The sequence below is a fragment of the Hyperolius riggenbachi genome, chromosome 10 (assembly GCF_040937935.1).
Source record: "Hyperolius riggenbachi isolate aHypRig1 chromosome 10, aHypRig1.pri, whole genome shotgun sequence".
NCBI classification, from domain to species: Eukaryota; Metazoa; Chordata; class Amphibia; order Anura; family Hyperoliidae; genus Hyperolius; species Hyperolius riggenbachi.
The window spans coordinates 50165285-50237373 of record NC_090655.1 but is presented as its reverse complement, the minus strand read 5'-3'; the positions used below and the strand labels follow the sequence as shown (position 1 = coordinate 50237373).

The following is a 72089-nucleotide window of genomic DNA, read 5'->3' as shown; positions in this document are numbered from 1 at the left end:
ACCACCCAAGCGCAGTGTTTCCATCTATTCTCTCCTCTAAACACCCACTAATTACCCATCAATCACCCATCAATCACTCCCTATCACCACCTGTCACTGTTACCTATCAGATCAGACCCTAATCTGCCCCTTGCGGGCACCCAATCGCCCGCCTACACGCTCAGATTGCCCTCAGACCCCCCCTTATCAATTCGCCAGTGCAATATTTACATCTGTTCTCCCCTGTAATAACCCACTGATTACCTGTCAATCACCCATCAATCACCCCCTGTCACTGCCACCCATCAATCACCCCCTGTCACTGCCACCCATCAATCAGCCCCTAACCTGCCCCTTGCGGGCAAACTGATCACCCACCCACACCAATAGATCGCCCGCAGATCCGACATCAGATCACCACCCAAGCGCAGTGTTTCCATCTATTCTCTACCCTAAACACCCACTAATTACCCATCAATCACCCCCTGTCACTGCTACCTATCAGATTAGACCCCTATCTGCCCCTAGGGCACTCAATCACCCGCCCACACCCTCAGAATGCCCTCAGACCCCAGCCCTGATCACCTCGCCAGTGCATTGCTTGCATCCATTCCCCCCTCTAATCACACCTTGAGACACCCATCAATCACCTCCTGTCACCCCCTAGCACACCTACCCATCAGATCAGGCCCCAATTTGCCCCGTGTGGGCTCCTGATCACTCGGCCAAACCCTCAGACCCCCTTCCGATCACCTCCCCAGTGCATGGATTGCATCTATTTTCCCCTCTAACCACCCCCTGAGACACCCATCAATCACCTCCTGTCACCCCCCTAGCACTCCTATCCATCAGATCAGGCCCAATACAACCTGTCATCTAAAAGGCCACCCTGCTTATGACCGGTTCCACAAAATTCGCCCCCTCATAGACCACCTGTCATCAAAATTTGCAGATGCTTATACCCCTGAACAGTCATTTTGAGACATTTGGTTTCCAGACTACTCACGGTTTTGGGCCTGTAAAATGCCAGGGCGGTATAGGAACCCCACAAGTGACCCCATTTTAGAAAAAAAAGACACCCCAAGGTATTATGTTAGGTGTATGACGAGTTCATAGAAGATTTAATTTTTTGTCAAAAGTTAGCGGAAATTAATTTTTATTGGTTTTTTTTCACAAAGTGTCATTTTTCACTAACTTGTGACAAAAAATAAAATCTTCTATGAACTCGCCATACACCTAACGGAATACCTTGGGGTGTCTTTTTTCTAAAATGGGGTCACTTGTGGGGTTCCTATACTGCCCTGGCATTTTAGGGGCCCTAAACCGCGAGGAGTAGTCTAGAAAACAAATGCTTCAAAATGACCTGTGAATAGGACGTTGGGCCCCTTAGCGCACCTAGGCTGCAAAAAAGTGTCACACATGTGGTACCGCCGTACTCAGGAAAAGTAGTATAATGTGTTTTGGGGTGTATTTTTACACATACCCATGCTGGGTGGGAGAAATTTCTATGTAAATGGACAATTGTGTGTAAAAAAATCAAACAATTGTCATTTACAGAGATATTTCTCCCACTCAGCATGGGTATGTGTAAAAATACACCCCAAAACGCATTATACTACTTCTCCTGAGTACAGCGGTACCACATGTGTGGCACTTTTTTACACCCTAAGTACGCTAAGGGGCCCAAAGTCCAATGAGTACCTTTAGGATTTCACAGGTCATTTTGCGACATTTGGTTTCAAGACTACTCCTCACGGTTTAGGGCCCCTAAAATGCCAGGGCAGTATAGGAACCCCACAAATGACCCCATTCTAGAAAGAAGACACCCAAAGGTATTCCGTACGGAGTATGGTGAGTTCATAGAAGATTTTATTTTTTGTCACAAGTTAGGGGAAAATGACACTTTGTGAAAAAAAACTATTAAAATCAATTTCCGCTAACTTGTGACAAAAAAATAAAAACTTCTATGAACTCACCATACTCCTAACGGAATACCGTGGGGTGTCTTCTTTCTAAAATGGGGTCATTAGTGGGGTTCCTATACTGCCCTGGCATTTTAGGGGCCCTAAACCGTGAGGAGTAGTCTTGAAACAAAAATGACCTGTGAAATCCTAAAGGTACTCATTGGACTTTGGGCCCCTTAGTGCAGTTAGGGTGCAAAAAAGTGCCACACATGTGGTATCGCCGTACTCGGGAGAAGTAGTACAATGTGTTTTGGGGTGTATTTTTACACATACCCATGCTGGGTGGGAGAAATACCTCTGTAAATGACAATCTTTTGATTTTTTTACACACAATTGTCCATTTACAGAGGTATTTCTCCCACCCAGCATGGGTATGTGTAAAAATACACCCCAAAACACATTTTACTACTTCTCCCGAGTATGGCGATACCACATGTGTGGCACTTTTTTGCACCCTAACTGCGCTAAAGGGCCCAAAGTCCAATGAGTACCTTTAGGATTTCACAGGTCATTTTGAGAAATTTCGTTTCAAGACTACTCCTCACGGTTTAGGGCCCCTAAAATGCCAGGGCAGTATAGGAACCCCACAAATGACCCCATTTTAGAAAGAAGACACCCCAAGGTATTCCGTTAGGAGTATGGTGAGTTCATAGAAGATTTTATTTTTTGTCAAAAGTTAGCGGAAATTGATTTTAATTGTGTTTTTTCACAAAGTGTCATTTTCCGCTAACTTGTGACAAAAAATAAAATCTTCTATGAACTCACCATACTACTAACGGAATACCTTGGGGTGTCTTCTTTCTAAAATGGGGTCATTTGTGGGGTTCCTATACTGCCCTGGCATTTTAGGGGCCCTAAACCGTGAGGAGTAGTCTTGCAACGAAATTTCTCAAAATGACCTGTGAAATCCTAAAGGTACTCATTGGACTTTGGGCCCTTTAGCGCAGTTAGGGTGCAAAAAAGTGCCACACATGTGGTATCGCCGTACTCAGGAGAAGTAGTATAATGTGTTTTGTGGTGTATTTTTACACATACCCATGCTGAGTGGGAGAAATATCTCTGTAAATGGACAATTGTGTGTAAAAAAAATTAACAAATTGTCATTTACAGAGATATTTCTCCCACCCAGCATGGGTATGTGTAAAAATACACCCCAAAACACATTATACTACTTCTCCTGAGTACGGCAATACCACATGTGTGGCACTTTTTTGCAGCCTAACTGCGCTAAGGGGTCCAAAGTCCAATGAGCACCTTTAGGCTTTACAGGGGTGCTTACAATTTAGCACCCCCCAAAATGTCAGGACAGTAAACACACCCCACAAATGATCCCATTTTGGAAAGTAGACCCTTCAAGGTATTCAGAGAGGGGCATGGTGAGTCCGTGGCAGATTTCATTTTTTTTTGTCGCAAGTTAGAAGAAATGGAAACTTTTTTTTTTTTTTCTCACAAAGTGTCATTTTAAGCTTACTTGTGACAAAAAATAATATCTTCTATGAACTCACTATGCCTCTCAGTGAATACTTTGGGATGTCTTCTTTCCAAAATGGGGTCATTTGGGGGATATTTATACTATCCTGGAATTCTAGCCCCTCATGAAACATGACAGGGGGTCAGAAAAGTCAGAGATGCTTGAAAATGGGAAAATTCACTTTTGGCACCATAGTTTGTAAACGCTATAACTTTTACCCAAACCAATAAATATACACTGAATGGGTTTTTTTTTATCAAAAACATGTTTGTCCACATTTTTCGCGCTGCATGTATACAGAAATTTTACTTTATTTGAAAAATGTCAGCACAGAAAGTTAAAAAAATCATTTTTTTGCCAAAATTCATGTCTTTTTTGATGAATATAATAAAAAGTAAAAATCGCAGGAGCAATCAAATAGCATCAAAAGAAAGCTTTATTAGTGACAAGAAAAGGAGCCAAAATTCATTTAGGTGGTAGGTTGTATGAGCGAGCAATAAACCGTGAAAGCTGCAGTGGTCTGAATGGAAAAAAAGTGGCCGGTCCTTAAGGGGTAGAAAGCCCTAGGTCCTCAAGTGGTTAATGACCAGCCGCCGCCGATAGGCGGTGGCTGGTCTTTCCTGTATTTTCATGGAAACGACCGCAGCGGGTCTCCGTGAACAGCCTGCGAGCCTCCGATCGCGGCTCGCAGGCTAAATGTAAACACCCGGGGACGTAATCCGTAAAGGAGATCGGCGATCCCCGGCCTCTGATTGGCCGGGGATTGCCGCCATCTGATAGGCTGAAGCCTATCTGAGGCAGTACAGGACGGATCGCTGTCCTGTACCGCCTATATTGGGAAGGAGAGGGAGGGAAGGAGAGGGAGGGGGGAATAAAGCTGCGGATGGGGACTTTAAAGCGCCCCCCCTCCGCTACACACAAAAAGCCGGCGGCGATCAGACCCCCCCAACAGGACATCCCCCTAGTGGGAAAAAAAGGGGTGAAGTCTGATCGCCCTGCCTGCCTCCTGATCTGTGCTGGGGGCTGAAGAGCCCACGCAGCACAGATCTTCCAAAAATGCTGCGGTCCTTAAAGTGGACCCAAATTAAAAATACAAGATTTCAGAAATAAAATCTATTTTCTGAATTATAATAATTAATAGCAGCCTTTTTTCAGCTGCATGATGACAAATATAAATTTTTTTAACATTTATTGGAGGAACCCCTCCCTTCCTTTCAAATTGCCGGGATTTTTCCGGCAAATCCCGGCAAACTGGTGGAGTAGGTGGTGTCCGGCAATGGAGGAATTGCTAATGGCTGCCCCCAGTATAACCCTAGCTATGAAAAGAGAAGTGTGAAACGCATGCACTGAAATGCTCATAGGCTTGAAGGAGTGTTTATTTATCTTTGTATGTGTCAGAGTGGTGCAACTAAATATTTTTAATTAAAAAAATGTTTGGTATGGGTCCGCTTTAAGTGGTTAAATTCAGTGATCCTGTTTTTATGTTTACTGAGCTGCTGCTATTACTTGCATAGAGTAAATAAAGCTGGAAGATTCAGGTTGCAAAGCAAGAAAAATGTGCATTTTTTAAGTGGATGGTTATTTTCAATATATCTGTATATAGGAAGTTAATTTATTTGCCATATTTGCCCTCCAAGATTGTGGTATGTTCTTTAGCAGATATGTGACATTTGTTATATGACACATGAGGTTTTTTTTAACATTTATACAGATACCTTTTTAACTGCTAGCTGTGCACATGGTTGTATTTATAATTATAAAAAATGAATTATGCATTAAGCCCGCGGTCATTTACACGCAAGTAAGCATATTTTGCTGACAGCATGTATTAATATTTATGTGCATTAATCACTTATATATATGTGTAGGGGTTTGAGATGCTTCATCTATTATTGATGTGCAGTTGTAAGAATATACAGTGTGTCATTTCCTAAGCTATAGTATTGTTTTTAAAGGGGCACGATGGTGAGAAACTGTCAAATGTAAAATATATACGTACATAAACATGTAAGGTTTATCAGTGCGCGATAGATAGCGGGGCCATCCAACCAAAATTTTTTGTTTTGAGAAAAAGTGTTTTGAAAAATATCGTTTTGAAATTCGTTTTGACAATTATAATTTCATAAATTATTATTTTGAAATGTATTATCTTACAAATGTATCCCTTTTTCTATTTACGTTATTTTCAGTTTAGGGTTAGGCATCAGGAAGGTGGGTTTTATTGTTAGGCACCATCAGGGGGTTTAGGGTTAGGCACCACCAGGGGGAGTCTTAGGTTTAGGCACCATCAGGGGGTTTAGGGTTAGGCACCACCAGGGGGAGTCTTAGGTTTAGGCACCATCAGGGGGTTTAGGGTTAGGCACCACCAGGGGGAGTCTTAGGTTTAGGCACCATCAGGGGGTTTAGGGTTAGGCATCAGAAAGGTGGGTTTTATTGTTAGGCACCATCAGGGGGTTTAGGGTTAGGCACCACCAGGGGGGTCTTAGGTTTAGGCACCATCAGGGGGTTTAGGGTTAGGCACCATCGGGGGGGGGGGGTAGGGTTAGGCACCACCAGGGGGAGTCTTAGGTTTAGGCACCATTGGGGGGCTTGGGGTTAGGCTCCATCCGGGGGGGTCTTAGGGTTAGGCACCATCAGGGAGCTTAGGGTTAGGCACAACCAAGGGGCGTCTTAAGGGAATGGCACCACTGGGCAGGGTTCTGTGTGAAAGTAGGATTAGGTTTAGTTGTTGAATAATATCGGTAATATTGACCGTAAATATATTTTAGTTTTCTTTGTTATGGGTGATATTTTTCCCTGTTTAATACCATTATTTTAAAATATTTATTACTTTATTTTAGATAGAGATTAAGAAACGATAAAAAAAAGTTCGGCTATACCCCATGCACCTTTTTTCCTGACGCCCTTATGTGATGTACAGTATGTATTTCAAATACAACCTTAACCTGCAAGCTTTGGTCCATGACACACTGGCTACTGTGCTGTCTTGGATTTATCAATCATTTCTTGCAGTATTTGTTGTTGTGCTATGCTCTGAGCCTGTGGGAACAATCAGCAAGGAACATGTTGCTTGTTATAACTTACCTGTCCAATATGGTCATACAAGACATTACCATTTATTTTGATTTGATACATTTATATACTCTAGAAGATGTTTAGTTCTTGGCTGTACAAGTTCCTTGTGCATTACACCCGGTGGACACAGATCTATCAGATTTTGAATATAACGGCCACTTGGTATTGATTATAGCACTGCATGGCAGGTATCTTTAGGCAACAGATGTTCTTAAAGGACTTAATTGGAATTGTAATATGATTACAAATAAAGAATCATTTTACCTTCTTGTTCCTTCACGCATATATCTACATATTGTACTAATCTAGTTTACATGAAAATGAAAAGAATATGGCACAAAAGGAAAACATGGGTCCTCCAAGTTGCTGGGCCCCAGAGCTTCTGCAATGGCTCTTAACCTCCTTGGCGGTAACCCCGATTCAGGCTCGGGGTAGAAAAAAGAAGCCAGGACCAGGAGTGGTAATCCCAAGCCGGACTCGGTGTAGTTGTTAGGAGGTATATACAGTGCCTGCAGCACAGAAGGCATTTTAACTCCCCGGGATCCAGACGCTGGCAGACATTCTTCTTCCGGTCCTCGGAGGCTCTGTATTCCTAGGAAGAGATTGCCGTTTATCGCCATGACGACAGACAGCAATCCACTATAGGGGTACAGCGCCACCCGGAGGACAAAGGGAGAATTGCATCACTAGATTCCAGGGAAGTGAGTAAGTGCAGGGGCTGCAGCAGATCTCCTAGGCTTTGAAAGCATGTGAAAAAATTGCACCACTTTTAGATCCTAAAAATTCACAAATAATCATACCGCCAGCCAGAGAGGTTAACAGGGACATTAGATAGGAGTGTCACAGCGTCCTGCCAATTCCTAGGAACAGTCCAGGGAAGGAAATGCATCACAGGGCCTCCTGCTCATCATTATGTACATATTGGTCAATAAATGCATTGTTGGCATGCCCTCTGCAACAATTGTGCCGTGCTGAATGGCATCTATTTGCCGTGACGTGATTTCTGCAGGAGATCTAAGAAATTGATAATCTGAACTTCTCTGTACGGAGTCTGCTTTCCTTTATGAAATGTGTTTGTTGCAGGGAAAGGCACACATTAAACTGTATTGATAGTTTCCAAAGCATTCTGCACTCCTGCACCCACCACAAGAAGGGGGAGGGAAGAGGAGGAGCCACTGTTAAGAGCAGGGGTGTAAAATGTAAGGGGCCAAAATCTAATACATGCCGTGGCCCAAATTGTTTATTAAGATTTAAAAATGTAACATTTATTGAACACTGGTGTAACCGTGGGGAGGTGGGGTCAGGGGAATCAGTTGAAAAGGGCTCCTCAGCCATCTGTATTAAAAGGGCTCCTCCATAGTCTTCAATGTTATTTCTTCAAATATAGGATTAGGCATCAAAAGTTGGAGGGGGGGGGCAGGGGGGTTTAGGATTAGGCACCACTGGGGGGGGGGGTTAGGGTAAGGAACCACCAGGGGTGGGTTCTGTGTGAGAGTAGGGAGAAGTTAGGTCAAAGTAATCACCAGGGGGGTCTTAGGGTTAGGCACCACCAGGGGGGTCTTAGAGTTAGGCACCACAAGGCGGGGTCTTAGGTTTAGGCACCACCAAGGTCCACCAAGTGTGGTCTTGGGGTTAGACACCACCGGGTAGGGTTAGGCACCACCAGGGGAGGGTTTTGTCTGAGAGTAGGGAGGAGTTAGGTCATAGTAATCACCAGGGGGGGTCTTAAGGTTAGGCACCACCAGGCGGGGTCTTAGGGTTATGCACCATCGGGGGGGGGGGGGGGGGTTAGGGTTAGGCGAGAGTAGCCAGAAGTCAGGTCATAGTAATCACTTTTCTTGGCTGTATCCAAGCTGTCACAGGAGCCCTAGTGGCTGACCGCAATTGGCCTTCTAGATGGTGCCAGCGCACAGATCGTGCAAACTCTGGTCGCAGTCAATGCGCAGGAACCGTTGAGAATAAGCCGCAGACCAACCAGAAGGGAGCCTGTGAGATACGGGTAATTACAACTCACACACGATTCAGGGTATACTGCCACCACCACGGGTAGGGGCCCGTGGACCCGACTGCCTGACTAATCCTGCGAATAAAACGGTTAAACACACGATATTCTGTCTAGCCAACAACAAACAAACAGTAGCGTATCCTCAGAGACCCGGGATCAGTTCTGTGTGTGCTGATAAGCAGGGTAGCGGACAGTGAATGACTTGGAGAAAGTCGTTTATTCACGCAATATAAATAATTAATATATACAGACAATTATTAAAATCAACAATTATTAAGACAGTAATAGCCAGTATGAAATAAAAAGGGAGAAAATACTTATGGTTTGTGGAAATATGTCCTTTTGTGGAAAATCATCAAGTCCAAGCAAAACGGTTTCAAGTTCTTAAAGTTCTTGGTTTCAATCAAAGTTCAGCAGAATTCTTTGTTCCAGGTTACAGAAGATGGCCAATCAAGATGGCCGCTAGCACATGTGTCCTTTGTTTCAGAGCTTCATTCAAAGTTCAGCAAAATGGCCACCAGCCCTATGTCCTCTGGCTGGCAGCAGGATGTTCTCATATGGATGGAATGGGAGGACTAGATGCCCGCCTGCTAGCCAGGTGCTTTTGATGAAGCTGGTTTGGGGGTGTGGCAATGCCGGCCCCTCTGAGTCACCAACCAATGACAGTTCATTCCCTCTGAGAGATTTTAGGGCTAAACTTATGAAATGCTGTAACTCCTGAACCATACACGTTATATTTAGGGGGGTAACAGCTTCATACTTGTTGGAAAATACAGAATAATATAATATCCGACATGGCTAGTGCAGCAGATCAGGTTCCTGAGAAGATCCATACCTGGGTTGTAGGGGCCCCGGGCCCCTCTCGACTGGTATCAAGAGATCCAGCATGACCCTACGGATCCAATGATACCGCTCTCATAACCACCCTATTTATTGTATTCTGTGAATGGGCAAAAGATTATATAGTACATTCATTTCTTCCTGCTAAGGCTGGAGCCAGGCTGGCTGGAGTCCAGCTGTGTCTAGCTTCCTGGGATCTCCCTCTATGAAAGGCCCTGTTGGCTCCTTTAATTAACATCTGAATGTGAGATCAGCTTAGACAAACTTTGAGCCAGTCTTCCTGCCAGCTGCTAACAGGGGAAAAATAAAACTGCCTATTTAAAAAAACAGGAATGTCAGTCTCTAAATCGCTGGCCTGACTACAATCAAGGGCAATCGGCGCAATAAACCGATTGCGTTCTCGTTTCTCACGGCTGTTCCGTGACACAAGCCCGTTTATAACCCAACGAATTTTGCAGCCGAATTTGGCGTAACCAGGCGCCCTTTGTAGCCAAATTTGCCATATGGGCTACACCAGGCACCCTTAGTAGCTGAATTTGGCATATGGGCTACATCAGGCGCCCTTTGTAGCCGAATTTGGCATATGGACTACACCAAATGCCCTTTGTAGCTTAATTTGGCATAGGGGCTACACCGCGCGCCCTTTGTAGCCGAATATGATATTTTGCTTACACCAGGCACCATTTGTACCTCATTTTGGCATATGGGTTACACCAGGTGCCCTTTGTAGCCGAATTTGGCATATGGGCTACACCAGGTGCCCGTTGTAGCCGAATCTGGCTTTTTTCGTCTATATCAGGAGCCCCTTTTTCCAGGAGCCCTTTTCAAATGTATCTGGGGCCAGGACCCCTGTACCTTCCCATTCTGCAAAGTAGCCCAGTGAAGCAGTTTAATATTTACCTGTTCCAGTGCTGCTTCGGGTCTCCTCTGATCTTTCTGACAGCTAAATGCTCTATGCTGCATACCTCTCGCTCCGAATGCATGTCATGTGACCGGGAGCTGGAGGTGTGGAAGTATAGAGTGTACAGCTGCTGCGAAGAACAGAAGAGACGCAACGCTAAAGCTGATAAATATTACACTGCTCTGCTACTCTACTATGTGGGAAAGGTGTGTGTTTTACCAGCCATACGGGAAAGGGGTTTGGTTCCAAGGAGGGGGCTGCATGCTAATTTGCAGAGGGGTCCCCATGGGTTGTTGCTGCACCCAGACTCAAACTGATAATGTTTCAACCAAAAATGCTGTCATCCTCTGGGTGGGAAGGCAGTGTACTGTCATTCTTTACTGCTTACAATCAGGGCCGGATTTACCATAAGACGCTATAGGCATGTGCCTATAGGCGCCTTAGGGGGGCAAAAGGCGGCACCTAAAAGTCCCCCCAGCATGATCAGAGAGCGAGATGACTAACCTAGCCCGCCCCATACCGCCTGTAGCGCAGCGCCAGGTATCCCGAGCAATTGACAAAATCTCCGGCTGCTATGCCTCACGCAGGACGTCAGGACGCAGATCTTCAGTTGCGTGCAGGCTCTAGTAGTCATCGGGGGGGGGGGGGGGGGGGGGGGCGGGGGCGGCATGCACTGTCCGGGCTTTGTTTATCTTCCTTTTCTGGTTGCTGCCGCCGGGAACTATTAGGGGGAACTACCACCACAAAGTCTGTGGAAGGGGGCGGGGGAGGCAAAGAGCGGAGCTAGGCTGAATAGTAGAAGCTCCGTTTACGCCGTCCTTTTCAAATGGTGCAGGGCTGGAGAGTAAAGTGACAGGCAAGGGGCCGCTTCAGGGAACGCTGTGACAAATGGCCTGAGATCTCAGGAGGATTGCTGCACACAGTGGCGTAGCTAAGGAGCCGTGGGCCCCGATGCAAGTTTTACATGGGGCCCCCTAAGCACTCTATACATAGCAATTGATACGGCACACCAAAACCTGCCAATGGCAACTACAGTGTCAGAGGTACAAGAATGGAATGGGGAACAGTTTGTTAATGATTACCACTATTGAAAGCATCTATAGAAGTGATTATTATGAGCACAGGACCAATATAGAGATAATACTGCAGTTGAAGGAGGGCCCTCCCGGTCGCAACCTCTGCAACCCCTATTGCTACGCCCCTGGCTGCACAGCGTGTGGGCTATAGCTCTGCTCCCCCCTCCTGTGTCTCTTGGTGCAGTCTGTGCCCGGGTCTTTTGAACCAGCATTACAGTGACGTCCAAGTTGTCATTCCTGACCTGCCTGCTCCACTTACATCACAGGACTAAAGGCCCGTACTCACGGGCTGCAAATGTTGCCTGTCGCCAGCACACGTGAGCGTGTGGGCGACAGGCCGGCTAGGTATATATAAAATTGGGTAGATCCTTTTTGTGAAAAGGTGAAGGATCAAAACACAAGTCCTTTAAAGGGCAATCCACCTTGCCCACAGTAACCTAAGTAATTTATAGTAAAGGGCTTTAAGTAAAACACAGAGGTAAAGTGCAGTTTGGCAAAAAACTTTGTAGGAAAAACTTTATTGGTACAAAAATGTCAAAAAGTCAGCAAATGTTTAAAAGCTTTTTCAATTCCACTCATATCATAGGTCTTCATATGGTTAAATCACTGCCATAAGGCACATATATTTGAAGCCAATAGATGAGTATTGTATTCTGGCTTGATTAAATTTTGGAGAAGATTTTTTGTATCTTATAGGCAACGACACATGTTCGTTTCGGGCTTCTCATATCATAAGTTTGCCCTTCATCAGGCCGCAATACAAGTTTCTAAAAAATACAAACAATAAAAGATAAATATTAAAAACAAAGCTCAAGAGACAATAAGCTCATAGAGCAATAGGCAAGGAGAAAAAGCTCCACCATTGTGATTTCCGGTGTGCGGGCAACCCGATCCAGAATATGTTCTGGGACCACACACCAGAAACAGAAATGAAATAGACACCAAACCATACAATGATTGCAAGGCTCATATCATAGAGTAGAAAAAGAGAAGACCATAAATATAGGAAGCAAATCTAAGGCAGATCTGCAACAGAGACTAGTAAATATCAGTCAATGCATCACTGCCAATGATTGAAATTGTGCACAACACCAAGATTCCACGAATAGTTAAAAGAAAAAAGACCTGCTGCGAACCTTTTTTCTTTTAACTATTCGTGGAATCTTGGTGTTGTGCACAATTTTAACCTTTTTTCACTAGAATGGTACATTATCTTCAATCATTGGCAGTGATGCATTGACTGATATTTACTAGTCTCTGTTGCAGATCTGCCTTAGATTTGCTTCCTATATTTATGGTCTTCTCTTTTTCTACTCTATATGAGCCTTGCAATCATTGTATGGTTTGGTGTCTTATTTCATTTCTGTTTCTGGTGTGTGGTCCCAGAACATATTCTGGATCGGGTTGCCCGCACACCGGAAATCACAATGGTGGAGCTTTTTCTCCTTGCCTATTGCTCTATGTTTGAGCTTATTGTCTCTTGAGCTTTGTTTTTAATATTTATCTTTTATTGTTTGTATTTTTTAGAAACTTGTATTGCGGCCTGATGAAGGGCAAACTTATGATATGAGAAGCCCGAAACGAACATGTGTCGTTGCCTATAAGATACAAAAAATCTTCTCCAAAATTTAATCAAGCCAGAATACAATACTCATCTATTGGCTTCAAATATATGTGCCTTATGGCAGTGATTTAACCATATGAAGACCTATGATATGAGTGGAATTGAAAAAGCTTTTAAACATTTGCTGACTTTTTGACATTTTTGTACCAATAAAGTTTTTCCTACAAAGTTTTTTGCCAAACTGCACTTTACCTCTGTGTTTTACTTAAAGCCCTTTACTATAAATTACTTAGGCGACAGGCCGGCGACAGCTTCTCGCCAGGTCCCTCCGCGTACACACGCGGAAGAGGGACCAGCGGCGAGGCGGAAGCTGTCGCCGACGTTCCTCCTCCCCCCGCCGGAAGCTCCATTTGATACAATGGAGGTTGCTGTCGCTAGTCCGCGTACTCACGCGGACTAGCGACAGTTGCGGGGGAGGTGCGGCGGCGACTGTCGCCATGCGATTGAAACTTTCAATCGCATGGCGACATGAGCGGCGGGCGACAGTTCGGGGTGCGCGCGTGTGCGACGGCCCATACTCACGGGCGACCTGTCGCCGCAACACGCGCGCGCCGCGTGTTGAGGCGACAAAAGTCCCTCGTGAGTATGGGCCATTAGGACTAGCTAGAGAGTAGTGTGCAGCTACACAGACTACTTGGATTGCAGCCAGTCACCCGTGACAGAGTAAGTGACTAATTCCTCCTAATGCAGAGAGAGGCTTGGGACCTTTGAACCTCGCCCTCCTTTTCCTAGCAGAGACCACAATACTCCCCCTCCCCTCCTTCTGAACGGTGTCCTCTGCCCAGGCAATCCTGTCATGCTGCCCAGTGTTTCCATAGTGTGACAGGCAGCTCTTTCCAGCTGTCACCTGATCTGATCATTGCTGCTTAAGTGCTTAGATCAGGTCAGGTGACAGCTGGTCAGTGCTGAGGTGTCCCTCTATGGAAACACTGCTGGAAGCCAGGTCCTAGGTGTCAAATGGGGAGGGGGACCATTGAAAGAAATCTGAATAGGATTTCCTCAGCAGGGGACACTGATCAGAAGGGGAAGTATTGTAGTCTCTCAGCTAGAGAAATGGGGAGATCAGTGAGGGCTAACTCATACTCAATGCTCGGAGCACCGCTAGCCCGCAATCACGTTCGGATCAAGATTTTAACAAAAAGTCTCACCATTCTTGCGAGCTTTGCACTTGTGATTCCCGTTCAATAAAATGGGAATCACACCACAATCGCCCCCAAAACGCTGCATGCAGCGCGTTTGCGATTAGTCAAAATCGCAACCGCTGCAGTGTGAATGTATCCATAGGGATACATTGTTGCAGCACCTTGCTGATCAGCAAAGCACAGAAGAATCGACCCAGTGTGAACCAGCCCTAAGGGTTAAAACCTTTAACTGTAGTAAAAAAAAGGCTTCTACCAGCCCCCTGCAGCTGCTCTGTACCTGGGTTGTCACGAAGTTTCACTCCAGTTCCCCGCAGTGACCCTCTTGCAGCCGGGCGAATGGCCACTGCGCATCCTGTCGCTGGGAGCGTTCTGTACATGCGCAGTTAAGATTTCTTTTTCGTACTGCGCATGCACACAGCATGTGACAGAGGGTCTCTGGGGGGCAACGGAGGATCGCTTTGTGACAGCGTGGGCACAGGGCGGCTGCAGGGGGCTGGTAGAAGCACTAGGTCAGTTAAAGTCTTTTTTTTTTTTTTTTTATTCACTTACAGTTCACTTTAAAGGGAACCCAAAGCAGAATATTTTAGGACTGGTTTCCATTTGCGAAGTGATGCGAGTGTGGCTAAGCAGCCGTATCTCATCACTTCCGCCGCCGGCCGCATCACTTCCGCATCTCCGATGCGGAAGTGTATTGAGGAGATGGGACACAGCTGCGGGCGGATGCGGCCGTGTGAAAATCTGCAGCATGCTGCAGATTATCTGATCGCACCGCTCCGCACACCATGCACGCAGTGGAAACTGTTCCACTGGCGTGCATGTGTTTCAGCACACCTGCGGTGCGATGTGGCTATGTAGCCGCATCGCACCGCTCATAGTGGAAACGAGCCGTAAATCTTAATCGGACCCAGAGGCATGTCATGTGCAAAATGACATGCCTCTGTGTCCTATGGCCGCTGTGAGTCCGCCCTGGCTCTGCTGTCCCCTCTGAAAATATCGTCAGGCTAGCGACAATCTGCTTGTCGCTAGCCGTTGTGTTTACCTGAGGCTTGTCAATCAGCCTCCACATTGCCGCCTCCATTACAGGCTCACCTTGCTGCTCCCCGCCTCTGCTGGCTTCCGCCAATTGGAAGCCAAGCCGCAACACAGAAAGTACTTCTGATTGGAGGAAGCTAGTACTTCTGATTGGGGGACAGCAAAGCCATGGGGAGACTAGCAGTGGCGATAGAAGGACACAGAGGCATGTCATTGTGCACATGACATGCCTCTGTGTCCTATTAAGATTTCAAAATTGCGCCTCAGGTTCTCTTTAAGGACTGATGAGGTTCCTATTATAATAACTGTCACCTGTACGGATCAAGATCAATCCTTAGCAGAGCCAGGGTAAGTGGCGTGGCTTGTGGGTGTGGCATGTTTTGGTGGGCGGGACTTAGGGCGCCAGAACTTCTGTGCCTATAGGCTCCTAAGCTGTAAATCTGGCCCTGCTTACAATGATGCACATTTGAAGCTCTCGAGGGCCACATAAAATGTCAAGGAAGGACACATTCGGCCCGCAGGTCTTGAGTTTGACACCTTTGGCTTAGAGCAACCAATCTAAATTCTTGTTTCATTTAACAGTATTATCCAGGGGGTGTCCAGGAAGGTGCCTGTCTGCTCAGTGTGTGCAAAAAGCATCACTACCCATACTGCAACATACAGGTGGTTCCGTATTACAGTCCACACACACATATCAACAACACATAACAGCTGCCAGCAATGCTAGCTAATAAGGATCCCCAATGCCCAAAACAATTCTTTCAGTGGGGTGCCTCCAATGGCTCCAAGCCTTGTGACCACATTTCTCACCTTTTTGTGTATACGGACCCCATTTGGCTCAAAACAAGTGACCATTGGGAACTCTGTTAACTTTGCTGTCAGACTTGCCTCTATTGTCGGAGATGAGTAATAAAGTAAATGTTTGAAGTTTTTTTTATTTTTTTTTTAATCCAGAAAATAATATATCACAAATGAAAATGTGATTTTTGTTTAGAGCTCCCCCTGTTGGCGTGACAAGAAATGCTTTGAGTTGCTACAAGTAGTAAAGAGCTCCACAGAGAGTAACAGGGTGTGGTAATTAGTCAGCAGGATTTCTTCTTGGTGTCCTCTTTGTCATATTAGAGATTTCTTTTCGGCAGCAGTAAAGGGACAGTAAAGTATCACTGTCGCAAAACTCTTAACATTTAAACTGTATGTACATGCATACAAATAAGAAGTACATTTCCCCCAGAGTAAAATGCCATATATTACATCTCTCCTATGTTGCTGTCACTTACAGCAGTACAGTAGTAGAAATTTGACTGAAAAGTTTTGGGCTAGTCCATCTCTCCATAGGGGATTCCCAGCATGGCCTTGATTCTGTATAAAGACACTCCATGAAAAAGATTTATACAAAGATTCTGGCCAGCCTCTCGGCTTCCTGCACACTTTTCTTTGGGGGGGGGGGGGGGGGGCAGTTGGACGGAGCAACTGCCATTCACTAAGTGCTTTTGATAATCATGAAATCACTGAGAACCCCCCAAGAGGATATGGGCTAGTCCAAAAACCTGTCAGTTCTGTCAGATTTCTACTACCTACTGTGAGTGACAGCACATAGTGACTGATAAGTACAGCAAGGAAGGCAGAGACAGGCAGTCAGAGGAAGAGAGGCAGGGTTGAGTAAAGCAAGGAAGGCAGAGGCAAGCAGGCAGGCAGAGGAAGACCTGTAAAGTCCAGTAAGGCAAGGAAGGCAGTCAGAGGAAGAGAGGCAGGATCGAGTAAAGCAAGGAAGGAAAAGGCAGGCAGGCAGGCAGAGGAAGACAGGCAAGGTCCAGTAAAGCAAGGAAGTCAGAGGCAGGCATGCAGAGGAAGGAAGGCAGGGTCGAGTAAAGCAAGGAAGGCAGAGATAGGCAGGCAGGCACAGGAAGACCCAGTAGTTTTGGGTCACCCCAAGCTGCTTGGGCTCTTGTTAACAGTGATGGGGGAGAAATATAATCTCTCATGTGACCACAAGAAATAAACCTGTCACTGGGTGGCAGAGGGACAGCTAGTGGCAGTGGTGTTGCTACAGCGCTATGGGCCCCAGGATAAATTTACACTGCCCACCGTAGCACCGTATGTATAATAATTGCATGATAGAGACCATCAGAACCAATTTTCCAAGGTGTAAGCACAGGAAAAGGAATTCATTGATTAATGATTACCACTACTCAAAGCACATGTAGAGGTAATCAGTACCACCACAGCAAGGAAGGCAGAGAAGGCAGTCAGAGGTAGAGAAGGCAGTCAGAGGAAGAGAGGCAGGATCGAGTAAAGCAAGGAAGGCAGAGGTAGGCAGGCTGGCACAAGAAGACAGACAAGGTCCAGTAAAGCAAGGAAGTCAGAAGCAGGTAGGCAGAGGAAGACAGGCGGGGTTGAGTAAAGCAGGGAGGGCAGAGGCAGGCAGGGAGGCAGGCACAGGAAGACAAACACGGTTCAGTAAAGCAAGGAAGGCAGAGGCAGCAGGCCTGTGTAAAATAGGCAGCCAGCAGGAGTCTATCTGATGTCCTATTAATTTGCAGCAGTACATGGAACGTGGATATTGATTCCCTGGAAACATCACATATGTTGCTGAATTTATTGTAACCACAACTGGATTGTGTCACCTCTGCTGATAATGATGACATACACTGAAGAGGGTCCATTTTAAATCATCGTTTATTTATGTACAGGATACAAGAAGGTGAACGTGGATAGGACTTCAGACACAAAATATAATAATGACCCAACATTACACATGGCCCTATGGGCTTAATTCATTAAGCTGCATTGCTGAAGCAGAGCACCTTAATGTGAAGGAGCGGCCACTATGCATGCCTTACATAGCAGCGCTCGCTGCTATATATGGAGTGTGCCTTCCTTAGTAGCGTGCCTTCCCTAGATAGCATGCCTTCCTATACATAGTAACTATGTGTAGGAAGGAATGCTTCTATGTAAGGAAGGCACGCTCCTATGTAAGGAAGGCACACTCCATATATAGCAGCGAGCGCTGCTATGTAAAGCATGCATAGTGGCCGCTCCTTCACATAAGGTGCTTTGCTTTAGCAATACAGCTTAATGAATCAAGCCCTATGTTATTGTGTAGCCTCCTCTATGAGAATGAATGGTGCCGGATCTGGGACCTTTGTCTCGGGCTTATGATGTAGCTTCATCCTCAAAAACTACAACTCCCTGCAACCTTTGCAGACACATGGATTGTGCTATACGCCAGTGCAGTTTGCACAAGAATCTGCTTCCAGTCCAGCGAACATGAAGCTGCCACACGTGTAGCAACAGATCTAAGCTGTGTCAAATTCAGCTGCTGCCTTAGAACACCTAACAAGTGACAAGTGAAGTGCGGTCCGGTGTTAGTCGAGGAGCAGAAATGCAGACATCAAACCAACAAACGTAGATTCCGGTGATACCTTTAAGTACGGTTCTGATCCAGTTCTGTATAATGCCTGAAGAAGAAACTTAACGTTTCGAAAGCTTGCAATAAACCATGTACCAGGTCATTAAAGGTATCACCAGAATCAACGTTTGTTGGTTTGATGTCTGCATTTCTAACAAGTGACATCAACTCCAATAGGTGCAAAGAAGTCTTTTCTTCTGTTTTAAGAAGGCAAACTACACCAAGCATTGCTGTTTAGTAGGAGGGCTTTTCAGTCTCTTGTAGTCCCCGATACTTTCCCAGTAGTTTTGGGTCACCCCGAGCTGCTTGGGCTCTTGTTAACAGTGATGGGAGAGAGTAATAATATCTCGTGTGACCACAAGTAATAAACCTGTCACTGGGTGGCAGAGGGACAGCTAGTAGCAGTGGTGTTGCTACAGCACTATGGGCCCCAGGACAAATTTACACTGCCCACCCTGGCACCGTATGTATAATAATTGCATGATAGAGACCATCAGAACCAGTTTTCCAAGGTGTAAGAACGGGAAAAGGAATTCATTGATTAATGATTACCGCCACTCAAAGCACATGTAGAGGTAATCGTTACCACTACAGCACCAATGAAGAAGTAATAACTGGAGAAGGGCCCAGTGTCGGGCTGGGAGCTGGAAAAGCTGAGGAAATCCACTTGCTGGCCAAGCAGCAGTAATCAGGTGTTGCTGCTCACAGTGAAGACCTGCTGCAGGTTTCTATTAGGAGTGATAACACAGGGTTACTGCTGCTTGGCCAGCAGGTGGATTTCCTCAGTTTTTCACCTCCCAGTCCGACACTGGAAGGGCCCCTCACGTCTAGGGGCCCCAGTGTGATCGCAACCTCTACATCTCTTATTGCCACTCCACTGGCTAGCAGCATCTCAAATCCAGATGGATCTGACCATCCTCATCCTGCGCTTCGATGAGTTTCTCATGGCAAATGATAGAGGATCGAAATGAGGGAAAGTGGGCATGTTTGCTTAGTTGAAATGTTCACTGTGAAAGTTATTCAAAATATGTATTGAATCAAAAGGTCATGAAAAAGTAAATCTTTTGTGAAAAGGCTTATTTTTGCAAAGCAGGGCTTGGGTGCCGAAGCTTGGGGCGTCTGTAGCAGTAATGCTATAGTCAAAGCCCCGCATGCGGGTAATTCAGGGATCAGCTTGCCAGACCCAGATTTACCCTCTCCTCCAAGTTGCGATGATTCAGAAGGGGAAGAATAATAAAACTCATGTGTCACGGACGGTTGCGGGGCCGCAGGCGCGTCCTGTAACCGCCCGTGAAGAAAAAGCGATCGCACTCGATTCCCTGCATCGATTGCGCTTCAGATCGATAGAATCTGGGTTGATTGTGTAGGAGGTCTGCAGTCTTTTCTCAGCAGAGAGAGAGCACCAGCCCAAATGCTGGATGGCTCTTTTGATATGCTAATGAGCCTGAGCCTAATCTGCCCCGGAGAGTCCCTGGCTTCAAGCTGTGCTGATGGCCCATCCATCAGGTATAAGGTGACAAGCACCATGGCAGAAGCAATCTAGTTGGGGGAAAACCAGACCCGCTGGCTCCCTCCCAGCAGAGGAGGTGACACCTAGCTGGCTGCACCAAACTTCAAAGAGCCTTTGCCTGGGAATAACCTGAGTCTCATAGCATATCCATAACTTCCCAGATCTGTCATATTTCTGGGGTTCCTGAGATGGCAGCTTCACCAAACGTGGGGGAAGTGTAGCATGAGCCCCGGTGCTGGTTCTGAGGAAGTTTCAGAACATTCTGAGGTAAGGACTGCCAGTTAGGCAGTTTGAAAGTGCCCTGATGATACCACAGGGGTCCCACCCCTCATGTCTGGTATCAGGGCGCTGGGTAAATCGAGACAGACCTGAAAATGTTAATAAATCTGCCCTGACCTGTACGGTTCTGTGAGATAGAGCCCATATGTGGGTAGATATGATTTCTAGTCCCCAGGACAAGGGGAGGGCTCATCTCATCTTCTAAGGGGGTGTGTGGCTCCCCGCCCTCACTCCCTCCTACTGAATCAGGGGCATAAGAATGGCAGAGGACCCAAACTCAGTGTCCTCCACCCTGAAAACATCTTGAACTCATCGGTGCCAGCTTGAGGATATGCTGGCATCCACCTGGTCTGAACTCTGAACTTTGATTGAAACCCAGAACTCTGTTTTTCCCACAAAAAGGACATCTTTCCAGGAACTAAGTATTTTTCTCCCTTCTTTTATTTTTTATACTGGCTATTACTGTTTTAATAATTGTTGATTTTAATAATTGTCTGTATATATTAATTATTTATATTGTGTGAATAAACGACTTTCTCCAAGTCATTCACTGTCCGCTACCCTGCTTATCAGCACACACAGAACTGATCCCGGGTCTCTGAAGATACGCTACTGTTTGTTTGTTGTTGGCTAGACAGAATACCGTGTGTTTAACCGTTTTATTCGCAGGACTAGTCAGTCAGTTAGTGGGCTCCACGGTCCCATGGTAACCGCGGTGGTGGCAGTTTACTCTGAACCAGTGGGTGAAGTTGTAATTACCCGTGTCTCACAGGCTCCCTTCTGAGTTGTCTGCGGCTAATTCTTAACGGTTCCTGTGCATTGACTGCGACCAGAGTTCGCACGATCTGTGCGCTGGCACCGTTTAGAAGGCTAAGTGCGGTCAGCCACTAGGGCTCCTGTGACATCATTCCTAAAGGAGACCCCATAACTGAACCATTTATGCTGCACGGAAGTGAGCTTCACTTCCGCAGCGGCAGCTGCTAGAGCCGCAGGGACATGCTAGTCACATCCTTGCAGGTTGGGGGGTTTGCAGACGATTGTGCGGGCAAATGCCTGTGATTGCACTGCTGCTGGGAGCAGGGGGGATTGGCTGCAGGGGACAAATCCGGACATGTCCGCCAAGAATAAACACTGTTTTTGTTCAAAAACAGTGTTTATTCTTACATAGAGCCGCCGCATCTCCTGCACTATCTCCCGCCGTGATTTCCGCCAGCTTCCGCCGCCCGATCGTTAAATTTATGAATGGGAAAAATGTTCCCATTCATAATCTTCCCACCGGCACTGTGATCGCAGGTTTCCTGTGTCACTTCCTTAGTTACAATGTGACAACATATTTTTGTATCCTATGTAGCTTAGAAAGTATGCTATTAGGATTTTTGCTCAGCGGGGACATCTTGTGGCCAAATATTAAATTACACCAACTGACTTTAGGGGAAACAAAAAAAATAGTATCTATGACAAGAGGGCATATAATTATTAAATAATGGGCTAAAAATTAGTGATGAATGTAAAACTGAAAAAAATGCACCTTTATTTCCCAATAAAATATTGTCACTATACATCATACTAGGGATATAATTTTAACGTTGCAATAACCAGGACAAATGGCCAAATAAAATGTGTGGATTTTAATTATGGTAGAATTAATTATTTTAAAACTATAATGGCTGAAAATTGAAAAATAATGATTTTTTTCAATGTTTTTCTTATTATGCCCATCATAATGCACTTAGAATAAAATAATTCTTAGCATAATGTACCACCCAAAGAAAGCCTAATTGGTGGCAGAAAAAAAACAATGTATAGATCATTTCGTCGTGATAAGTAGTGATAAAGTTATTGGGGAATAAATGGGAGGAGCGCTGACAGGTGAAAATTCCTCATGTCCATAAGGTGAAAAATTCCTGCGGGCTGAAATGGTTAATGTAACTAAATGGGGGGGGGGGGGTGTTAAGTAGAGAATGTGTGACAACAACTACAACAATAAACAACGTTTGTAAAGCACTTTTATCCTGTAGGACTCAAAGGGCATAAGCATGGCTCAGTAACTGGTTGATTGGTAAATTTTGGCATAGAGGAAGAATTCTACAAGTCCACAAATGCCAGGGTAAACAAGTGGCTTTTCTGTCTGGATTTGAGTAACTCCAGGGAAGGGGCTGTCTTTACTGGGTGTGGTAGGGAATTCCAAAGGGTAGGGGCAACATAACAGGAAGCTCTGGCTCCACAGGTTTTGAGGTGTACTCTGGGAGTGACCAAGTTCATGGATCCTGCTGATCTGAGGTTGTGGGAGGTGTTGTGAAGTTTCAGCAAGTTCTTCATGTATCCAGGACTCAAATTGTGTAGGGATTTGAATGTCAACAGTCCAATTTTGAAGAGTGACGATGGCTGTATCACATCTGGCCATATTTTCCAGGGGGTCACATGACATGACAGGAGGTGGAAGATTATCAAGAGCTCAGGAGCGATTCTTCAGCAAGGGAAAAGTCTATTTTCTTTGAATGTGTAGGCTTTTATGTTTCTGGTACCGTACAGTGATACTTACATACATTTCTGGCCTGGAGCTGCTATTTACAGTATATGCAGCAGGAGAATAACAGAATGATGAATCACATTATTATGCTGATCATCTATTCATACTCCACAGGATTAGCAGATTAATACTGAGCAGTTCTATGGCAACAGGAGATTAACTGAGCGATATTCGGCATGACAGCCTACATAGTAGTAACAGGGGTGGAGGAGGCCATATCCTCCGACCTCGAGGAGAGCTGCACTGCTGGACAGTTGGGTGATCTGCACATACATCATTATTTCTACTTGTGGGACATGAAACATCCTCAGACGGTTTCCTTTAGTCGCATTGGTGAAAACCTGTGAGAGATGGAAACATTGTCACTAATGTATTATAATAATGTAAAGATGACCAGTATATTGCAGGAGTCTAGTTACGGACTATTTACAGGCTACAGCGCTTCCCTGCGCTAGCTCTGCAGTCGGAGGGGGGAGCACGGAGGGCGGCCCGAGGAGAGGAAGGGAGGGAGAGGTCGGGCTGCCCTCCCCGCGGCTGACTCCCCCCTCCATTATGGGGGGGGGGGCACAGCACCTACTTACCTAACCTATACTGGGGAGCAGCTACCTATCTAACCTATACTGGGGGGCAGCTACCTATCTAACCTATACTGGGGGGCAGCTACCTATCTAACCTATACTGGGGAGCAGCTACCTAGCTACCCACTGCTGCTGTATCTAACTCCTGGTTATGCCACAGCCATTCAAGTCATGCTCCCCATGCAGGATGGAGATACCTATCTTCTGGCTCTGCCACAGCAGACTCAGGTCATGCTCTCCCATGCTGGATGGGCATGCCTAATTGCCTATCTCTTGGCTCTGCCACAGCAGGCTCAGGTTATGCTCTCCCATGCTGGATGGACAGACCTATCTCCTGGCTCTGCCACAGCAGGCTCAGGTCATGTTCTCCCATGCTGGATGGATATACCTATCTCCTGGCTCTGCCACAGCAGGTCATGCTCTACCATTCTGGATGGACATACCTATCTCCTGGCTCTGCCACAGCAGGTCATGCTCTACCATGCTGGATGGATATACCTATCTCCTGGCTCTGCCACAGAAGGTCATGCTCTACCATGCTGGATGGACATACCTATCTCCTGGCTCTGCCACAGCAGGTCATGCTCTACCATGCTGCATGGACATACCTATCTCCTAGCTTTGCCACAGCAGGCTCGGGTCATGCACTACCATGCTGGATGGACAGACCTATGTCCTGGCTCTGCCACAGCATGCTCAGGACATGCTCCCCCATGCTCTGTTACCCTAGATGCAAATATGCAGCCCCTTAGAAGATTATTGTATCTGTCTCTTGGCTCTGTCACCGCAAGCAGGGCCGTTTCTTGGGCAGTGCAAGCAGGGCGACCGCCCTGGGCTCAGATCAGCAAGTAGAAGAAGGGGGGCGCAGGCAGAAGGACATAATGTCTAGGGAGATGGTGACACGTGGTGCAGCCAAATGGAAGAAGTCTCCCAGCGCGATCACCTTCCTTGACTCCTCCTAGGCTGCCTGCATCCGACGTCAAGACCACCGCGTGATGACACCTGATGTCCTGTAGCGGTACTGCAGGCTGTCAGTGCGCTGTGCCCATGGAGGAGTCGGGTTTACAGGCTCTCTTCGCCTGTGTGTTTTCCTGGTCCCTGCTTTCTCCTGGATGAGGGCTGGTCACTAGTAAGTAGGCAGATCTGCTTGTGACCTGTGGCTGTGTGACTGTCCCTAAAGAGTATGGGTTTGTGAGTCTACAGGGGTGGGGGGAGCAATTTTTACACCTTGCCCTGGGTGCAATTTAGCCTAGAAACTGCCCTGACCGCAAGCTTACCATCCTATCAGATACACAGGTGAGATGTCTGCATGACAACCCTTTATATCTTTGCACACTTACCCATTACATTTGCACCTCCTCTGCTGGTTAATGTTCTGTAACAACACTGCCCTCTTCTGGGCCCGGCGCTGCAAAGAGAATTGCTACAAATCAGGCGAAGCTGGAAGACTTCAAGTCAACAACATGCAAACGGATACAAAAAGTAGGGATCTTTTGGGCTCAACAAAGCTGAACATATTTTAACATGTGATTGGATCCTACAACTCATTCGAAATATATAAAACAAGCAAGTCTGAAGGGGAAAAAAAAAAAAAAACACAAATACTTACCTAAGGAGAGGGAAGGTTCTGGGTCCTATAGAGCCTTCCCATTCTCCTCACGGTGTTCTTATTCCGCCGCAGGCGCCTCCATTTGAATCTTCCACTGCGGGGCGGCTCTGTACTGCGCACATGTGAGCGCGCGAGAGAGGGCGCTCGTGCATCCACAGAAAGGAGCAACCCATCTTCGGGAGCCAGCGTGCTTCTGAAGACTCCCGAAGTCAGCTCAACGTGGAAAAGATCAGTCAATGACCCATGGGCCATAGACTGTTAGGGCGGGGACTGCAGGGGAACGGGAGGATCGTGAGGAGATCGGGATGGCTCTTTAGGACCCAGAGCATTCCCTCTCCTTTGGTATTTATTTTTTTGGTTTTTTTGCCCCCTTCAGACTCCCTTTTGAAAAGTCTTAGGGCCCGTTTCCACTACACGCAGATTGGATGCAGAATGGATGCAGAAAAACGGACTCCAATGAATGCCTATGGGAAAATGTGCATCAGAAAAATCGCGTTTAGTGGAAACAGGCCCATAGGCGTTCATTGGAGTCAAATTTTCTGCATCCATTCTGCATCCATTCTGCGTGTAGTGGAAACAGGCCCTTAGTGTGAACTAAGGATAGTCCATAACAAATGATAGTACAACATGCATGTCCAACCTATAATTCACAGTTCTTTCTTGTATCATACCTGCAAAACTGGGCACCAAATGAATGGCTACAACAACCTTAACAAGTGTGGTCAAAATGCTTTTACAGACCCCCTAACTCACTCGCTTCTAGCTAGCAATGATTACATTTGCAGATTAGCTGAGATTAGCAGAGCAGTACAAACTTTTACTTCTCTCTGCATTGAAGGCAAAGTTTTTAGACACAGGGACTGCATGATTGGACCATTCCAATTGGGCCAATCACATTGCACGATTGGAACATTCAAATTGCACTCCTCGACCAATTGAGAAATTTGATTGGTCCAGTCTGATTTTGTCCAATTGTGACTCCAGTCACCCTGTGAATTGAACGGCTGCAATTTAAAATTTCCCATTTAAAACTAATGACTGACATTTGATTGGCTGTTGTAAGCTCCACACACTTTTCCAGAATTTTAACCCCAGTTAAATATTTTTAGCCCCCCCTTTTTTAGCATCTTTTGGTCATCGACACACCCCAAACCCCCCCACCAAGAAAATCACATTTTATTTTGGATTGATATCAAGAATAATTGGTCCATGTTGACTGTAGGCTCAAAATGATACTAGTGGCAGTGATGTGAAATTTTCCCATCATGCTATGCTAGGTACACACAATGAGATTTTGTGGCAGATTTACTGTCAGATTGGTTATTTCCAACATGTTCGATCTGCTTTTTCGAATCAATTTCTTATCGATTATACATAGGGGCGAACGGAAAATCGATCAGAAAATGATCGGAAATCAGATCGGACGAGCTGGCAATAATCGATCTGACAGTAAATCTGCCACAAAATCTCATCGTGTGTACCTAGCTTCAATGTCTATGTTGCGAGTGTGGGACGGAATAAATGGCAGACACACAGCAGCCATCTTGGAATTAATGTTATAGAAGATTAGAGGAAACCTGAGACGACTATTACGGGGGTATTTATACTTACCTGGGGCTTCCTCCAGCCTCATGAGGTGCTTTCCGGTCACTCCGGTGTGTTGTAATCCTCCCCCAGTAATATGGCCTGCCGCTCTCTTCTGTGCAGCATGGGTGGGTACGTGGCGGGGTTGTGCACGGCAAGGCCACGCATGCACAGAAGTGCACGACTGGGCAGATTACCAGTAAGATTAAAACAATGGAGCGGCTGGAGAGGATGGCAAGGGAGCTCACGCACCTCATGGGGCTGGCGGAAGGCCGAGGTAAGTATAAATGCTGCAATAATAGTTGTCTCTGATAACCTTTAAAGAGGAAACTCCAGTGAAAATTATGTAATAAAAAAAGTGCTTAATTTTTACAATAATTATATATAAATGATTTAGTCAGTGTTTGCCCATTGTAAAATCTTTCCTCTCCCTGATGTACATTCTGACATTTATCAAATGGTGACATTTTTACTGCTGGCAGGTGATGTCGCTGGAAGGAGATACTACTTGCTTTTTTGGCAGTTGGAAACAGCTGTTATTTCCCACAATGCAACAAGACTCCCACAGTGTGATGTCATGACCTCAGAGTTGTGAGGCTCTGACATCACACTGTGGAAGGGGTTTCATCACAAAATCAGCCATACAGAGCGTCCTGATGATCCGTTTGAGAAAAGGAATAGATTTCCCATAGGAAATCAGCTACTGATTAGAATTAAGTTCAATTCTTGGTTACAATTTCTCATTAAAGGGAACCAGAGACGAATGTATTCTAAAAATGAATAAAAGATGTTATACATACCTGGGGCTTCTTCCAGCCCCATAAGCCTGGATCGCTCTCACGCTGCCATCCTCCGCTGCCTCTATCGCTGGTACCGGGTCCCGTCACTTCCGCCGGACGTGGCTAGTCTTCTGTATGCACAGGGGCTCCCTCCGGCTCTGGACGCATGCACCTGCGCAGTATGGAGGGAGCGCACTGCGCTTTCGTCGACTGGCCGAAATTACGGGACATGGTACCAGCGGACAGAGGCAGCGGAGGACAGCGGTGTGGGAACGATCCAAGCTTATGGGGCTGGGGGAAGCCCCAGGTATGTATAAATACGTTATTTTATTCCTCTCTGGTTCTTTTTAAGGCTCAGAATCTCAGGTTTGTGGAGATATGGGCTCAGCAGAAACATTTCCCTTTATGCATTGCTGTGAAGCTGCTGTGAACTACACTGAGCATGATTAGACAGTAGATCAGGGGAAATCCAGCAAACTAGGCTGCACTTTTTTTTTGTGTGGTGCAGCATTGAGTAATAGGTTGGTACTGCATCCACAATAATAATAACAGATTGATGTCAGATGAAGAAATTGTATTTTCCCACTACTTACCACCCGGCGACAATGTGCGATGCTGATGGTGACGGCCATCACAATGACAAGAAGCAGGAAGGATCCAACCCCAACTATTATCCAGAAGAGGTTGTTAGATGTATCCAGGAGGATTGTCGGCTTCAGCTCTGCAGATAGAAAGAGGAGAGATCCATAAGGGCTGGACAACAGGCAATAAATATATAAAACCTTTGAGTAACAGTGATCAATCATATGCAGCTCTCACACTGAGAACTTTCTTTAATAAACGCAGTTTATTTTGGACCAAAAACAATAAATCCTTCCTATGTGCGCTACACCTAAATACAATCATAGTGAGTAAAGTTTTAGAAGCCGTCAATATGTTCTGACATGACTGTACTACCTAATGTTTAAAAAAAAATACAATTTTCCTATTAACTAGCTCACCATTAAGGAGTTCTTCCCCTTATGGATCAGAGCAATTATCACATTTCAGCGCTCCACCCTTTCATTCACCAATAACTGTATCACTACTTATCACAACGAAATGATCTATGTCTTTTTCGCCACCAGTTAGGCTTTCTTTGGGTGCTTCATTTTGTTAAGAATTATTTTATTCTAAATGCATTTTAACAGAAATAATAAGAGAAAAAATGGAAAATAAATCATTATTTGTCAGTTTTTGGCTATTATAGTTTTAAAATAAAACATGCTACTGTGGATAAAAGCCACACATTTTATTTGTCCATTTGTCCCGGTTATTACAACGTTTAAATTACGTCCCTTGTACAATGTATGGTGACAATATTTTATTTGGAAATAAAGGTGTATTTTTTCAGTTTTGCATCCGTCACTTATTACAAGCCCTTATTTGCAAATGTAACAGTAATATACCCTCATGACATACATATAAAAAAAACCCTAAGGTAACTATTGATGTATTTTTTATATACAAAATTATTTTGTTAACTATGGGAGAGTGGGGGAGGTAAGGGGATAATTTTAATGGGGATATTATGTATTTTTATGGAATTTGATGAGTTGGGGTGTAATTTACTATTTGGCCAATAGAGCCTCCCAACCCTTGTTTATTACTCCCATGTACTGAACAACAAACAGAAGAAATAATGCGTGCACATTTTACTTTCACTTTTGTCAATGACCACCGGCAATCCTTGGTAAGGGTAAGGAATGATATCAGCATTTTAGGGTAAGGATATCCAACTCCAGTCCTCAACAGCTGGAGGCCTTTACACATTTTTTTGCACAGCTCAAATACATTGATAGGACTGAATGAGGAAAGGCGTGGCTCATCAAGTAGAACATATTTATCCATTCCTCAATTCAGTGGCGTAGCTAAGGAGCTATGGGCCCTGGTGCAAGTTTTACATGGGGCCCCCCAAGCACTCTATACATAACAATTAATACGGCGCACCAAAACCTGCCAATGGCAACTACAGTGTCAGAGGTGCAACAAGGGGATGGGGTACAGTTTGTTAAAGGGAACCTAAACTGAGAAGGATATGGATTTTTCCTTTTAAAATAATACCAGTTGCCTGACCCTCCTGCTGATCCTGTGTCTCTAATACTTTTAGCCACAGCTCCTCAACAAGCATGCAGATCAGGTGCTCTGACTGAAGTCAGACTGGATTAGCTGCATGCTTGTTTCAGGTATGTGATTCACCTACCACTGCAGCCAAAGAGATCAGCAGAACTGCCAGGCAACTGGTATTGTTTAAAAGGAAACATTCTTATCCCTCTCAGTTAAGGTTCCCTTTAATGATTACCACTATTCAAAGTATCTATAGAAGTGATTATTATGAGCACAGGACCAATAGAGAGCTAATACTGTAGTTGAGGGAGGGCCCTTCGGGGCCCCTCTGGCCCCGATGCGGTGGCTACCTCTGCACTCCATCCTAAACACTGACATGGGCTAAAGTTGGACATCCCTGACAAAAGGAAAGGGGGGGGGGGGCGTCCAATCAAAGTTTTACTGGGAGTCACCTGACCTCCATACTAGTACTGTTTCATACCTCACTAGATAAATCTAGTAATGCTGATTGCTAGTGTCGGCTTAGGCACTCAGTGATCAGTATAGTTCTTCATTGTTCAGGCCATTGGTCAGCTTAGTCTCTTGAGGCCGGTTCACACTGAGAACTGCAGCAGTGCACTACAGTAAGATAATGCTGCATGCATTTTTCTTCACACTGTGTAGTCCCATTCACTGTCACAATGAATGGGACTAGCAGTGCAGTGGAGAGCAATGCAGGTGCTGTGTGTTGGTGTATAAACGCATGACAACCTGCATTGCATAGTGTTCATGTTTATTGTTCTGCATTAGTGATGGTCCTATCTAGGAGAACTCATGGAGAAGCATGTGATCAGTTTGGTCAGGTGATACACATGTAAGTCTCTGATTTGCTAGTCATGATCATGTGCTTTGCCAATCTAGCAGCTGATCAAACAAGTCACATACTTCTCCATGTGTTCTAGACATGACCATCACTATTTTATTTGTCACACAAACCCATCTTTTCATTGAAGGAAACTCACCCAGTGTCACACTAGTGCTGATGAGCTTCCTCTCTCTAACCATAACATTGCAGCTCCATTCCCCTAATGTCTCCGGGGTAACTGTCACCTCTGTAGAGAGGGACTTCTGGCCCGGGCTTCCACACTCGGTAATATCACTATTCACGCTGTGCCAACAGAGCTTGCCATCATCACCAATGCAATTTATGTCACACTGAAGGAACACACTGGACTCCATAATGATGTCATCACTGGATTTGGATGCTGAGCAACAGAAGACATGACATATATTATCATATTTTTACATATAACACCATCATATCACATATTTACTTCATATAACTATACCTATATGACATAATACTACATATAATGCCATATTAATGCATATAAAACCTTAATACTACATATATTACCATATAACTATATGTACAGTAAAATCTATTATATATCTATTCTTACACAGTGCACCATTTTTCTATATATAATACCCGTGGCAGTTGCAGAAAGAGAGAGTCTGGGAAAGTGGTATGTGTGTCCCAGATTTCTCTCTTGTGCATTGCAACTGTAATCCTCTCTGGCATTTTGTTTCTTGAGACAGGAGCTCAGGTGAGCTAAGTGATCCACACCCGGATTTTGCTTTTTCCCCTGAGAGGACTTGTCAGCTGGGAAATAAAAGGCTAATAAGCTTAGCCTAGGTTTGCCTGATCGAGGAGAGTACACTGGCTGGTGGAGGTATTATAATCGGCGATTCATGCTGCTACAAAGACTTTATATTTAACTTGTTCTCAGTTCAGGACAAACATTAGATTTTTTCTGTGTAGGGAGGCTTTTTCAGCACTTTAAGTGGGATTAAACTCTGAACATCAACATTTCAGTAACTATTACTGTACTTAAAAGGTAATTTCAAACAGTTCTCCACCTTTAAAAAAAGTTGAATTTCTTAGCTGAGAGCAGTATAATTAAGTACCACTTTGGCAGCCGGGAACAGAAATTGTTGGGCAGGGGAAGTGCTCTGCCTTTCTGACCGGCCTACTCACTGTGCACAAAGGGAGCCAGAGTAAGTCAGGCCCTTACTGATTAAACAGCATATTGTACAGCAATGCAGGTCTGCTAGTCAACCACAGAGCAGAAAATGCTGCCTCACTGACAGGCCACAGCTCCTGAATATTTCCTGCTGGTCACCCAGTGAACAGGATGTGATCCAAGAGCCTGGGAGAGTTTAATAATAGTTGTTCTTTGCTTGACTGTGAGGCCTCCTTTAACTCTGTAAATTATACAGACTGATGTCAGAACCTTTCCTTTGTGAGTCCTGAACTGACAATGTGCATCGTCTGGAGACACATTTTTATGTTAAGACAGGCTATATCTTAAAGATATAGGACTGGGGGCAGGGGGAGGGGAGAGTCTCAGGACATAATACTTACCCGATTGGCCATAATTACTCCAGGCAGGTGAAGCGGTACCCCCACCCGTAGATTTGCAGCCATGGCGGGTTTTAAAAAAAATTTCTGCAGAGGCTCTGGCCGTGCCCATCAGCCTAATTGGTAGCTGCTGCTGAGCTGGGGGCGGAATTCAGCAGAAGCATGACCGCAACTACCTTCCCCAGAGAGGGGGTTGGGGAATAGCCTGTGTCCCAAATACGTTGGATCAGGTAAGTATTTAACACTAAGACCCAACAAACATGCAGCATTAAGACTGAGCCTTCCATGGCAGGCTCTGTCTTTTTTACTGGAACTGCTCTTTAAGAAAAGAAAAAGATAAATCACATTGGAACAGTTTAACACTTCATGTCTTATTCTCAATCTCTTTCCAGGGGAAATCGCTAGCAGGCCGCAGAATTTCCTACTTTAATAAGTGTTTAATGTTCCTCTCTGACATCTTACTGTTTCCAGGAGCTCATGCCAGGACTACAAAGATAAAAGAAAGTGGATTATGCCGCAAATGAAATGAAAAGGATTAAATTAGAATTATTATACAGAAGTTGTGGAGCGATCAATGGATAGTTAATATGATTAAGGCTGCATTGCAGTTTTATTGAACTGAAACCAGAATTTGCGTTCATCATGAAGATACAATATATCTAACTTCATATTGCTATCATGAATTTAATGTAATCAAATAAGAAGGATTGGGGAAGAGATTCAGGAGCAGGACTTTTAATGATGTGCCAATGGAACAGTGTGCTAACCAGATGCAGCATAAATAGAAAACAGAATCCGGGCACCTGAAACTGCAAAACACTCCGACTTTATTCCATACTCAACAAATACATTACGAAGGCAGGGTGTACGGTCTAACAGCTGTTTCATGAGCAACTCTCGCTTTACCATAAGGCACTGTAGGCATGCGCCTACAGGCGCCTGATGAGGAAAAGGCGCTCACTCCCCACCCAAATTACCTCCCTCCCTCCTTCATTATGCAGGGTCCTAAACTGAGTGTAAATGAGAGGTTAGAATTCCTAAAAATTGCAGCGCTCATCCACTGTGTCAAATATTATTGCAAGTCCATAATTCACTCAGGCTTTATATTATTTCCAGATAATTCACAGCCTCTAGCTTCCTATGACAAGGGAAGTAAGGGAGATGTAAGGGAGATGTGACAGCTGACCCAGCCAGCACACTTGCGGTGCAGATTGGTAAGTGGTCTGTAGGTTCATGGAGGGAGAAGTCTAGGGTGCCAGGACATCTGTGCCTATAGGTTCCTGTGATGTAAATCCGAGCCTGACCAATAGTGTGAGCTGGGTGCCTCGAGGTGGCGCTCGCTTTGCGGCGGCCGCTTTGTAGTGGGATGGTGTCTAGGTGGTGGGTCCCTTGTCCTCTTAGCTATTTATACCAGCAAATGTATTCAATGTCTTTTACTGACTGATGTTGGTCTCTGAGGAAGCGAGAGTTGCTCACAAAACGCCTGTTAGGCCGTACACATTACCTTTGTGTCTGTATTTGTTGAGGATGGAATAAAGTTGGTGTGTTTTGCAGTTCCTGGTGCCCGGGTTCTGTTTTCTATTTATGCTGGATATACTGGGTGACGTCTGGAGGGAGGCACAGGAATATACAGCTCCCTCAACAGGCAGCCGTGCCACTATCTTGTGCCGACCCTTATGTGCTTCTACCTACTGGATGCTTCTGAGCAACAGTGACATGGAAACATTGAAGCCCCCACACTCATTTTGTCTACCGAATGCATAGTTCCCAACTGTCCGTTTTTTGGGGGGGGCAGTCCCTCTTTGGGAAGAAAATCCCTCTGTCCCTCTTTCTTCCTCATTTGTCCCTCTTTCAGGACCGATGTACATATCTATGCACATATATGTATTTTTCTACTGAAAGTGTGTTTCTTTGCCTCTAAACTTTTATTCTAATCATTTCAACTGATACACAAAACAAAAGTTTTCCTTCTTAAAACAGAAGGTATTTGTGATAATTCAGGTTGGAATGAGCATATGATGTCTCCCTCAATGCATTACTGCTGAATATGCAAATCATCCTTTGTTGTCCCTATAAGCTAACCACACCTCCATTCCAGCGGTTCTGGAGGTGTGGTTAGCCGCCTTACAGGGACAACAAAGGGTGATTTACATAATTAGCAGTGATGCATCGTAGGAGACATATGCTCACTCCAACCTGAATTATCACAAATACCTTCAGTTTTATGAAGGCAAACTTTTGTTTTGTGCAACATTTTAATAGGAGGGCTTTTTGGTCCTTTGTAGCTCCTTACACACTCCTAGGTGTTCTGGTTCACCATGAGCTTTCTGGGTAGTCGGTAAAATTTAAAGTGATATATTTCTTATTTTTAGATGTTAGAAAACTAATGATAATAGAGAGGACCAGTGTCGTCTGAATGATAAAACAACATATTTTGCGTCTTGAATTCTTTGTGGCATGTGTGTGACTAGCGGTGTGGACAGGTTATACTGTACCTGTGAGAACTGCCACACATACATCTCTCCGCAGCTTCCTCTCTCTCTTGTCGAGTTCCAAAATGACTTCCAGCTTGTACATCCCTTTTCTAGGATCAGAGAGAGGAACATCCAAGCTAGAACCTGAATAGCTGGATGGACAATCTTTAGGCCAGCAGTGGGTGCCATTTTTGAAGATGACAAGGTCAGTGGTCGTGGACTGGTAAGTGACACTCCCTCCCACAACCTTCACGTGGGGCATGTGCCGCACATTGAAGTTGAAATCCCAGGGGATGGTATCAGACTGCAGTCCTGAGCTGTAGACAATGTTCGGAGATGGCTCAAAACCTGGAAAAGTGAAACAAGTATAACGTCATGATTGAAGCTGGAAAGCATTTTTCATACCCTGAAGACCCCCCTTCCCCCACAATATTGTAAAGAGCAGAGGCATAACTATCTCCTGTGGGGGGCCACCTCCTTACATATCCTCCATATCCGTATCCTTCTGATACAGGGGCTGCCCTTGCATATCAGGTGTTGTTGTGGGTGTGGCTGAGGAGAGTTATTGTGGACATGCAGTTATGGTGACTGAGCACGGTGGCCACATTTGTTACATGAGTTCTTGCAAATGGACTTCATGGCCCCGGGGAAGCTATGAGAGAAGGGAATATAAACTTTGGTGGGGGCATTACAGTTTTTACGGGGGACCCCTTCATTTGTACTTGTGCCCCTATTAAATAGTGTGTGTACCTGCCATAATTAATACAGCTCCGCTAGCTTTCTGCCCAAGAAATAGAGGTGTTGTGAGATCAGCTTAAAGTGCACCTGAGGTGAAAATAAACTGATGAAATGGACAACTATATTTAAAAAATGACTTTTTAAGTATGCCATGGTTTCCTTTTATATTTAAACATTAACAAACACTGTTTATAAGTTTGCTTGCTGACCTGTGACCAACGTTTGTATTCAGTGCACCTTGCCATACAGTGCCCTCCCCTTAGGGGCGTAGCTGGGGGGGGGGATAGGGGAAATATGACCCTGGGGGCAGCACTGTGAGGGCGCTTAGTGTGGCCGCCACATCCCCACGTTTGTAAGCTGGCTGTCTGAATTGCCCCTGCTTCCTTTCCTCCCTGTGCAGAGGAATGCAGAAACATTAAGCCCCTAGCTGCTCCACCTGCATGACGTCTCAGGCCAAGATGTCACCTTACAAACCCCCAAACCACCATCAGCTTCACAGCCACCAGTACAGCACAATTAGCCCTGTTGTTTGTGCTGTTATTAGCTTGCTAGTTCTTGACCTCAAAATTGACCTCAGTGAGTACAAATGCTGATAGAGAGTCATAATTGTAGTGACACACATAAAAAAAAAACCCAGGATGTTACCCGATATCTCTTCAAAGGGGGATTTTGAAAACACAATCAGATAGGATACAAATAAAGGGGGGGCCATCTGATCATCAAGTAATGAGGGTTAAGGTGACCATACATTACTCGATCTTTCTGTATGATTAACCAATTGGTTTGATCATTTTATTGGATCGAGGGGAGATCGATAATGTTCCACTCTGCTCAATCCATGGAAATTGGCCAATATCTGGTTGAGTTGCCATGTTTGTGTATGGTTTTTAGTTGCTTTACTCAAAATGATGGAATTTCCTGGAAATCCCCACCACTGGAGGCAGAAGAGTACAACAGACAGGTAAGTATAATTCGCAAAAGAAAGTTAGCAATGTCAGCCTGCATATTTTTCATATTGGATATCCTCTTAAAAGGAATTTTTGAGATTTCAAAGGGGGGTTAGATACCTGCCACACTGATTCTTGTGGAGCAGCTGCCTGCCCCTCCATCCATGGTAATCTGACAAAAGTAGGAACCTTGGTGGCTCAGATCCACGTTCTTCACCTCCAGACTGTTGCTGGACCCCATTTCTTGCTCATCTTTCTTCCAGGAGATCTGGAGACCTGGAACTTGCTCAGGAGATAACTTGACTGTCAGTGTGAGATCTTCTGACATGAGGAGAGCATCAGAAGGTGTTACCACCACTGTTGGGAGGAGACAGGCAGAGATATCAAGATGAATGGCTTTTATTTCCTTTAAAGAACACCTCAGACCAAAAACCGATGTGTAATGGAGTACATACTTTTGTTACTTATGGCATCCCATTTGTTACAACTACCATTAGTAGGCCCTGATTAGTATTAGTCAGGACCCTTGAACAGGAACTAATGGCCCTCAAGCATGCACAGTAGCCTCCCCATAGTCATAAGTTAGCGCCAGGCAAGCAGAAGGAGAGCCACTGTGCATGAGCGAGGGCCATAACTTCCTGTTCAAAGGTCCTGACTAGTACAAGTGGGGGCCTACTAACGGGACTTATAACGGACGAAAGGATGCGGATGGGGGAATCGGACGGCACAGCCTGCCAAAGGATGGCACCTCTTTTCCTCCCTGATACCTTCACAATCCCCTTTGGGAGTGGTTCTTATATTGGCCCTATGCACAAAAGGATCCGCAAACCAACGGTAGTAGAAAATGCTGGTAATTCTTTATTCAGGAATTCCACAAGGCAAGTATAAAAATCACAAGGTTCAACTGACGCGTGTCGGGCTTACAGTCTGCCCTTAGTCATAGTTGAAAGTGAACCTGCAAGGGGAGGGCTTTATGTAGGTGGGGGGGAAAAAACTCCACCCTATACCTCAACCAGCCCTCGCCTTAAAAGTAGACATTACATACATACAATATCTAAAGAGAGACATAATAAATGTACAAACTTTATAAATATGCTCGATTATAATTAATAGCAGCTAACAACAAATGTTAAAAAGATGATGTAAAAGACCAATACTGGAGAGAACATGACAAATGTAAAGCCAGATATAAAAGCCTGTTTGACAAAGGAAAGTAAGAGAACGCACATATTCCATATGAAGAAAAGGATCAAGGATGAAGCAAGTACAAGTGGTTAAGCAAATACATGTGGTTAACAATCATAAACAAGATTTAAATCCCAGCGTGTATTGAGACCCATAGGAGTGCGAGTGTCCATCCTATGGATCCAATAAGCTTCTCACCTCAGAAGTAATCTATAAGTGTCCCCACCTCTCTTGGGACTCACAATACGTTCAACCCCTTGAAAGGTTAAGGAAGAAAGGTCACCCTCATGAACATTCTTGAAGTGTTTAGACACTGCCGACTTTTTGAAAGTCTTCCAGTTGGCACCACAATAATGTTCGGCAATACGAGCTCTCAAATTGCGGGTGGTGCATCCCACATATTGCAAGCGGCAGGAGGTGCAGGAAATAACATAGATAACGCACCTCGTGTCACAATTTACATATTGTTTAATGGGAACACTATTTCCAGTCGCAAAAGAGAGGATGGAGGAACCTTTCTTATGACAGTGACAATAGTTACATGTTGGAAAACCACACGGATAAGAGCCCACCGTGGCAAGCCAAGTGGGGACACGGGACAGGGGAGTGGATTGGAAATAACTTGGGGAAAGAATCGACCCTAGAGTACGTGCCCTTCTTGCAGAGAAACGACATCCCTGTTGTAGGATAGCTTTAAATTTGGGATCAGAATTTAGCACTGGAAGATATTTCCTCACAATATCTGTGATTTTATTAAATTCGAGGCTGTATTCCGTGACAAAAGTAACTCTCTCATCCTGGTCCCCACCCCGATTCCTGGTAGTTAAAAGTTCACTGCGTGGTTTCCTGGTGCCTCTAAAACGTCCCCGAGTTAACTGGTTCTGAGTGTATCCTCTCTGCCTCAATCGGTCCTCAACTAGATTGCATTCGTGTTCCAATTCTTCAGGACTAGAGCAATTACGAGCTGCTCGAGTGAATTCCCCTGTGGGGATAGCATTGATGGTGTGTCTAGGGTGACAGGAGCTAGCGAGAAGTATAGAGTTACCTACTGTAGGTTTGCGAAAGGTCTTGGTAGAAACTCGATGGAGCTTGGTGTCTCCAGTCAGGGTCAAGTCCAAGTAGTCTATGCAAGTGTCATGATGATTGATCGTAAAGTTTAGATTTAATTCGTTGCAATTAACATAGACCAGAAAATCCTCGAGGAGGTCAGGAGGACCCCCCCACACCAAAAGTAAATCATCTATAAATCTGCCATACCAAACTATGTGGGAGGCAAAGGGGTTCTCGTCCCCAAAGATGCGGAGCTCCTCCCACCAGCCCATATAAAGGTTAGCAAGGGAGGGGGAAAACTTTGCCCCCATGGAAGCCCCGCATCTCTGGAGGTAGAACCCCGAATCAAACATAAAATAATTGTGTGTGAGGAGGTACACCACGGCCCCCCCGAGGAAAGACTGCAAGGAGATATCAAAGGTAGAATATTTCTCAGGATGAAAGTTTAGGGTCTTCAAAGCAAGATCATGCGGGATTGAAGAGTACAAAGAGGTGACGTCTAAGGTCACCCAATGGAACCGATCCTCCCACACAAAATCTGTGAAACTAGACAAAACGTGTCGGGTATCCTGCAGGTAGCCCGGTAGTCTCAGAACAAGGGGCTGCAGATGTGAATCGACCCACTCGCCAAGGCGCTCGCCCATGGAGCCAATGCCAGCCACAATGGGGCGGCCCCGCGGGGGAGCGCCCGGCTTGTGTATCTTCGGGAGGTGGTGGAACACCGGGACGACAGGGTGCAAGGGACACAAGAACTCAGACATGTTCCTAGTAATGACACCCATGCTCTGTCCCAATTCCAACAGCCCCCGAAGATCAACGAGGAAATCCTGGGTAGGATCCCGGAGTAAGGGCCGATACACATCCGCATCACCAAGCTGTCTCAGGGCCTCCGACCGATAATCGACGGCGTCCAAGACAACGACAGCTCCCCCCTTGTCCGCCGAGCGGATGACAATGTCTACATTCTCCCGTAGGGAGTTTAATGCCTGCCGCTCGGAAGCAGAGAGATCAGACGGTGCCCTGGACGACCTCGACAGACTAGCAAGCTCACTCTCTATGAGATCCTGAAAGGTATCTACCTCAGGGGACCTGGCATTGATTGGGTAGAAAGAGGGGTTAGAAGTTTTGATGGGTATCACTTGAGCCGTATTTACCCCCACTGTACTACTGTCATCCAGGGCCTGTAGCACCAAAATGTTCCTTATGTCGCGGAAAGAGGAAACATCCTCAATTTGGTTCCGCGGCAAGGGAGCAGGTGCTAAGGGTTCAACCACCTCAGAGGAATTGTTAAGGAAATGTTTCTTTACCACCAGATTTCTCACAAACTTGTTGAGATCTAAGATGGTTCGAAACAAGTCAAAATGGCTAGAGGGAGCAAAGGATAAGCCCCTAGACAACAATTTAATTTGTTCAGAGGAGAGGGCGCAACTAGAAAGGTTAATGACATTGCAAGCAATGGGCTCTGGATTGGAAGCTACCTGGTTTTTCGATTTTCTATGTTTGCGCCCTGCTCGTCTGACACGTTTCTTTTTTGTTTTCGTTTTTTGGTTTTGTTTGATTTCCGTTGTGTTCTGTAATAGGATGGCTGAGGAATGGGAACCCCTGACGTCTGGAGTAAGGGAGGGTCCTCTGTCTGTTGGACAGTGTTGGAGAAGATGGTAGATTGTAGGGCTCTGCGGTTAGAGTCTGAAGCCTCCGAAGCATCCGACAGGGAGCCTGAAGTGTCTAATGAGCTGAAACTGACGTTTTTCTTGGGGGTAAACTTTTTTAAAATGGATCTGGGAGACCTATGGAAAGACTCCCATCTCCCCCATTCATACACTACATTGCGACTGTAATCATTTGTGTCCCTAAGAAATTTGACTCGTTTTGTCTCCATGATAATAGTTTCAAGTTTATTGATATTATTTTTTAATTTGGAGTGTAAATCATCATGGAGACTCAAGGAGCCAAACTTTTTTAGATCCTGATGCGTCTTGTCTATCTGCAGCTTGAGATCTGTCAATTTTTGATCCTCATATGAGACTATCAACCTCATAAGCTGCAGAGAGCAGTCAGTCAGGATCTGATTCCACTCAATGACAAATTTGTCAGAGTAGATGGTAGTAGGAACTTTTTTGATACGTAAACCTCTAGGTATAATACCCTTGCTAATATAGTGTTTCAAGCTAGTGACGTCCCACCAGAGACGCACCTCTTTGTCCATTAGACACTCTAAGGTAGTATATAGGGAGTGCAGTGTGAGTTCCGGCTGTAGACTAGCTGCACCACAATCTCCCGAAAACACAGACATAAACTTATCTTTACGTTCCGAATCCTGCAACAAATCACCATATACGTTAAGATTTAAATTTGGATCAAAATTGTAATGAGATACATTGACATTGTCAGTCTGTTTAGAAGATGTATCAGAAGAACCGACAGCTATGCCATTATACGTGGTGTCATTAAAAGACAAATCGACATCTGCAGCCACGGGCTGTTCAAGTGATTGTATAGTATCAGCAGTCTGGCTAGATGACATAGACTCAGTCGGATACAAAGGGTAACCAATGTTCAAATTAGAATGCATGGGCAAAGCACCATTTAGTGTAGATGCTGGCAAATAGTTGTGGTATAAACCTGAAAACATAGGTTTCTGTGGTATACCATAAGATTGTCCCAACTGGTGATGAAAAGGTGGTATATGAGTGGGCACATTGGCAAAAGATTGCATGTTGGAAGGCAAAAAGTTCAGTCTCTGGACGTCCGCATAGGTTGGCTGTGAACCCGCATAAGTAGAATTTTGAGTAGACAAAGACTGCGGGAAAATGTGTGGCATAGCAACACTAGAGGCGGTAGCATGTACTGGGGCCAAAGACTGAAGGGCTGAAGTGACATATGTGCCGGTAGAAAAGTTAGTGCCAGAGGAGTAGTTAGGAATAGCCCCCATACAATAAGGCACTGCAATAGGATAATGAACATCACTCACCGAGGGTCCATGTCTGTTGGTGTCCTCTAAAGAGGGCATGGTTGAAGGTCCAGGATGAGAGAATGCAGCGGTAGTCATAGGATGGATGTCATATCGTAATTGGGCCAATCGAAGTAACTCCCGTGTGGACAACTGGGTCAGGAGGGGCGAGCCAGGAGAGCTGTGTGACGCTGGAATAGCAGACGCCATCTGTGCAGCATCGTGCTTCCCCGCTATGACGTCACCTCCGGGGGAAGTGTGTGTCTGTGAGGTCCCGCCGACTACTGCAGACGGCATAGAAAGTTCCTCTACAGCGCTCCCGCTGCCGGGCACCAGTGACGCAGCCGCAGCAGGGCTTGGATCCCTCTGGATGACATCAATGCGGCGAGGACTCTCCGAAGCCACCGGACCAGAAGTCGCATTCAGGTGCTCAACTCGTGCACCAACCTGGACAGGAGGAGGGAGGCCGCCCGATCATTAGCCATCAAAGTGGGCTGCGTGACAGCAGGTAAAAACATAGCAGCAGGAGACGTGCTGAAAAGGGCATGATGTGCAATGTTCTCGCCTTTGGCAGTATTCAGTATAGGATGTTTGGAGCGTAATTCCATGTTGCAATCCAGTAATGGTATAAAAGAGTGATATTACACGTAAGCCATAAAAGTGGAATGGAATGTCCAGCATGTAGGGGGGAGCATAAAGACAGGCAGCAAAAGATATGTGGTGAGGAATCAAAATGCTCAAAACCCCCTACCAGTTCGACTAGTGGATGCAGGATCTGGGAAGCCAAGCCAGTTCAGGAATATGCACAAAAGGATCCGCAAACCAACGGTAGTAGAAAATGCTGGTAATTCTTTATTCAGGAATTCCACAAGGCAAGTATAAAAATCACAAGGTTCAACTGACGCGTGTCGGGCTTACAGTCTGCCCTTAGTCATAGTTGAAAGTGAACCTGCAAGGGGAGGGCTTTATGTAGGTGGGGGGGAAAAAAACTCCACCCTATACCTCAACCAGCCCTCGCCTTAAAGGAGACATTACATACATACAATATCTAAAGAGAGACATAATAAATGTACAAACTTTATAAATATGCTCGATTATAATTAATAGCAGCTAACAACAAATGTTAAAAAGATGATGTAAAAGACCAATACTGGAGAGAACATGACAAATGTAAAGCCAGATATAAAAGCCTGTTTGACAAAGGAAAGTAAGAGAACGCACATATTCCATATGAAGAAAAGGATCAAGGATGAAGCAAGTACAAGTGGTTAAGCAAATACATGTGGTTAACAATCATAAACAAGATTCAAATCCCAGCGTGTATTGAGACCCATAGGAGTGTGAGTGTCCATCCTATGGATCCAATAAGCTTCTCACCTCAGAAGTAATCTATAAGTGTCCCCACCTCTCTTGGGACTCACAATACGTTCAACCCCTTGAAAGGTAAAGGAAGAAAGGTCACCCTCATGAACATTCTTGAAGTGTTTAGACACTGCCGACTTTTTGAAAGTCTTCCAGTTGGTACCACAATAATGTTCGGCAATACGAGCTCTCAAATTGCGGGTGGTGCATCCCACATATTGCAAGCGGCAGGAGGTGCAGGAAATAACATAGATAACGCACCTCGTGTCACAATTTACATATTGTTTAATGAGAACACTATTTCCAGTCGCAAAAGAGAGGATGGAGGAACCTTTCTTATGTTCTTTTTGAGCATTTTGATTCCTCACCACATATCTTATATTGGCCCTCTTTTATTTAAAGAGACCCTCTTGCTCCTCCTCACTATATCCCTTTCTTGTAAAGTGACCAAACCAACAGAAGATCCAAATACTCCACAAGGGCAGCTGTACACACCACACCCTCAGCCTTTTCCAGTGGTTGCCATTACACAACCGTTCCATGTTTTATTCACTTGCAGGAACTGCAGGTTTTCCTTGCTCCCGCCATTACAGTATATACAGAGGTCTCTGTATTACAAGATTATATAAAATGCTAATTTGCAAAAGTACAAGATTCTTGTACAATAAAACTGACCACATCCCATTACACTTTTGCAACTGACCTGGCAGCGCAATCCTTACCTTTATAGACGAAGAGCTGCACGGTGCTAGCAGTGGCCTTGTCCTTCCCACACGTGTACGTTCCGCCATCCTCCAGCTGGACGTTGGTTACCTCCAGGTCATTGGTGGTATCGGAGCGCACACTGAAACGGCTCAAATCTGTGCCTTGAGCTGACAACATAATAATAATATTCTGCCATAAAACAGTTATGAAAAGTCAACTCACAGGTGAAGTATTACAGATTTTTTTTTCTACAGTTGACATAATTTTTTAAAAAACAATCTTGAAGAAATTTGTCTGAAAATCTATTTCTGTATTTTCCAATACATCATTAATTCCAGTGACTGATCCAATGTGATTACTGAACAAGAGGAATAATTATAAGCGGTTTATTGGCCTTCTCTGTGGTTTGATCTGGTCTTTATGGTTAGTTTTGATCACAGTATTACCTTTAGCAGCCTGGCTTAAGTAGCGCCTGTATCCTGAGTATCGGAGGAGAAGAACTCCATTCTTGTTCCAGTCGATTAAACCCTTTGGCTCCATTTTGCATGGCAGGGTGACTTTCTTACCAGATTCCACCAATATTATGTCTCCAGACACCAATAGCATGCCTGGAATACAATGTGTGGGTCAGCAACACCAGCAACATGACTGTAGTACAGTGCATGGGGCAATAACAACAGCAACATGACTGAAATACAATGTGTGGGGCAATAACAACAGCAACATGACTGTAGTACAATATGTGGGGCAATAACAACAGCAACATGCCTGAAATACAATATGTGGGGCAATAACAACAGCAACATGACTGAAATACAATATGTGGGGCAATAACAACAGCAGCATGACTGGAATACCATGTGTGGGGCAACAACAACAGCAACATGACTGAAATACAATATATGGGGCAATAATAACAGCAACATGCCTGTAATACAATATGTGGGGCAACAACAACAGCAACATGACTGAAATACAATATGTGGGGCAATAATAACAGCAACATGCCTGTAATACAATATGTGGGGCAACAACAACAGCAACATGACTGAAATACAATATGTGGGGCAATAATAACAGCAACATGCCTGTAATACAATATGTGGGGCAATAATAACAACAGCATGACTGAAATACAATATGTGGGGCAATAACAACAGCAACATGACTGAAATACAATATGTGGGGCAATAATAACAGCAACATGCCTGTAATACAATATGTGGGGCAACAACAACAGCAACATGACTGAAATACAATATGTGGGGCAATAATAACAGCAACATGCCTGTAATACAATATGTGGGGCAACAACAACAGCAACATGACTGAAATACAATATGTGGGGCAATAATAACAGCAACATGCCTGTAATACAATATGTGGGGCAATAATAACAACAGCATGACTGAAATACAATATGTGGGGCAATAACAACAGCAACATGACTGTAATACAATATGTGTGGGCCAATAACAACGGCAGCATGACTGGAATACAACGTGTGGGTCAGCAACAGCAGCAACATGATTGGAGTACAATGTGTGGGGCAGCAAAGGAAGCAACATGACTGGAGTACAATGTGGGGCAATAAAAACAGCAATGTGACTGGAATACAAGTGTGGAGCAGTAAATAACACCAGCAACATAACTGGAAAACAATGTGTGGGGCAATAAAAACAGCAACATGACTGGAATACCATGTGTGGGGCAATAACAACAGCAACATGACTGGAGTACAATGTGTGGGTCAGCCATAGCAGCAACATGACTGGAATACTATATATGGAACATATATATAGTAAAAGTTTGGAGCCCTCACCACTCCCAGCATACAGACCTGAATGAGCTGGCTGGATGGGACTGATCCATTATGGTGAGTGCAAGCACGCCAGGCAAGGGAAGGGAAGTAGGGCTGGTTCACACTACCAACGCTTTTTCAGAGCACTTGATTTGAAATGCTCTTCCAAATATAAATTTTTTTCACATAAAATCCCATTGCTCAAGTGAGACACACACAGAGCATTACATTAGCAAGAGCTTTTTTTTTTTTTTTTAAATCACAAGCACTTATTCAAGTGATGGGAGTGTGAATCAGCCCTAATGGATGACGGCTTTGGGCTTTGGCAAGCGAACCTGCATTTACGTTGGGATTTGCGATAGGGGGCTACCTTTAGGCCTATAGGCTCCCCAGGTGTAATTCAGGCCCCGGGTGTGCACATTAGATTGCCAGCTCCCAGGACAACACTGGTCGGAGCTGTATAAACCACGGTGTAATCTATATAGAGATACTGAAGATAAATAGACCCTGGATGGGTCTGCTCTATAGAAGGGCTGGAATGGAGTATATAGTCGCCATTCCCATCAGTCTGTATGTAGAATGCTATACCTGGGATTGGGAAGGGGAGGGCAGTGATTAATGATGCTGTTTATCTCACAGGTGACTATGGCAGAGGCTGCTACATCTTCATTACCCCACGTGTGGCACTCACATCTCTGGATGCACAGGAGACCCAGGAGAGGCCCCTGGAACAGCTTCATCTCAGCTATCTGATGGCAGATTTGTCTTAATCTCTCCTCCGGGATCCCCGACAGGTCCAAAGAGCTGCGAACAGGAGAGAGGAGAGGTTACCAGCAATGGAGCTGCTGCCCTGATTTATGGGCACATTCTGATATTTATAGTAATGTGTCATCGCTGCACAAACTATATCCTTACTCTGTAATATTGTAACAATAGTGTGGCTGCATCTCTACAGCAGATTCTGCTGGAATTTATCTCACAGAACAAGTATCCCTTCAGCAGGGCCAGTTCAAGTAACAATTGGGCCCTAGGGCAAAATTAGCCTGGGGGGCCCCCCAACAGACACCCCCCACCAAAAAGCGCCATTAGAGGCCATCTGTTGCAGCCAAATTTCCCTCCTGGGCCCCTGAGCTGGCTGCTGACCCTTCCCCAATCACCTCCCAACTTAACAGACTCTGCAGAGTCCTTGGGGAGCAACAGTTAAGATGGGGGAAGGACACCTTGGGGGCCCCTACAGGCTCTGGGGCAACTAGCCCATTTTTTCCTATGGTAGCTCCGGCCCTGCCCTTCAGGGTGTCTGGGGTGGCTGGACTGAGTACGCCAGACACACTGAAGGGATACTTTATAGACCTCTATGCTCCGATGGTCCCCAGCTAGTCCAGCCCTTATGTGACTTTGCCAAAAACTTGTACAACTCCACAGTAACAGGTCACCTGGTATGCTATACCTGGGAATATGCCATTGCCAAACCTCAAGTGGATTGCTCAAACGGTGTTGGATAAAACCAAAGTACAAAGGAGAGGCGGCACACCACTGCCTTGTATTTGCGAAATAGAAGCACTACATGTTATGGACTCGCAGGTCCTCCATCAGGTGCACCGTGCATAACAGCGTCTGAACACACATAATGCAAATATAAGCTCTCACGTGGGTGACTCCACCCGAGCTGTACATTTGCTCCACCTAACACATCATTAACCCTAAGTGCACTGAGGCCGGTTTGACACTAAATGTTGGCGAAACATGCTTCAGGCTAATCTTGATATTGACTATGCCATAGCTCCCAACTGTCCCTCTTTTGAAGGACAGTCCCTCTTTGTCCCTCTATGCATGTAAATATATATATTTCTCCACTAAAAATGTTTGTTAGACTCTAAACTTTATTCCCATCCTTTAAATTGATATATTACTCATTTTAAAATGTTAATATGAAGGAAAATGAACCAGGATAGAGAGAACCAGTGTGGTTTGATTTATAAAACAACAATTATAAAACAACACATTTTACTTATGGTATGCATGACTAGGGGTGTGATGGGGGTGTTATCAGGGGCGTGGCAGGGGTGTGGCTTGCGTGTCCCTTTTTCTCATCTCAAAAAGTTGTGAGGTATGACTATGCTGACACGTTGACTTTTATAGTGTATGTTATACCTGCTATCAGTGGTGTAGCTGAGGAGCTTGGGGGCCATATGCGAGTTTTACATGGGGCCCCTAGCTCTCTATTGATATGAAGCCCCAAAACCTACCAAAAACAGTTTCAGTGTCACAGAGATGTAATCAGAGTAAGGAAACCACTATTTCAGGGCACATATAGAGATGTTCATTACAAGCATAGCAACAATAAACAGCTAATAAGATGGATGAAGGAGGGCCCCTACTTTGCCCCTCTGGTCCAGGGGCCCCGGTGTAGTCGCAACCTCTACATCCCCCATTGCTACGCCACTGCCTACTGGCTATTTTAGGCTAATAGTTAAAAACTATGTTTTAGAATTATCAGCTTGTTGCAAATTTGCTACGGACCTTTAAATCCTTACGCTTTTTTTCCCTTGTTCTATGTATTGATCTATCGAGGGGTGTCCCTATACACTAGCATTATTTATTATATATTTATCACACAGGACAGCAGATATACCACCAACCTGGGAAGAGGAGGGACGAACATGATGCTGAACTTGCCTCCTGCTTCTGTGGCCCTCACAGAATCAGAATCAGAATTCAGAATCAGAATCAGAATTCCTTTATTTCGCCAAGCACGGGTGGGCCGTGCCCGGAATTGGATTTGGCACATTGATGGCATAGAAAGAGTCGAAAACAACAGAGAGGAGTAGTACACCAGAGCAAGAGTAGTACAACAGAACATGATTAATACAACAAGACATGAGAATACACATTTGTGGTAGGGTCCAGCAGGGACAGCAGCGTGTGACAGCAGATAACACTGGCATGACCTAACCAAGGCAGATAACAAGCAGCCGCAGCCGAGGTCGGATGTTAGACTACAGACGGCTACAGAAGGGGGGGGGGGGGTTGGACAGTAGAACGGGCAGAGTTCAAGAGTCTAATGGCAGTGGGGAAAAGGTGTTCATGCGCCTACTGGTTTTTGCAGGGATGGACTGGAACCTCCGACCTAGTTTGAGTCGCCTGAAAAAACTGTGACCAGGGTGTGAGTGGTCACTCACAACTTTCATTGCTCTGTTACGCAGCCTGGTGTTGTAGATGAGATCTAGAGGGGGAAGAGGTTTCCCCGATTATCCTCTCCGCAGAGCTGATGACCCTCTGAAGTTTGTATCTGTCACTGGTGGTGCAGCCAGCAAACCAGACCAGGATGGATGAGCAAAGAACTGACTCTATCGTCGCAGAGTAGAAGGACCTCAGAAGTTCTTGGGCAATACCAAACTTCTTTAGTTGGCGAAGGAAGAAAAGTCTTTGCTGAGCCTTCTTCTGAGTTGCGGTGGTATTAGCCTTCCAGGTCAGGTCGTCAGAGATGGTCGTACCCAGAAGGCGGACGCTAGGAACCCTAGCGATTTCGGTACCCTCGATGTACATCGGGGGGGGGGGGGGAATTACTGGTATACTTCCTGAAATCAATGACCATCTCCACAGTTTTGGCTGTGTTGAGAACCAGCTTATTCTCTCTAAACCAATTGCAGACTCTGTCGACCTCCTGGCAGTAGACCTGCTCGTCATTCTCACTAACAAGGCCAACAATTGTGGTATCGTCCGCAAATTTGATGATTTTGACAGAGTCCGCAGTGGATGTGCAGTTATTTGTGTATAGAGAGAACAGGAATGGTGACAAGACGCAGCCCTGAGGGGCTCCAGTGTTTGTCACTCTCGGTCTGGAGAATATGTTGCCCAGCTTCACAACCTGGGACCTGTTCGAGAGAAAGTCTGTGATCCAGAGGCGAAGAGTAGGATGGACTTCCAGCTCCGTGAGACTGTCATGCAGGATACGGGGGCAGATGATGTTTAAGGCCGAGCTGATGTCCAGGAGAAGGATTCTAGCATAGGAGTTCGGCCTGTCTAGGTGGTCAGTGATAAATTCCAGGCAGATGTTGATAGCATCGTCCGTGGACCTGTTTGCTCTGTATGCGAGCTGGAGAGGGTCCAGTCGGTCTAGAGTAGTGATCTTGAGCAGAGACAGGACCACTTTTTCAAAGGTCTTCATGACCACTGATGTTAGGGCCACGGGTCTGAAGTTGTTTAGGTCTGAAACCCCTTGCTTTTTTGGGACGGGAATGATGGTGGATTCCTTGAAACATGTAGGGACCTTCCCCGAGGGACCTGGCATAGATAGAGGTGAGGACGGGGGCCAGCTGCCGTGAGCAGGTCTTCAGACATGCCGGTGACACGCCATCAGGGCCAGATGCTTTCCTGGCATTCAGGGAAGACAGAAGGCGAAGAACGTCGGCCTCGGATACTGTCAGGGAAGGGCATGTGCTCGAGCTAGGTTCAGTGCACCTAACAGCAGGGGGGAGGGGGCGGAAGGAGTTGATTGCCCCCCAGGGGTAGCTGGGACCTCAAACCTGCAGTAAAAGTTGCTGAGTTCCTCGACTAGCTCGGAGCAAGGAGTAGCCTGTTGGGGTGGGGGTTTATAGCTAGTGGCAGCCTTCAGGCCCTTCCAGACAGCCCGAGGGTCGTTAGAGCGGAGATTGTTCTGGATCTTTTCAGCATGTGATCGTTTTGCAGGACGTAGTTCCCTGTTGAGGGAGTTTCTTGCCGACCTGAAGTCCTCCAGGGAGGCAGACTTATGAGCGGCTTCCTAGCGCTTCCGCAGTTGACGCAGCTTATTTGAGAACCACGGTTTATCATTAGGGTAAATCTTGAAGGACCTGGTGGGTACACAGGATTCCTCGCAGAAGCTAATATAGGATGAAACAGCATCAGCCCACACATCTAGGTCGGGTGATTCCAGTGCCTTCCAGTCCGTGCAGTCGAAACACTCCTGGAGTTGGAGCTTGGCTTCATTTGACCACACTTTAGTAGACCTCAGCACTGCTTTCGCTGACTCCAAGCGCGCCGCGCCTTCTGTAGGTGGGAACCAGATGGATGAGGCAGTGGTCAGAGGAACCGAGAGCAGCCCATGAGACGGCCTTGTAGGTGTCCTTTAGAGGCGTATAACAGTGGTCAAGAGTGCTGCCGTTCCTGGTGGGGCAGACCACATGCTGGTGGTAGCGTGGGAGCTTATGCCGGAGGTTTGCTTTGTTGAAGCCACCCATGATGATAAACAGTCTGGAAGGGATGTCTCCCACTGCGTGATGGTGTCGCTGAGGTCCCGCTGAGCAGATTTAACGTCAGCGTCAGGAGGAATGTACACACCTCCGAGGACGTAGGAGGAGAACTCTCTGGGCGAGTATGTAGGCTTGCAGTTAATGAGTAATAGTTCGATGTTGGGGGTGCACTTTTTGACTAGTACTGATGTGCTTGGGCTCCATGCGGAGCTGACATAGAAACAGATTCCCCCACCTTTCTTTTTCCCTGAGAGGGTGGGGTCACGGTCCGCGCGTATAATGTTGAAGCCCGGGAGGAGAAGGGCATTGTCTGGGATGACCTCCTGCAGCCACGTTTCCGTGAAGCAGATGACTGGGGTGTTATTGCCTAGCTCCCTCTTGTTACTGATAAGGCGAAGTTCATCCAGCTTGTTAGGAAGGGAGCGGACATTTGCCAGGAGGGCCGAAGGAATGGCTGAGCGCAGACCCCTTTTCCGCAATCTCACAAGGGCCCACGCCCGGCAACCCCTGCGCCGCTGACCTGAATGGACCGGTGGGTCAGGGCTGGTGATTTTTTGGATGTGGCTCAAGACGGAATTGTAAAGGAGACCACTGTTCGGGAGGGAAGAGCTGCAGGATTCCCAGAGGGAGAGCTGCATCCTGGTGTAGGCAGTGCGGGGCACGAGGGGAGGTGAAGGGGGGAACTGAGCGACCATTCTGCTGGGGGGGGGCAGCCACCTGTGGTGCGCTGTAACCCTTGGAGTGGGCCCCGACAGTCAGGGAGAGCAGCCGTGCAGGAGCACCTCAACACAGTCCAGTCTGACATCTATAAAGTGTTAACTGCACCAACATACGCAGCTGCCAGGCTTTCTACAGTTATCAGTAGTGATGTGTTCGAATTTCGCATGATAATAATTTTGAATCCAAATTCGCAACTGTGATGCAAAATGGTACTGCAAAATTTCCAGCAAATTTGTAATTAATTTCGCTTGTAGCCGTAATTAGAATTCTTAATTTTGCAATTACTTGTAACTAGGCAACATTTTGTAATTAGTTGGAATCAATACTGCCAACTTTAACGGTTAATAGCAAAGCCCGTGGCAAATTTGAAGATGCGATTACCTTTTAGGAGAGCGCGGTGAGGGTCGGGGTTAGTAGTGCGGCGTTGTAGGGGCAGCAGGGGGGATGTTCTTTGTGGTGGCAGGCAGGGAGCAGGTCCTGGTGGCACACATGCGGGACAATGCTTGCTATACAAAAGTATAACGCCAGGGCATACATCCCCATGTCCTCCTGGGCACTGGCTGCAGGAACAGCTCCTTGTACATAGTAAGGCCAAGGGCTCTGGGGAAGAGAGGGAGAATTTGCCACCCCTCTCTTTTTCAGAGCCCCTTTCGCAAATCATGGACCATGTGGGCTGGTATTACTCAGAGTCAGCCCTAGACCGCTCATGATGCCAGGTGATGCCACTTCCTCAGGTGGCATTAGCCTCAGGGCGGCATCCCCCCTTCTCTCCTAGGGCCCCCCACCGGTGCTCCCCACATGAATAACAGCAGCGGCAAGGCACTTATGTGACGTCCAGCCGGTGGCCGGTCTCCCCTTTGATGTGCCTGCAGCCACCGGGAGCTGTGATCTGCCCTCCGTAGCCGCTGCTTGTCTACTTCCTGTTTCTGCTGCAGGAAGTAGACAAGCGGCAGCCACAGAGGACAGATCACAGGGAGACCCGGCAGCTGCAGGCACATCAAAGGCTGGACGTAAGTGCCCCTACCACTGCTGTTCTGCACGGAAGGGATGGAGAGCACCGGAGGGGGACCCTAGGGGAGGTAGGGAGGGGAGAAATCAGGCCCTTCCTTCCGACAAACAGCTGCTATGCGAGCAATCATTCCGGGGAGGGGGCTGCTTCATCCACAATTTTGCCTCAAGTGGCAAAAAGTCTTGAGCCGGCCGTTGCTATTGTAATAGCGAAATTTTAGGTGAAATTTCGCGTAAGCACATTATGCTCATCACTCAGAAGGGAAACTTTACAGTGTGGAGGGGAACACCTGGAATATTTCAGAAGCAGCCACAGAAGACAGAAATGACTGACGTCCTCCTCCTATTGCCTCCACAGCCTAAAAAGAGCCTGACAAGACAAATAATACTTACCTTCTTCATGGGCATTTCAGCACTGACAGCCCCCTAATGTTCTGGTCAAATAGTGCTCAGCTCATCTCATTTTTGTGCTTCTTTCCTGTGCTGAGCTTTTTCCTGTTTCTTTTGTTTTCCATGGAACTATCTTATACTGTATTTACTGCAAAGCATCAAACCAAGGACTTTTTTGTGTGCTAGTCAGCCCCACCAGCAGGTGGCGCACTAAACAAAAATGACAATTTTGTTCTGTAAAACAAAAAGTACGTGGCTGCAGGATTCCTGTTGCTGTATATACCCTCATGTTGTTGTTACATGCAGAGATCATATATATCAGACATGGGTGCTGCAGGCGGATATCTGTGATAACAGACCAGCCTTGATTTGCTCCCAGCCTGCGTACAACTCACATCTACAGACAGAGCAGGAGAAGGGGGGGGGGGCAGGGGGGTCTGAAGTGGTTTTGTGGGTGCTGTCCTCCCCCGCCTTCCGCTCATTGCTTCCTAGTTCCCAGCACAGAGAGAGGTGAAGAGAAATTGCAGATCATGTAGTTGTGACAGGAAGCCTACAATGCACAATTGAGGAGAAAGGTGTCTGGGATTATGAAATAATAAAGGATGGAAGCAGACATGACAGGATCACATGACCTGCACATGGACTAGAGGAACCGCATTCAAAGGGGATCTAACATACAGGTGAAACTTGAAAAATTAGAATATTGTGCAAAAGTCCACTTATTTCAGTAATTCAACTTAAAAGGGAACTGAAGTGAGAGTGGCTGCCATATTTATCTCCTTTTACACAATACCAGTTGCCTGGCTGTTCTGCTGATCTATTTGGCTATAACAGTGTCTGAATCACACCAGAAACAAGCATGCGGCTAATCTTGTCAGATCTGACAATAGTGTCAGAAACACCTGATCTGTTGCATGTTTGTTCAGGGGCTATGGGTACAATTATTAGAGGCAGAGGATCAGCAGGATAGCCAGGTAACTGGTGTTGTTTAAAAGGAAATAAATATGGCAGCCTCCACATCTCTCTCACTTCAATTACCCTTTAGAAGGTGAAACTAATATATGAAATAGGAACCCTAATGGGCTGAGATTTTGATTTTGGGGTTCTCATAAGCTGTAAGCCATAATCCTCAAAATTATAACAAATAAAGGCTTGAAATATCTCGCTTTTCATGTAATGAGACTATTTCATATATGATCACAGATGTACCGGCACCCTCCACTTCACCCTCCATATATATATCCTACTAACCCCTCGCCAAACCGCACCACAAGTGTGCCAGCCCCACTGTCATTTTTCCTTTACTTCCCCTGCCCAGTGTAGGTAGCCACAGGTGTCCCTTAATACTGAGTGTACCTTTGGCTACCTTACACTAAGTATCTAGAGGTGCCCCCAGGTATTAGGTAGCTAGAGGTGCCCCCGACTGAAGGGAGATCTCGTCAGTAGAATGTGAAGAGCTGGCTGAGTAGTAGAAGTAGCTGGGAGCCGCCTTCACGAGCCTACAGTGCCTTATGGTAAATCTAGCCCTGTATATGAGTTTCACCTTTTAAGTTGAATTTCTGAAATAAATGGACTTTTGCACAATATTCAGATTTTTCAAGTTTCACCTGTATAACCAAGTCTGATAGCAAGCCTGTTAAGGAGTCAATCCCCAACCCCATCCACTGTGCACTAGTTCAAGGGGGAGGGAGTATTCCTACTACTTCATCACCTGGGAGGATGCAGGCATATTGGGGTTTCCTTATTAATGAAGCATTGTGACTCCCCCGCTCTCTTACGCTCCTTTCTCAAAGAAGCCTTCAGTGCGATGGACCATATGTGCTATTATACTGCTTTAATAAATTCCCCTTTGCTGGCTGTGAGATCTGTCCCTGTCTATGGCAGATACACGACTTCCAAGCACTTCCATACACTGACACCAATCTGCATGCAATCAGGCAGGCTGTCTACTTCTGTGTCTGCTGCTGCTCCAATCACAGAGAATGTGGCAGTACAGCACACAATCTCACACAGCCTGCCTACACACTGTAGACGGATTTCAGCATCCGCCTGCCCCCCCCCCCCCCTAATTTGTCTCTGACCTATAATACCCCCCCCCCCCCCCGATGTGTCTTACGTGTCACGCGGGTACAACTCCTGGCTCCTCCTGTGTCCAGCATCTTTCTGAATTGCCACCGCAAGCACCTGTACCGTGTGACATGTACTACATGACATACAGACAAGACAAATAACCTTTATATTGCGCTTTTCTCCTGGCGGACTCAAAGCGCCAGAGCTGCAGCCACTAGGACGCGCTCTATAGGCAGTAGCAGTGTTAGGGAGACTTGCCTAAGGTCTCCTGCTGAATAGGTGCTGGCTTACTGAACAGAGATGAGATTGGAACCCTGGTCTCCTGCGTCAGAGGCAGAGCCCTTAACCATTACACCATCCAGCCACTTGCTGTGTAATATGAAAAGATGTCAGACGTGGTTGTTATCAGCCACCTTAGCCGACTTAAAGGACTTCCGCTGGGCAGAATGGTCCGGAAAATTAAGGCCTGCAGCATTTTTTAGATCCGTGGACCGGAACGTACGGAACGTATCCGTACCAACGGACGCATGTGAATGGATCCATAGGTTAAAATTGGATCCATTCACATCCGTTCCGTTTGTACAGTATACGTTCCGATTCCGATCTGCAAAAAACGCTAATGTGAACCGGGTCTTATAGTGGCTGGAAGAAGCCCCAGGTAAATAAAACTGCTTTTATTTACGCACCTCGGAAGTCCTTTAATTCTGGCATGTGTACGACCTTAATTGTGCTGGAAAACAACATGAGACTATTGTTTGCTACTAATGTTCTATTTCTTAGCTGTACTACACATACAATTCACTATCTCATAAAATTTGCATTAAGGACTTACCAGAAGCCAGGATACTAAATCTTGCCTGACTGCAACCTTTGGAGAGAAGTACCAAGACTGAGCTGCCTCAGCACTTTTATAGGGCTTATTCCCCCCCTCCCCCCGAACCCCCCTCGCCCCACCCCCCCCACTCCTCCCTCCCCCAAGCATGGGAATTTCCAAGAGATTAATTCAACTTCCTCATCTTTCCATAAAATAGAAATAGGAAGTTAAAGGGGAACTTCAGCCTAAACAAACATACTGTCATCACGTTACATTAGTTATGTTAATTAGAATAGATAGGTAATATAATCTTTTACCCACCCTGTTTTAAAATAACAGGCAAATGTTTGTGATTCATGGGGGCTGCCATCTTTGTCATGGGGGCAGCCATCTTTTTGGTTGAAAGGAGGTGACATGGAGCAGGAGACACAGTTCCAGCTATCCTGTGTCCTGATTACCCCTCCCAGCTGCACACGCTAGGCTTCAAATGTCAAATTCAAAATGTAAAAAAAAAAAATTGCACCAAAACGGCAGAACGAGAACAACAAAATCAGAAATCCCATCATGCTTTGCACAGCAACAGGGGAAAAAAGCCCGGGCAGTTTTCTTCTGTGCAGCTAAAAATGAGGCTTGTATAAGAGAAACAAAGTTCTGATGCTGTGAAACTGTTAAAGAAACACCAAGCCTTTTCAGTGCTGCTGAGTCGATTTTTAGTCCGGAGGTTCACTTTAATGTTTTCTCTTGAACTTCAAGAAGAAAAATAAAGAACCTTTCTTTAGATAAAAACTAAATAAACTTCCTTGCAATAGGTTGTTGTCATTGTCAGAAGGTGACCCAAAGGCTGAAACTAGCTGTAGAGCCTGTGGTCATATACAACCGAAATGTACCGTAGTTCTGTCAGGCAAGGCTGCCCTTCCATAGGTGTGGAGTGGCCTCAAGAAATGTATTGAGATGTCATATTCCACTACTGCAAATATATCCAGGTGAGAGGAAATGATATGCTTATATGGACTCGATGGATGTATGTCTTTTTTCAACCCAAATAACGATGTAACTATATAACTATGTAACAAACTACTGCCTCAGTGCGTGAGGAATTTTGAATCTTAACCAATTTGTGGTTGTTGGTTTTTCTGCATGTATCATACAAATTCTACTGACAATGTTACAGTGCATTTTTTAAAGTGGGATTGTCACCATAAAAATCAAATTTCAACAGCAACAACTGGTCTGAGTGTATTAAGTGATAAAGATGCTAATCCTGCATTCAAAACTTTCAAAACTTTTTCTGCTGTTATGGTTTGTAGTTGTCACATACTTTAGGAGCACTGGCCCTAGTGCCAAACAGTGCCAAAGAGTTGAATGCTGGAGGGTCTTTTTATCTAAAATATATTCCTCCTCTTCCATTCATTTCCCTGCCTAGCTCCTTATCAGAAACACAATCCCCTGCTCGCTTGTGTTTACAAGCAAGGCTGAGGTGACAAAATACATGGTTCTCAGCAGGATTAAAATTCTCTTCATTTACTATATAAAATTCACTGAAATCAAAATGTGGACCGTACAATACATGTGTTGTGTAAGTAGATCAAGTATTTATCTACTGATATATAGGTACAGACTAACCAAAAACCTCATGGTGAATCAGAACTCATTGGAGTGTGTGAGGGGCTACAATGGTCCTAAAAGCCCCCTTACTAAAATGCTATGTAAAACAAAAGTTTGCATTATTATGGCTCTGTACATATTAACAAGCTGACACATCATTGCATTCCAGCGGTTCTGGAGGTGTGTTTAGCTTCTAAGGGTACAATGGTTAATCTGCATATATTCAGCAGTGATGCACTGGGAGACATCTCAAGCTCACTCCAACCTGAATTATCGCAAATACTTTCTGTTTTTAGGATTCAAACTTTTGTTCTACTTATATATGTGTTCTTTTTCCTTGACATAGTATGGCTGATCCTACTGCTTTAAATGTTTAAATGTACTCTATTGGGCTGCTACCAGTGGCGTAGCAATAGAGGTTGCAGAGGTAGCCACGGCATTGGGGCCCTTGGGTCAGAGGGGCTATTGCTCAAGCCCAGTATTAGCTCTCTATTGGCCCTGTGCTGATAATAATAACTTCTATAGATGATTTAAATAGTAGTAATCAATAACAAACTGTTTCCCATCCCCTACTTGCACTTGTGACACTGTGGAAATTGATGGCAGATTTTGGTGCGCCATATCAATTGTTATGTATAGAGTGCTTGGGGGCCCCATGTAAAACTTGCACCGGGGCCCATAGCTCCTTAGCTACGCCACTGGCTGCTACCTCAGACTTTTTGGCAAACATTTCAGAAATTGCCCCACATATTGTTATGTGTGTGCCCAGCATGAGAAAATGAAACAGATTTTTTTTTTAAAGTAAGGAAGGGTAGTACACAGCTGTGATCAGCGCCTCTAGATGCATCCACTGCTTGTCCTGTCGTCGGCCCTTTTATTGGTTTGTTTAAGCAGTTACACATACACATGACAGGCCCTCCTTACTGTGCATGTGTAAAAGGCTAGACAGAATATTTTCTAGAGGGTACTACAATAACTAATGGTGGACATTGCTAGAGTTCAGTTGTACTAATATTTTAAATACATTTAGTAATTTACAGTGTACACAAGTTACTACATTTCTTTCCTAACCATGGCAATAGGTAGTAAGTTTTATGCAGGAGATAGCTATGGTAACAGTTGTGACAGGACCTCTTGCAGCCTCATATCAGACACAGGAGGGGCTGTGTAGTTCTGTGTATGTGTGTGGGGGCGGATGTATACCTGAGAGCAAAGACATTCGGGGGATTGTGGTGGGTTCCTGGCAGGTTTGATCTTCACCAAAGATAATTTCTGATTTACCAGTAACTTCCGAACACAGATTTCACATCCCCCTTCCCCTTCCTCAAGACCCCCAACCGCAGACATACCACACTCCGCATGTGGCAACTATATGCAATATATAGGTATATAGTCACTCGTCTATATGTATATATAGATAGATAGTGATGGCTGTGTAGATGTTGGGACGAATGAAGAATGTGACAGGAAACAAGCTGCCAGTTTATAATAGCTTCAGTAAAGCTCTTCCCCAACTAAACCACTGTATGCTGATTTGGTGGTATGCGGGGGGTGGGGGGTTGGGATCAGACACAACAAGTTACAAGGCTCAGTGACACTATTCAGTATTGTTTCACCAGTGGTTGTATGAAGAGTTCTTTACACATTTTGGGAAAGAGAAATGCACTTGAAGGACCACTAATACTATTGTGAAAATCGCTAAATTTTAAATACATGTAAAAATATACAAATAAGAAGTATGTTTCTTCCAGAGTAAACTGAGCCATAAATTACTTTTCTCCTATGTTGTTGTCACTTACAGTAGATAGTAAAAGTCTGGCAGAACCAACAGGTTCTGGACTAGCCCATCTCCACATGGGTGATTCTCCAAGCTTTATTTATTTTCAAAAGCACTTGGTGTACAGTAGGCAGGGAGGATGGCCAGCATCTTTGCATAAATGCTCTTCAGAGAATATCTTTATAAAGAAAAAAGGCCTTGCTGAGAATCCCCCATGAAGAGATGTACTAGTCCAGGGGTGTAACTAGAAATCACTGGGCCCCCCTAGGTAAACTGAGATCAATGGCTGAGCAGATGAATTCATTAGAAAACTTATTCAGAGAGCACAAAGCTTTTTCTCTCCGTGCCCAGACTCCTCAAGCATCTCTGCAGTACACAGCACTTGGGGAGGGGTAGAAAGGCAGGGGGTACAGCAGCCCTGTACACAAGACCCAGCTGAACACTAAATAGTGACTGTCTACAAATCTTTGTCTGCAAACTTTTGCATGATTCCTTATCAGTGGCTGAGCAGATGCAGGTTTTAGAACAATTGTGCAGAAAGCAGATGGCTTTTTCTCTCCGCCCCCTTAAGGTTCGTACACACATCGGACTTTAACAAGCTACCAGTCGACAGACCCGCCCAAGGGGCGGTCGTTCTTATGAATAGTTTGCCGATGTGAACAGTCTGTCGTCAGGCTGATAAGGTTGGTTTTGACCAATCGGCCGAGCGAATCAGTCAAAACCAGCCTTATCACCCTGACGACAAACAAACAAACAAACAACAAACACAGAACACTTATATCGCGCTTTTCTCCTGGCGGACTCAAAGCACCAGAGCTGCAGCCACTAGGATGCGCTCTATAGGCAGTAGCAGTGTTAGGGAGACTTGCCTAAGGTCTCCTACTGAATGAGTGCAGCTTACTGAACAGGCAGAGCCTAGATTCGAACCCTGGTATCCTGTGTTAGAGGCAGAGTCCTTAACCATTACACCTTCCAGCCACTGGACATACTGTACACACTGGCAAACTGTCTGCAGAATGACTGCCGCGCGGGCAGGTCTGATGACCGGTAGCTTGTAATAGTCCGACGTGTGTACAAACCTTAACTTGTCAGTCTCAGGACAGGGAAAAGAAACTTCACCCCCCATGGGGCCCCCTGCTGCTTCTGGGCCCCCCTGCGGCTGCATCCCTAGCAGGGTCTATTGGTACGGCTCTGGAGTAGTCAAAACTTGTCGGTTCTGTCAGATTTCTACTACCTACTGTGCCAGCAACATAGGAGAAAAGTAATTTATGCCTCATTTTACTCTGGAAGAAACCTACTTCTTATTTGTATGTGTTTACATGTATTTTAAATGTTACAATTTTTTGCAATAGTGGTCCTTTAATTGAACTGGGGAAATGAAAATGGCTTGAAGTACCTCTGAAGTGAGAGCGATATGAAGGCTGACATATTTCTTTCTTTTTTTTCTTTCTATTAAATAATAACAGTTGTCTTGTAGTCCTGCTGATATCTTTGGCTGCAGTACTGTGTGAATCACACACCTGAAACAGACATGTGACTGAGCCAGTCAGACTTCAGTCAAACACCTGATCTGCACGCTTGTTCAGGAGCTATGGATAAAAATATTAGTGGCAGAGGATCAGCAAAACAGCCAGGTAATTTGTATTGTTTAACTACTTCCCCTCCACTGGGATGAGTAGCTATGTTCCTGCAAGTTCCCTCTATCCCTTGCAGGGACGTAGCTACTAAGTCCCTTCCCACCGCGCACTCAAGCCAGCGCGCTCCCACACTCATTATCACCGCCGATCGTTAGACAGGAGACGAATGAATGGGAACGCAGAGAGATGCCGCGATCATTTGTTTACTTCCGACAGAACCCATGCGCTCATTACTTCCTATTTTTAGCGTACTATAGAGACACAATAGGAAGTAATGCGCGAGGACATCTTGTGGCCAAATAGTAAAATTACACCTACACACATTTAATTTAAAAAAGACTCACAAATATATTTTTCATTTATTTAAACACCTTACCTCCCATACTATCCCATAATTACCCAATTAGTTTTTTGTATTAAAAAAAAAATTACAATGAAAAAAAAATAAAAATACATTTACGCAAACAATGCATAAACGCGACGAGCAATTTAGTCGTACTTGGGCACCCTGGCATGAGTATGAGGAATCTGACGAGTTCAAACACTTAATGGCCTAGACCCCCTCACCTGAGCTATGTAAGGATCTTTCCCTCCCCTGATGAGAGTGTTGAATAGGCATAACAAAAAGCACCATGGAGGAGACTTCTGTCCCCTCCATGCATTGATAGTTCCCGTCCCCACCCTCCTCTCCTTAAACACCGTTCTCTGGAATACTATTCTGTTTCTGTTTTCTTCCTCTACTCCCCCTTCTTTTCTAACTATGTTTCTCTTTTCTACCCACTATACCCCTCTGGGTATGGGTCACTATATGATGAACCTAGGGTACCAGCGGTGTCTCGGGCCTACCACGGATGAAGGATGGCATATATGCCACTAGACTGTATCATAGCAACCCTACAGGGTTGTGACCCAGGGAAATGATCCCACTGGGCCCTGGGTCCCCCCTCCCATCACTATTGTTAAGATCTTCAGTCTGGCCATTAGCTCTTATATGTTCAATACAATAACCTTCCATGCTTACTTAGCCTGATGCTAAAAACCCTTCCATGGTGACGCCATGGAAAAACTCATAGTCTTGGTGGTCCAGAGACACCGTTTGATCTCCCTTAATATTTTGCTCTTTTGCAGGTACAGACGTCTTCCCACGGCACCGGTCGGGCGTGTAAATTTTGCCACGTTTTAGCTTTTACATAAGATGTCTGTATTGTATTTTGAAGATACTGTGAACAGCTGTTATTTCCTGTTACTCTTTTAAAAATTTATATAAAATAAAGAATCTTTAAAAAAAAAAAAAAAAACATAAATAGTTACCTTAGGGACTGATTTTTTTTTTTAATATATATGTCAAAAGGGTATATTACTGTTAATTTTGAAACTATGGGCTTGTAAATAGTGACGAACACAAAACTGAAAATGCACTTTTATTTCCAAATAAAATAATGGCGACATACATTGTACCAGAGAAATATTTTAAACATTGCAATTTGTTTATACAAGATTTAGAGTTCAATATATGAGATACACGAGGCATCACAGTAGACAACAGGTGAGAGAGACTCTAGGCATCATAGAATGCAACAGGCAACCAAGACTCGAGGCATCATAGAAGGCAACAGGCAAGCAAGACTCGAGGCATCATAGAAGGCAACAGGCAAGCAAGACTCGAGGCATCATAGAAGGCAACAGGCAAGCAAGACTCGAGGCATCATAGAAGGCAACAGGCAAGCAAGACTCGAGAAATCATAGAAGGCAACAGGCGAACATAATTCGAGGCATCATAGAAGGCAACAGACAAGCAAGACTCGAGGCATCATAGACGGCAAAAGGCGAGCATAATTTGAGGCATCATAGAAGGCAACAGACAAGCAAGACTCGAGGCATCATAAAAGGCAACAGGCAAGCAACACTCGAGGCATCATAGAAGGCAACAGGCAAGCAACACTCGAGGCATCATAGAAGGCAACAGGCAAGCAACACTCGAGGCATCATAGAAGACAACAGATGTGCAAGACTCGAGGCATTGTAGAAGGCAATAGATGAACAAGACTCGAGGCATTGTAGAAGGCACAACGCCGAGCAATACTCAAGGCATCATAGAAGGCAACAGGCGAGCAAGACTCGAGGCATCATAGGAGGGAGATGCAGAGTGAAATAGCTGGCTGCTGATGCTTCTGAGATAATCTCATACCACAAAACTCTTCTCACTCCTGAATATGTGATGATGTTTCTTATCTCCTAGCTGAGCTTTTCAGTCAACAGGAAGTAGCGCGGGGGTGGGGGGGGGGGGGGAACGACAGTAAATTAAAAGATGTTCTTAAAAAGACAGGTAAAATAAATGAACAACGAACAACATTCAAGAAATTCCTACAGCTGAGCTACAAGCACAAAGTAGCGTGAGAACACTAAGAAAAACCTATTTCTCTGCAAAATATTATTTTCTACAGCAATTTAATCTTGCACACATTTTCCAGACCCTGCAGGAGCCTCAAGATGTGCAATGTCCCCAGATCCTGCAGGAACTTCATCCTGTGCAATGTGCCCAGACTGGCGTCTGCTGGCCAGATAGAGGCAGGATATTGCTCTAGCTGGAAGTTAGCAATTGTGTTTGTTGCAATGTGCCCAGAAGCCAGAACCTGCAGGAACCTCACCCTGTGCAATGTCCCCAGATCCTGCAGGAACCTCATCCTGCGCAGTGAGCCCAGAACCTGGCTGCAGGAGTCTCATCCTGCTCAATGTCCACAGATCCTGCAGGAGCTTAACCCTGCACTTCTTCTCTATACTCTGCAGGAGCAAAACCTGGCACATCTCCTCTATACTCTGCAGGAGCTTCACCCTGCACATCTCCTCTATACTCTGCAGGAGCTTCACCCTGCACATCTTCTCTATACTCTGCAGGAGCTTCACCCTGCACATCTCCTCTATACTCTGCAGGAGCTTCACTCTACACATTTCCTCTATACTCTGCAGGAGCTTCACCCTGAACATCTCCTCTATACTCTGCAGGAGCTTCACCCTGCACATCTTCTCTATACTTTGCAGGAGCTTCACCCTGCACATCTTCTCTATACTCTGCAGGAGCTTCACCCTGCACATCTTCTCTATACTTTGCAGGAGCTTCACCCTGCACATCTCCTCTATACTTTGCAGGAGCTTCACCCTGCACATTTCCTCTATCCTCTGCAGGAGCTTCACCCTGCACATCTCCTCTATCCTCTGCAGGAGCTTCACCCTGCACATCTCCTCTATCCTCTGCAGGAGCTTCACCCTGCACATATCTATATTCTGCAGGAGCTTCACCCTGCACATCTCCTCTATCCTCTGCAGGAGCTTCACCCTGCACATCTCCTCTATCCTCTGCAGAAGCTTCACCCTGCACATCTCCTCTATCCTCTGCAGGAGCTTCCCCCTGCACATCTCCTCTATCCTCTGCAGGAGCTTCACCCTGCACATCTCCTCTATACTCTGCAGAAGCTTCCCCTTGCACATCTCCTCTATCCTCTGCAGGAGCTTCACCCTGCACATCTCCTCTATCCTCTGCAGAAGCTTCACCCTGCACATCTCCTCTATACTCTGCAGGAGCTTCCCCCTGCACATCTCCTCTATCCTCTGCAGGAGCTTCACCTTGCACATCTCCTCTATCCTCTGCAGGAGCTTCACCCTGCACATCTCCTCTATCCTCTGCAGGAGCTTCACCCTGCACATCTCCTCTATCCTCTGCAGGAGCTTCACCCTGCACATCTCCTCTATCCTCTGCAGGAGCTTCACCCTGCACATCTCCTCTATACTCTGCAGAAGCTTCCCCCTGCACATCTCCTCTATCCTCTGCAGGAGCTTCACCCTGCACATCTCCTCTATCCTCTGCAGAAGCTTCACCCTGCACATCTCCTCTATACTCTGCAGGAGCTTCCCCCTGCACATCTCCTCTATCCTCTGCAGGAGCTTCACCTTGCACATCTCCTCTATCCTCTGCAGGAGCTTCACCCTGCACATCTCCTCTATCCTCTGCAGGAGCTTCACCCTGCACATCTCCTCTATCCTCTGCAGGAGCTTCACCCTGCACATCTCCTCTATCCTCTGCAGGAGCTTCACCCTGCACATCTCCTCTATCCTCTGCAGGAGCTTCACCCTGCACATCTCCTCTATCCTCTGCAGGAGCTTCACCCTGCAAGTCTCCTCTATCCTCTGCAGGAGCTTCACCCTGCACGTCTCCTCTATCCTCTGCAGGAGCTTCACCCTGCACATCTCCTCTATCCTCTGCAGGAGCTTCACCCTGCACATCTCCTCTATCCTCTGCAGGAGCTTCACCCTGCACGTCTCCTCTATACTTTGCAGGAGCTTCACCCTGCACATCTCCTCTATCCTCTGCAGGAGCTTCACCCTGCACGTCTCCTCTATCCTCTGCAGGAGCTTCACCCTGCACATCTCCTCTATACTCTGCAGAAGCTTCCCCCTGCACATCTCCTCTATCCTCTGCAGGAGCTTCACCCTGCACATCTCCTCTATACTCTGCAGGAGCTTCCCCCTGCACATCTCCTCTATCCTCTGCAGGAGCTTCACCTTGCACATCTCCTCTATCCTCTGCAGGAGCTTCACCCTGCACATCTCCTCTATCCTCTGCAGGAGCTTCACCCTGCACATCTCCTCTATCCTCTGCAGGAGCTTCACCCTGCACATCTCCTCTATACTCTGCAGGAGCTTCACCCTGCACATCTCCTCTATACTCTGCAGGAGCTTCCCCCTGCACATCTCCTCTATCCTCTGCAGGAGCTTCACCCTGCACATCTCCTCTATACTCTGCAGGAGCTTCACCCTGCACATCTCCTCTATACTCTGCAGAAGCTTCCCCCTGCACATCTCCTCTATCCTCTGCAGGAGCTTCACCCTGCACATCTCCTCTATCCTCTGCAGGAGCTTCACCCTGCACATCTCCTCTATCCTCTGCAGAAGCTTCACCCTGCACATCTCCTCTATACTCTGCAGGAGCTTCCCCCTGCACATCTCCTCTATCCTCTGCAGGAGCTTCACCTTGCACATCTCCTCTATCCTCTGCAGGAGCTTCACCCTGCACATCTCCTCTATCCTCTGCAGGAGCTTCACCCTGCACATCTCCTCTATCCTCTGCAGGAGCTTCACCCTGCACATCTCCTCTATCCTCTGCAGGAGCTTCACCCTGCACATCTCCTCTATCCTCTGCAGGAGCTTCACCCTGCACATCTCCTCTATCCTCTGCAGGAGCTTCACCCTGCAAGTCTCCTCTATCCTCTGCAGGAGCTTCACCCTGCACGTCTCCTCTATCCTCTGCAGGAGCTTCACCCTGCACATCTCCTCTATCCTCTGCAGGAGCTTCACCCTGCACATCTCCTCTATCCTCTGCAGGAGCTTCACCCTGCACGTCTCCTCTATACTTTGCAGGAGCTTCACCCTGCACATCTCCTCTATCCTCTGCAGGAGCTTCACCCTGCACGTCTCCTCTATCCTCTGCAGGAGCTTCACCCTGCACATCTCCTCTATACTCTGCAGAAGCTTCCCCCTGCACATCTCCTCTATCCTCTGCAGGAGCTTCACCCTGCACATCTCCTCTATACTCTGCAGGAGCTTCCCCCTGCACATCTCCTCTATCCTCTGCAGGAGCTTCACCTTGCACATCTCCTCTATCCTCTGCAGGAGCTTCACCCTGCACATCTCCTCTATCCTCTGCAGGAGCTTCACCCTGCACATCTCCTCTATCCTCTGCAGGAGCTTCACCCTGCACATCTCCTCTATACTCTGCAGGAGCTTCACCCTGCACATCTCCTCTATACTCTGCAGGAGCTTCCCCCTGCACATCTCCTCTATCCTCTGCAGGAGCTTCACCCTGCACATCTCCTCTATACTCTGCAGGAGCTTCACCCTGCACATCTCCTCTATACTCTGCAGAAGCTTCCCCCTGCACATCTCCTCTATCCTCTGCAGGAGCTTCACCCTGCACATCTCCTCTATCCTCTGCAGAAGCTTCACCCTGCACATCTCCTCTATACTCTGCAGGAGCTTCCCCCTGCACATCTCCTCTATCCTCTGCAGGAGCTTCACCCTGCACATCTCCTCTATCCTCTGTCCATGTCCTGGGCAATGCCACCCATGTCATTTCTTCAGGCTGGGTGCACACATAGCAGAAATGCTAGCGGAGCGGGAAACACTGCGTTTTATGCAGCAATGTTAGTCTATGGGATGCAGAAGAAGCTGCGTTTCACTGCATTTGTATAGTATGCGTTTTGCAAACGCTGGTAGTGTTACATAATATGCAGGCTGGCTGCCAAAATGTACATAATGAAAGTCTATGGCAATGCATCTGCGTTTTTTAATGCGTTTTTAATTAAAAGTTCTCTGATGTGTTTACGCTTCCTGTTGTCTTCCTAGTGATTTGCATAAATAAATTAATAAACGCATAGAAAATGCATATGCGTTTTACATTAGCGAACCGCAAACGCATTAAAACGCACGCAAAACGCATGAAAAAACGCATCTGCGTAAAAAATGCAAACACAAAACGCAAATGTCACATGTGAACCCAGCCTCAGAGGAAATGCTATGTGGTCAATCTCAAATAGACTTCTGTACCACTTCTCCCACTGCAATGAGGGTGCTTATTGTACTGCATTGTGTTGTATAATATTTTGTTTTATTATATTGTAGTGTAACATTTTGTACTTTATTGTATTGTGTTTGATGGAATTAAATCATGTGGTACTATTCTGTATTGCAGTGTACTGTATCATCCTGCGTTATATGGTGTTATATGATATTGTACACATGATTATTGTTGTTTTTACTATGCAGTCTGACATCTTCCATGGTGCTTCAAACAAATCATTGCACTAACATTCAACATGTCTTCGCTAAGATTCAAGTCTGGGGACTTAGTGCTTATTACAGTACTATGCCATCATATCATATTGTACTGCATTATATTGTATTGTATAATATCATATTGTCTGATAGTGTACTATATCATATTATGTTCGATGATATTATATTATATTGTGTCAAATTGTACTGTTTTATATTATATTGCATTGCAGTGTACTATATCATATTGCATTATATTGAGTTGTATGATACTGCACTTTGTAGGGATTTACAGTATATTACAGCATACGTACAATATTGTATCATATTGTATTGCAGCATATTGCATTTTATCCTGCTGTTTAATACTATACCATTTCACATATTATACTGATTTATATTTCTATAATTATCTTTTAATTTCAATTTATATTATACTGTATAGTATCATATTTTGTTATATTGTGTTATATGATATTATACCATACCAGAATATAATGCACTGCATTATATTGCATTTTATAGTATCTTACTGTATGTAGTATATTATGCCTTACTGCATTATATACGTTTATTTATCATTGTATCCTTTCATACTGCACTGCTCTGTATTGTACTGTATCACACTGTACTATATTGTATTATATTGTATAGTATCATATCGTACCACTCAGTGTTGTGTTGTACTGAGTTGCATGATTTATTATTATCATATTGTATTTTATTGCATTATATTGTATCTGTATCATAATGTGTGTGCTGTACAATATTATATAGTATAGTATTGAATTGTTTGGCATTGTATTGTATCATATTTTACTCTATTATTTATTAAGAAAGCGTAAATCCAGGAGAGCCGCGAAATCCCAACAAAAGATGGCGTGCCATCCTCACGCCAGTACCAAGGGGTCATCATATTAGAATCATCCATAAACCACAATACAAGTAGATATATAATATAATACAATTCAATATGTTATTATAATAAATAATAGAGTAGAATCCTCCAAGGACCAGTACCACTCCAAGTAATTATAGCTCAGTGAATTTTATTGCAGCATAAAGCAATAAGAAGCAACGACAGCCCGCGGTTTCGGCCTATCGGCCTTTGTCAAGTTGCAACTTGACAAAGGCCAATAGGCCGAAACAGCGGGCTGTCGTTGCGTCTTATTGCTTTATGCTGCAATAAAATTCACTGAGCTATAATTACTTGGAGTGGTACTGGTCCTTGGAGGATTCTACTCTATTATTTATTATAATAACATAATAACATATTGAATTGTATTATATTATATATCATATCTACTTGTATTGTGGTTTATCATACTGCATTTACTGAATTAAACTGTTTTATATAGAATTGTACTATATTGTATTGTATCATAGGATATTATTTTTTATTGTGTTGTACTATATTGTACTATATCATATTTTATCATTTTTTAATTTTATATTTTATATTATTTAGTATCATGTTATATTATTTTATAATGTACTTTATTATATTGTATTATGCTATGTTATATTGCACAGTATTTTACTGTATTCTTCTGTATTGCATTTGTATTATTTTGTTTGTATTGTTTATGTTCATGTATTATTTTTGTATTTGTGTGGAATTGTATCATATTATATTACCGGTATATTGGATGGTATTGCCTTGTAACCATTTATTGTGGTTGTATTATAATATATCATATTGAATAATGTTGTTTTGTATTATACTGTACTTTATTGTGTTACACAACCTTATATTATAGTACATTACATTACATTGTTCTGCACTATATTGCACTGATGTACTGTACTGCACTGCCCTGCATCATATTGCATTTGTACTGCACTGTATCATGCTGTAGTACTTGTATCATATCACGTTGGATTACATTTTATTTTATGACATTGGGGTTGGTTTCCAAAACGTATCAAATTACATTCTAAACTCTCTCCACATCTGCTCATCTCCTTATCTATATAAAAGCTTTCTAAGCATCCAACAGGCAAAAAAGTATTACAAGTAGGCTGGGAAAATAGTTATCAAAGTAATGTTAATCAGAATCATCATATTTTTATTACGATTTTTGAAAATAATTATTCTCTTCTTTTTTTTAGTTTGGGTTTTTTGTTGTTGTTTTTTTGTCTTGGAATGTGCTGACAAGTTGTTGTTTTTTATAAATACGGTGTAAAATAATTCAGGAGAGATAATTCAGATAATTCATGAGATAACCTTTGTGAATCAAAACCATCATATTGCATTGTTATTTTGTATTGTATCATATTGTGATGTTTTACAATGTATTGTGTTGCACTGTACTTGTCGTATTGTGTTATATTAAATTATTGTATTATTTTCCATGAAATTGTGTTGTATAATATCATTGTGTTATACTGTATAGTTTGTATTAGATCATAATGTAGCTTATCATACTTAGTTTGGCCTTGTATAACACAGCTGAGGATGTAGAGACATTGTATACTCATGATCAGCCGGCAACACAAGCACCAATTCTGTTCTCAGCCCTCCCCCAGATATCCCCAAACTGCAGCCACACAGATTAGACCAGTGCTGACACTAAAGGCCCATACACACGACATACATTTGTCTGTAGTTGTGCGGCAGCGACAAACAGACAACAGCATATTTATGGCAGTGACAATTCGAGTTCCCGACAGTTGTAGACACCTGACAACAGAAAGAGTCAAGACAAGACGGAAGCTGTCTGCCTCAGACTACGTATAATAGTAGTACTATGGTAGCGACACTGCTGTCTGCAGAAGACTTTTGTACACATGACCGGACACCAACAGACTAAGCGACAGTTTGTGAGACAAAAGTCACAAGAGATTCACTAACTGAATCACTCAAACGTGGCTGTGTCTGCAGTCTTTGTCTCCTGCCGTGTCAACAAGAATGAACCGTCGCACGAACCGTTGCTCAACACGTGTCTGTACAGATATTTGTACACTGTGTGTATGGGCCTTAATACATGTCAGAGTCTGGGCAAGTTCCGCCCATCCCATTATCTAAAGACAACATTAGTGTAGCCCATCTACTGGAGAGATTTCTAGAGGACTCATAGATGCTGAACCTGAGCAAATTTTCTTGTTTAGTATAGTACAGAATCTATGTTGGGAGCTCCCACGGATCCCGGGGAATCAATATCCCCATGGGTGTCCACATATGGACACATCATATTGGTCATATCCAATTAACTCTTCTCCTGACTTTTCTCCAAGGAGATACGTTCAACCCTTATCAATTCAATCTCTTTAAAGTTCCCACCAAGCAAGAAATTGTTCAAAATGAAAAGGGTATAATTAACTTTCTTTAAGACTATGAGAGCTTCCAGACCATGTGTGTGTTAAATGGGGGGACTGTTGAACACCCATTGATTTGTTAATAATGATGTTGTATAATGTCTCACAGTAAAGAAGATATGACAGCATGTTGCAAGTGAAATCTACTCTTTATTCTGTCCAGTTAAATCATTATATCATTACTTCTATAACCTGATTGATGGATTATATAATAATTGCTTTATATTGCACTATATCATGCTATTGGAAATGATGTTCATGTTATCATTTAACAATACTTGCTTAATTGACCCTCAGAATATGTTATACCTGTAACATGAACTTGCCTTTACTAAATAAAAACGTTTGAAACTTAAATAAGTTCGATATTACTTTTTTACCTGCTTTTTAGTACTCGTTCAATTGCCAAATGCTGAAAAGTTGTTTTATTGGATAATAATAATAATATTAATAATCTCCAGGGAGAAAACTAAGGAAAAAGTGAATTGGGTAAGGGTCTTCAGTCACTTTTTCTTCTAGGGGATAATTTTTTATCTTTTCTTTAAAACAAATTTTCAGCAATCTGAGTATTTTATTGCTTGCAGCCGGTAGTTTAAAAAGCATTTTATTAATTACGTGTAAAAATATCATCTAGAAGAAAAACTAAGAGATCACATATTTATATTTGCAAAATAAATCTCTGTACCACCTTCTGATGCTCAAATGTACATAAACGGCGCCTTGTAACATTTTTCAGTCTACATGAATAAAGTCTGAAGAAGGTTTAGCGGCCAAAGCGTCGTATGCAATTTGCTCTTTCTCCTAAGTTTTCTCCTAGACCATTTTTTTTATCTTCTGTTTACAACACTTTTCAGCACTCTTCATTTGAAAAAGTACCAAGAAGCAGACAAAAAAGTATTGGCAAAATTATTCAGAGTATATTATTGCTTGCTGGTCGTTTAAAAAGCATTTTATTGATAAGGTGTGAAAAAGTGAATTGAATAAGGGCCAAAAGCTTACTCTTTCTTCTTTGATGTTAGCCCATAAATGGTATCGTCCTGATTCAAAACTTCTCCTGCTATAAATAAACTATCATACCTAGTTTAAAGAGGAGGAGTAATGTCAAGCTATTATGATAACAATATACAAAACAGAACACAGATAAAGAGGTTGTCTGACCTTCATATGATAAAGAGCATCGACCAAGTTGCGGCAACACCCAGAGGCAAGTGTTTCCTATGTAATGCGGTGCATTGTTTGTGACTGCTGCACGATCTTCAATAAACCTGAACAAGATGAAGGTTGTGTTCTCCTACTCTATAATTAGAGACAAAAGATCTTCAGACGCTTCCATCTACACTCTCACACTGTACATTATGCTTTGTTGTAGGCCTCTTCAGTCATCTGTTCTCTGAGTGGCCACAGATCACACACAAGGAGAAGACAAAGAAGTCTCCTCAGAAAGTGCAGAGCTGCGGCCGGAAATTGCCGATCTATCATCACAGCACGTGAATTCCACATAATAAAAACTGCACCAAAGACACAAAGAAAGCAAGATCAGATAATAATCCTATAAAGGCTTCTACGGGTTTAATGGCTCCTCCAC

The 72089-nt window shown here is 44.9% G+C and overlaps 1 protein-coding gene across 2 annotated transcripts; it reads right to left on the bottom strand.

Annotated features, from left to right (window-relative positions):
- Window positions 1-22028: 22028 nt before the first annotated feature.
- Window positions 22029-71864, bottom strand: LOC137533821 (T-cell surface glycoprotein CD4-like). 2 transcript variants are annotated; one of them, XM_068255074.1, is made up of 10 exons: window positions 71663-71864; window positions 45801-45913; window positions 43755-43916; window positions 43326-43475; window positions 36177-36413; window positions 34393-34719; window positions 30495-30737; window positions 27981-28108; window positions 24756-24823; window positions 22029-23178 (listed from the first exon to the last, which is right to left on the bottom strand). In XM_068255074.1, exons 2-10 carry the CDS (start codon window positions 45847-45849, stop codon window positions 23145-23147), a joined length of 1398 nt encoding a protein of 465 aa, XP_068111175.1. In that variant the 5' UTR covers window positions 45850-45913; window positions 71663-71864; the 3' UTR covers window positions 22029-23144. The 2 variants fall into 2 exon arrangements, with proteins under 2 accessions (XP_068111175.1, XP_068111176.1); XM_068255075.1 differs by lacking the exon at window positions 71663-71864 and adding an exon at window positions 55361-55391.
- Window positions 71865-72089: the final 225 nt, after the last annotated feature.

What these genes read in the sequence shown, in the direction of transcription:
- LOC137533821 (XM_068255074.1), bottom strand. Translation starts at nt 45,849, where the DNA reads ATGAAGCTGTTCCAGGGGCCTCTCCTGGGTCTCCTGTGCATCCAGAGA. An exon ending in CTTAAGCCAGGCTGCTAAAG is followed by an intron (nt 43,476 to 43,754) that starts GTAATACTGTGA and finishes TTATGTTGTCAG; the next exon opens with CTCAAGGCACAGATTTGAGC. An exon ending in TCGCACATTGTCGCCGGGTG is followed by an intron (nt 24,824 to 27,980) that starts GTAAGTAGTGGG and finishes TTCTCTTTGCAG; the next exon opens with CGCCGGGCCCAGAAGAGGGC.